The sequence below is a fragment of the Ixodes scapularis genome, unplaced genomic scaffold, assembly GCF_016920785.2.
Source record: "Ixodes scapularis isolate PalLabHiFi unplaced genomic scaffold, ASM1692078v2 PGA_scaffold13__105_contigs__length_92229423, whole genome shotgun sequence".
NCBI lineage: Eukaryota > Metazoa > Arthropoda > Arachnida > Ixodida > Ixodidae > Ixodes > Ixodes scapularis.
This window is the reverse complement of record NW_024609839.1, coordinates 20865065-20937153: the sequence shown is the minus strand read 5'-3', so window position 1 is coordinate 20937153 and position 72089 is coordinate 20865065. Positions and strand designations below refer to the sequence as shown.

The following is a 72089-nucleotide window of genomic DNA, read 5'->3' as shown; positions in this document are numbered from 1 at the left end:
CTATACGAAGTTGGATGGTTTGGAAGAAGCCGAAGGATTAAACGATTCACTCTTTGCCTGGTCAATTAAGCCTGGTAACACGGCAACTAAGTTTAGACGTATTATAAATGGCGTTAATAATAGAACAATATTAAACGATCAAAATATGAATAATTATCAAAGATATGGATCTAGAGACAAAATAATTGTACAAGCTCCACGATACATATTTATACCTAGAGCGAAAAAACCTAAAACGTTCAATAAAAAAATATATTATCGGCGGTTCAATAGCTGCTGCATCTTTAATCGTACTCTTAGGTTGTGCGTATAAGCATTCTCGCAAACGTACACGTCAGACACCTCCTCCGGCCGCTACTAGGTCACTTCGCATTGATAATAACTATGTTTAAACAATTGTTTCGCTTCGCTCAATCACCAATTACTTATCAGGACGATGTGGCTTTGAAGAAATTTTTTACGATAGACCCACGCGCAATTATTGTACGAGAAGTTTTGAAAGATCCCAATAAGGTAGTAGATTTTGAATATTTACTTAGGGATAATAATGATGCAAATTTATTGGTTCGCATTTTGAGGAATGCTGGCCAGTATTTAACAACAGCAAAAACAAGTACAAAGAAATTGATTTAAAATATTCTTTTATTTTTTTTCATCTTCCTTAAATTTTTTAATAGCTGCATCTTCGTCGTCGTCGTCGGTGTAGGCAAGTGGTTTTCTTTTCTTCTTCTTCCTCCGAAGTAGTGGTGACGAAGAATCTTCACTTTCTTCTTCAGTGGTGTAACACGACTCTGCATCTATATCCTTAATATAGTCATCTTTATGAAGTATCGATGAATCTTCTGAAATAAAATACCCTTCATGAATAAATTCTTTGTACAATGATGATTGTGAAAAGCCATCACTCGAGGAAGTGGAAGAGTCATCAGCATATTTTATGAGACGGTCCATGACATTTTTTTTTCAATTCTTTACAATCCCAAAAACTTATGATTCAAAATAGAGTAGACTGGGTTCTTTTTAAACTTCATAATCCATATCTGCGTCGAATGATCTTTGCTTCCATTTACTTCTGGATGTGTTTTCTGGACGAATGACTGGTCTCGGAGTGCCTGTAAAAAACAAATAAAAGTTATAAATGCATTCTAGCAATAAATAATATATAAACTTACATAAATCCACGTCATCGAAGTTGAATTGCTCCTCATCTCCATTGCCGAGAACTGGTAAATCACACTCTGTAAAAATACAATTAAACCCTTTAAACATATAAATATTTATAAATATACAGTTTGCGAACTTACGCATTATAACATCTTGTAACGTGAGTGGGTTGTTCCAATTTTCATCTTGAAGTGGAGTACTCGGACTGTTTATTAGATGATTGTTCTCTTGCGATGTGTCCTGATGTTCACAGCTCACGTGGTCTTCCCCAGCAGCAACAAACTGTTCATCAGTCTTTTCATCGTCTTTGCCATTTTGAATAACATGGGTTTCGTCATGAGTAAAAGACTCTACATTTTCATTGGCTTTATGATAGCATTGGCTTATAGGCTCTCCCTCCTTGGGGGTTACAATTTCCTTTTCATTGTCTTTGTATTCGTATTCTCCAACTTGGGGAACCGAAGTCTTTTCTTGGTTGCCATAGTCTATTGCATTATCAACACTTGGCTGAATACATTCATATCCCCTTTCAGTTTCTTGTTCGTTGAACAATTGCGGGGGATTTGAAGCCACGCATTCTGCAATTTAAAAGGAATGTTAGACTAAGCACTCTGTATTAGAAAAAGAAAAATGGCAAATACCTTGATGCTCTTCAGAAAGTCCTGTATTAGAAAACAAAAAAAAATTGTATTAATAAAAATATAAAATTCTCTAATTTAATTTACTTACGACGCGAGGAAGATGCTGCGTTTTCGAGTGTCTCTAGCCAGTGGTCTTCGTCTTGAACGGTCGCTGCAGCCACCGCCAAAGTTTCGCCACTACTCCACGGATTGATGGAGTCGGCAAGTTTTGCTATCTGCGCGATCTTGTCGTTATTTTTAGTTCTTTCTCGAAATGCGTCCACAGACGGCCCCATGTTAGAAATTACATTTACCGAATTGAATACAGCACTCAAACATTGCTTCGACCACATCTGAATAAGCGATTCGGTTAAATCAACGTTAGTTTTTTCAAAGACTCTAAGCAGAGATCCAAAAACTTTGGTGAACATCTGAGGAGAGATATTTGACTGCAAAGTTAACATCTTCCCCGCAGTTGTAAAAATTTGCCAAGTGAAACACGAAAATCTTTTTGGAACGAACACTGGTTTTAGGAATCGGTGTCGTGTGGCGACTGACGTGGTAAAAGCCAATGGCTGTCTTTTTGCCATCGTTCTTGTTTTTGATGTTATCGGTCATCGAACCAGAATTTACGTCCTTGATAGACGGGATGTTATGTCTAAGCATGAAAAGTTGTGAATTGGGACGAAGCTTACAGTTGTAGGGATCCAGGATAGAACGCAGACGCATATAGAATTCACGAATAACGTTCTCGTTCAAGCATTCGATAATGAAAGTCACGTTCATTGGGTCGTCGTATTTGATCACATAGTAAGTTAAATAAAGAAAAAAAGACGACTCCAGCATAGAGGTTTTCTGTTGGTTTCCTTGCGTCATACAAGAAAAAAACAACCCCGACAGGAATTCTCGCACCTCATGCCAATCGGCGCTCAAATCCCCCCTTCCACACCAACCGCGTACGCTTGTGGTTGTTCCATCATGCTTGGGTAAGAGCAGAGTCTGTCAATTATACCCTTCTTTTTAATCATTTGACCTTTCTGTTGGACGGCGTATTTCGCTACACTATCCCACAAGTCGTAGTCAGACACGAATTGTGGAAGTTTGCTGACATTCTTAATGGTCTGAACTACTCGATTAACCATGACATCCCGCTTCTTTGGTGGTGTGTCAACGGGCTCGGCATAGATACTTTTCTTGACTTCCTGAGAAATTAATGCAGGTAACAAAAAATACTTCAGTAATGCGGTTTGAGAAATTGTTGATTTTATTCCTTTAGTTAAGGTGTATGGGTACGGATAGTACAATGTTGATGTATATTGGTTGAACATGTTAAATTGAACAACCCACGAGTTATGTTGTTGTGTCAATTGACGAAGTAGAAAAGGCTGTAGCGCGTTCTACCTTCTCAAGAGCACGTTATCACCAGCGTGCTGGTAGTAGAGGTTAGTTCTTTTGGAGTCTTTCGTTAGAGGAATGAACAGTTCGACATCTAATTTATCGATGCTTGTTCGGAGTAATCGTATCAAATCCATGGCTACAAGTCTCTCCTGGATTCCTTTGATTACAGTATAATCCATGTAAGGAAGATAATCAGCTCGGCAAATATCCATCTCCAAGTCATGAACTGCATAGAATACAGTCATATGTATTAGCACCTTTATCAGATTAGGTGGCAATGCAAGTTTGAATGTTAAGACATCCCAATTTGGTGGCAAATCTTCATAAATGGGTAAAATTCCACCCACTTGAACTGCGCTTCTGGTAGCAATTCTTTTCGATCGCATCAAATCGTAAACTTTTTTCTCATCGAGATCTTCATAATTCAGCTTATTTACCCTTTGCCATTTCCGTGAACTGCGAGTAGGACGAGAAGGCTCTGGCGATGGCTGCAGCGACGGTACTTGTGGTGGTTGTGGTGGTGACTGCACTATGTCGACGGGACCATGCATCACGGCATCGGTGTCAACCAACCTGCGCTTCTTCCGTTCTTTCATTGGAAGTCCCATACACAGCGGTGTATGAATGTTTCAGTAAATAAATCTTCTTATATAGTAGTGTCGCTCCTCACTGAACGGATGCTCAGTCGTGACCTCCAAACTCCTTATATAGGCAAACAGTACGCCTTAGATGCACTGCATCCTGGCGAGAAGATTGACTCGTCCGTCTTTCCCCCACCAACCATTCTCTCTTTCCACTTCCCCTTCCTTCGAGGTCTTTTTTACTTTCTATTTATCCCTTTTAGACTTTCTCCTCGTTGACACATGCAAACAGTTTCTCAAGGACCCTCTGACCCCCCCCACCCCCACATTTCACTCTCCTTCTCAGTAGGGGTTGGGTGAGAGTGGTCTCTTGGAGGGGGACATGGCTCGAGTTTTCTTGGTAAAAGTGGAAAAAAACCAGTAGAAGGCGTGGTGGTTAGAGGTGGTTGACTCTAATAAATGACAAATATTTTTCCTTGTTTTTCTGTACGTGTTTATTGTTCTGTCAAAGTAGCATTGTTAAATGATATACTACATCCATACCGGGTCTATCTTCAACACTTTTCTTCATGAGAGATTTTAAAAGGTGAACGACATTGTGTGAAAATTCCTTCTGCCTTGCAAGAAACAATGGTATCTTCTCTAAAGTTTCGAAATGCTTAATGTCTTTTGTCGACTTAAAAGGACTTCGATTTAACAATAACTTTAGCAGTATAACACCCAGAGTCCACAGAATTGTGCCTTCTGGGCAATAGATTTGCTCCTTAAACCATTCCGGTGGTGCGTATAATGGTGTGCCGGCATACGTTCGTCTATGTCTTTTGGAACATTCTATAGCAAAATCGAAATCTAAAATTTTTATAGACATGTCTTCTTTATTAATTAGAATATTTTCTTCCTTCAAGTCACAATGAACGAGTCCACAGCGTAGCCAACAGACGTAATTAATTTGTACTAAACGTTTAAATAGGAGAATTACTTGATTCTGACTCAAGGTGTTAGTCTTCAAATAATTATATAAAGATATAGTCTTTATAGATTTTTCCATAATTAAAACGTATCCATTGCCCAACTTGAACCAATCGTACAATTTTATAGTTCCATGTATCTCTTTAACTCTCATCAACATGTGTATTTCCATGGGTATCTCAGAGTTGTATGCTTTCGAAGTGTGCCACCTCCAGACATCCTTCACAAGCACGTATTTCAAGGCAATGGGTGTATTGTCACTTAGACGAACACCAGCATACACGGCGCCAAATCCACCTTCACCGAGTTTACTCGTGATGGAGACGTCGTAACCTTTGCGTAATAGTGCGTATTCAAATGGAGTTAACATTTATTTTTTTTTGATGAAAGAGTTCATATGCTTTAAGTATTTTTTTGAGACGAATAAATCTTGTAAAGGATTTTTTTGAACGACGTTTTCTGTTATATTGCGTTCTAGAACCACGTTTTGTAAATGTGCATTGTTTAAGAGTTCGTTCACTTCACCACCAGTTTTGCTCATAGAATATATGATACGTATTTGATGGTGAATACCAATTACATTAGGTAAGAATGACATATTATGTTCTCTCTTCTTCTTAATAATGAACTGTGCTAACAATATTTGTAAATAACCAATTACTAAAATCTACGAGAACTCTGATGTCCTCTGGGTTTATTTTGTCGTCAAGAACTATCCCTTTTAACAAAACTTTATCCAAAGCCAACATGAAATCTTTATACTTTTCTTCGACGTTATTGTGAATATTTATTAGCGGAATCACACGATCGCGTAGTATAAGTGATAATTCTGAAATCACCTGACGAAGTTCGGCAGAGACGTGAAACGCATAATCCTCGTGCACATTTAAAACGGTAACTAAACTCATATTAAGACGGTTTTATTTATAACGATTTTTTTGTTTGAGAATAAAAAAAAGAATGGAAGTGGAGTACGATCTTTTAGGGAAGGGATCAACGGCAAAAGTGTTTAGAGTATGGCTAGGAGAAGGAAATAGCATAATTTTAAAAATCAGCAACAAGTGCCAGTCCATCGTTCATGCGGAATATGATATACTAAAATTAATTTCACAACGCGTTCGTATAGGTATTTCAATTTGTCTAAAGAAATGGAACTATAATAAATATGCCTGTTTAGCTTTTGTAGACACGAATAGCACGTCATTGTTCAAAGTATTACGCGATTCAGAAAAATCTTTAGACATTAGATACATATTTCGACAAGTTTTCACCATACTTTACAAAGTAGTAAAAGAATGTGAAGTTTACCACTGCGATATCAAGTCTCAGAACATCGTAATAGACGAAAAAATGAATTGTACAATTATAGATTGGACGGACGTTCATCACAGCAAGAAAAAAGTAACGTGTTTTAAAAGCACCTTGCATTACGCATCTCCAGAAGCAGTGGCAATGTATTTTGGACATCGAACGTCGTACAATGAAGAGTTACTCATGACTTGGAGTTTGGGAATATTACTGTATGAAATGTATTTCACCGAACTCCCTTTTTTAGACTTTGACACGGCGGATATAATTGCTGCAGGCGTCGGTAATTTAGACGCCATTGATCGAATTGAAAAATATCTCGTCAGTAAATTGTACGACGCACCTGTAGACATTGCTAATCTCATATGGAATTGTCTCAGTTCCATGTGTAGATACAGATACTAATTGAAAGACATAGAGAAATATATCGATACAGAATTTTAATAAACATTTTATTTTAACAAAGAATTCACGCAATAGTGCATACTCTTTGTTTGTGTGCGTCTTACTAGACCTAGACCTCCGTCGATGTCTACAAAGAAGTCTGTATCATTGGCATGTAGCGGCATCCCGACGTCAAAATCTACACATTTGGAAACTATGTCTGCCTTATCGTTTATGTAATACGGGATACCAAATGTGGTGAAAAATTGACTCGAAACGTATTTGACGGCACCGCCCACATTACACACAGGTGGATAAACGAAGTCTTCGTGATCGGCGTCCAATATGAAAAAAAGTCTCTTTCACAGCCAATCCGTCCAGAGTAAATTGAACCGACCGACGCCAATAACCACCTTCGCCGGTGCAAACAATGGAGCGCACCATATTTTCTATCGAACTACAAGACATGATAAACTGTTGTACTCGACGAAGACCGTCCCATAAGTTATCAGATAACCAAGCGCAAGAAACGTCGCCACCGATGCTGCTATCGTCACCGCCGAAAACACAGACTCCTACGTCTTTACACATCTTTGCAAAGTTTCTGGCGTAGAAATTCACCACCGCATTCCTATGCATCCAATGGCTTGTAAAACGTGAACTGGTGTAGCTTTGGCTCCGGAATTCACCATCACGGACAAGGTGTCTCTTTCGTCTAAAATATTCATGACGCGGGAAGATTTTGTTATGGAGGAAACAGTATTGATTGAGAAAATACTTAACGTCAAATTACCCACTTTATTCGAAGGTCCCGGCCAAAATATCTGTTCGATCGTGGTGAAAAATGAAGGTACAATCATGGCTTCACTCAAATACAAAATATGTAAAGATGCGATAAGAGATCCGTCTACTAATAGAATATTGCACACATATGACGGACAAAGTGATTTCGATGTAGCAATACTTCGTTTCTGGAAAAACAACCCAAAAAAGAACGTAAACATTTCGAAAGAAATTCACATTCCATTTTTCCTCATCGGTAATCGAAATAAAGAAAATATTTTGGCAAAATATATCAGTTACAGACTCATCGACACTATAGATCAAGCGACCGTATTTTGGAAAAAGGATGTTTACCAAGGACAAAGAAATTCAGCTTTTGGCGATTTTGAAACGAACTATTAATGGTAGTATCACAAGTCAATTTTCAGATTCTGCATTAAACTATCATTATATTTTAAGTAATTTATTTCCAAAACAGGATTGAAATTTGAAGAAAAAGCACGTTCATCCGCTAAGATTCGATTTTATGTGCAAGATAAATACTTTGAAAGAAGGAGAGGTAGTATCGCCTGCCATCGAGTACAACGGTCCTTACCACTATTATCAAAGACGAATTAAATGGCGTAAAACTCTATTACTAAACAACGACTGATTAAAACGTATCTGGTGCCGAGCTAGTAAGGTGAAGTTGATATGCATTTCACCAGCCTCTCCTCTTACGGATCGTTACATTAATTTTAGAATAAATTCATGTTTAAATCCCCTCGGAGAATTTGCATGCGAGGGAAGCATACAGTCATCTCATAGTGCTTCGACCTTAACTACAGCCTTGTCGAAAGTTGACCTCAAAACGTCCAGTTGGAAAGTCCATATAACGAGAGACGACGACGTGTGCATCGTTTGCTTAGTCGAATAATCTTTAAACTTGGAGAGTTGTTAGTGCGAACACCCTGGAATGCAAATGGGTATAAAATTGCTTCCTTTAGACTACCCGAGAAAATTTTACGTAGTATGCTGGAGAACAGAATCCACTGTTTCGAGTAACAAAATATTATTCAAATTAACTTACCTGCATTTATCTTGACTGGAAAAAATCTCGTTCAATATTTAAGTTGTAGAATTATCGACCAAGTGGACGATATTTGTCTCTACGCACGCCACGATTGTGATCAATATTTTCACACAAAGACTATCAGTCAATGTGTTGCGGAGAAAAGAAAAAGTAATACAAAACGACAGATTTTTATTCACTACTATTACTATAGTAAACATATATTTTCGTAGAGCTTAAGGCAAACTTTTCAAAACGAATGATGTCCAAAGGATTCGTACCTAGTACAGACATTTCTAATAAAGACTGTACTTTAAGAAAATTTGCCAGTTCTTCGACTGCGATATCAGACTCTCCAGTCTGACAACATTCAACCAAGTTCAGTTGTAACTTGTAGGGCAAGTTGCGCACTCCATACTGTATCACACGTCTGTTATTTTCAGAAAAGTCATCAAAGTGGATTGCTTCAGTCACTTTCCTGAGCAAACAACCGTTGTAGAACTGGTTGGGCCTGATGCAATTTGGAACAGTGTTCATAAGCACAACATCGTCCCAGAATGGCACCGTTAGCTGTTAAAAAACGTCTCTTTCTGTGTTCCCAATGGATAAGAGTCTCTTGTCGATACACCAATTTTCACAATTTGGGAAACTTACAATCGAGAAGCCGGTTGGACGCATGTTGTAGAAATCGGCGTTGATGAAGAGGCTGACCCAGTCGTCGGAGATGATGGTCTGGATGGTTTCTTTCCAACATTGGACACAGCCAATCGCCACTTGATACAAAGACGGTGCTTGTTCTCTGCGGGTGTCTCCATTTTCTATCTTTTTCAAAGTGGTGTCAACATACTTATCAACGACGTAGGATACGTCTGGTAAATTATTTACATTCAAGTCTTCTAAGGTAGGAGCTTCTTCTAAACCGTTGTCACACAGCTCCATCACTTTCTTTATATAATTATCGACAAAGGCTCGCAATTGCAACTGATCGTTCATGGTATCGGGGATTGCTTGGTTTATTGCCTTCTGGCCGGAGGTAGGCTGCTGCTCCGAGTCTTTATACCACCCTCCTTTCCACACTCGCTCGTCTCATATCTCCACCCCCTCATAGGATACGCTCCTCCCACCCCACCAATGGCATTGAGTGGAGAGGGGGGATTCTCTCTAGTTACAGGCGTGGTTGTGCACGTAGACGGCTTCTGGTGAAATGGAAAAATTTCGGAAGCGTATTATCTTCGAAGAATCTTCCCCGATGACTGCCATTTCCCATTTCACTGTTGTTACAAAGAAGAGCTTGAGTTGTTCCACGGCCGTGTCGTATTCTTGATGTGTACAGCAGTCAATTAAAGTTTTTTGAAGCTCGTAAGTTAAATTATATAGTCCATAATTTAGATATTTGCGGAATGTTTGGCTATATTGTCTAAAATCAAATTTACCAGACACTTCGCGTAATATGCAACCATTCAGAAATAAATGCGGTTTCACACATTTACCCAGTGTTTCTATTATAATTTCGCGATTGCAGGTGTTTGGGATGCTAAAATTTAATGCGTTTGGAGTGTCACCCAATGATAAAATTCGATTATCTATGATCCAATTTTCACAATTTGGTAATGACACGATGGAAAATCCAGATTCTTGTATTTGGCGGTCGTCCTGGTCTTGCACCTCCGTCACGTTCACACAAGTTGGACGCACAAAGTCTTTCCACAATTCGATGCATCCAGATATGATTGAATATAAAGAAGGTGCATGCACCCAAATATCAGCTCCAGTAGCTATAGAGGATAAAATATTTTGTATAAAGTGACGAACTCGTAGCGTAGGCAATCTAAATAAATTTACATCCAAGTCGTTGAAATTTGGTACTTCACCCAGTCCTTGCTCGCAGATGTTGCTACAATGCTCTACGTAGGTTGTAGCAAAGTCGTGGAGTTCGTCGTAGCAGCCTTCCATGGTTCGTGTCTGCGAGGGCAAAGTACCGAGTCCAATTTATATAGTGAGTCAAACACAACACCCTTGTGTATGATTCGTCCCCATTGGGCGTCTTTCATCACAATGTCGACCACGACTGCTCCCCCAAGGGGCGTGTTTCACTGGGAAAAGTTTAAAAAACCTAGGTACATTGCATCTGGTGCCTTCAGTCGCGTCTACTCCGCAATTCACATTCAAACGAATAAGCCTGTGGTTGTCAAGTATGGACTCGTCGAGCACATGCAAGAAGATTGGGACGAATCCAGTGATATATCGATTCCTTCGGAAGTGAAAGTGAATGACCTATCCGCATATGCCTATCTGTTTTTCGTTTTGTTTTTCGAGCATAAGTTGTTATGTTTATAATAACTTAAATAATATAAGAATTAGTTCATACAATGTTTATCACGTTATGATGGAGTTACTCTGATTATTGCATTAATTTTAAAATAAAACGGGTGAGGCTGCTGAGAGCGATGAGAGACTTATTGACCGGTGGCGGCGTGGCGGTCGTTTTCGGTCAGCGGCGTCGGCGCCGCCGCTGCCTGTTTGGCTCTCGAGTCTCGCCCAAGGAGGTTATACTAGAACTTCTGGAGTGGCGGTCCCGCATACATGCCCATGTATCGGAGTGAAGCCACGGAAACTCGTTGGCGGCCATATTGCTCAGGGCAGAAGGAGACGGCGACTGCCTTGTGCCACCGTTGTGCACCGTGCGCTTGCAGCCGTGCCTTCTGTTATAGCAATGAAAGGGTCGCTTTATTTTTCTTAGTACGCGAGGGAACTTTAGAGCGACTTATATACATCTGATTTATTTTTTTTCTTGACACTTAAACTTAGAGTTAAAGATGATGCGATAGGATATCAGTTTGTATTATATGTTTACACTGCAGTCTCACGGCAAAAGTACCGCTCGAGAAGATGCAATGAAAACAAAAATTAAGAAAGGGAGTGAGAAGTTGTAGAATGCTACCTGGTGACGAAAAGAACAATATGAAACCAATAAAACAATAAAGGAAACTGAAGGTTCATGGTACAACCATATTTATTCACTTGTCCACATTCAGCACCACGATTCCCGGCCGCGGCGGCCACTTTTCTGATGGAGGCGAAAAACGAAAACGCCTGTGTGCACGAGATTTCGGCGCACGTTAATGATCCTCAGGTGGTGAAAATTAATCCGGAGCCCTCCACTACGGCGCGCCTCATTGCCTGCCTTGCGTCGGCGTGTTGAACCCTACAGTCAGTCACATTCAGCACCAGATGCATTAGACTAAACTAAACGTTGAACCTTCCAGCAAAAAATAAAAATTCCAACTAAAAGAACAAATGCGTCAAACACTAACAGTGAGCTACATCAAATGGAAAATGGAAACAAACATTACTTGAATACACAAGCAGGCTTCTTGTGAAGTACAATTGGGTTAAATGACGGCAAGAGTACTTGTATACATGGAAGCAGATCACAACTTTGCAACACGCCGCGTCACTCTATATCACGAGGATGCATTTATTTCACATTGGTTCTATTTTCCGTGGTCTTTATTCTATTGATATCGTTCATGCCTCATCTTCTTTCCAGTGTGTGGCTCAGCCTCAGCGAAATGGACGAGACTTGACAACCTGCAGAATGTTTCGTGAATATGTACGGCAGCCCATTCTGCGTGAACGAAGCCCATTTGTCGTTTGCTACCACGGCTTCCACATTCTGGGCGTGCCCTCCCTCTTTTACCCCGCCTTTTTGAGCATGCTTTGGCCTTTTTGAGCACGTTCATCACGTGTGTCTGGGCAGCCACTCACAAGCTCTATTGGCTGTCGGTCAATCGATCAAAGCCTCCGCCGCTCTTCAGGTCCCGAAAACCGGAAAGGGGAGGGCTGTGTTCTAAATCCTACCCAAATAGATCCGACCTACCCTGGCGGGTTATCACGTGGTAACGCAAACAGTGCAATGCTGGACGCAGGTAGGTTTTTGAGTGCAAAGGTACAAAACCCTTACTCCGGAGCAGGGTGTAAGATAGACAGGTTGGGAAACGGCCCATAGAAGCCTACCGCAGCGCCGTGACCGGATTGTGTACTCGTCTTCTTGCGGGTACCGCCCCTTTGTGACAGATGGCGCTGCGGCGAGAGGAAAACAATTGGAATCGGATTTGCGTGGAACTTTATGGGAGAGTGTGCAAAATAAACCGAGAGCACGTCAGTCCTCCATTGCAAATCCACAAGAAATCATCTCCGTCAGTTTAACCGGTCGCCACCGGTCGCCCACCCGGAGTGAAAGTTCGGGGTGCTGCACATAGATGGCGCCACACAAAAAGAGAAAACCGAGGGGGACACAATCCGGTCTCTCATTTGGCTCTCGTTTCCCCACCTGTCTATCTTGCACCTTGCTCTGTAGTAAGATAAATTTTGGAACACGTCCCAGAATACGAGGACCCGGCAGAACAGATGGACAGCATTGGCAGGTGGCGTGCGACGTCGAGACTGACGAGCACCGAGGTCACAGCGGAGGAAGCGAGGAGGAAAGTCGTGATGTTGGCTCGGTGGAGTTCAAACAGACATCGGACTGCCAAACGCTTCAACTTCTACGATTTTTGCGGAATTCGTGTCGCCTCACGATTTCTAAAGTGTCCTGGTTGGACAGGCCTTAAGCGAGAAAGAGTGCCCCCTGCAGTTTCCGGCTTGGTGGCTTCAATGCCTACCTTAGGAGCTGCCCAATGCTCGTGACACTTTTCCTTCCAGCCATTGTACTTGCGTGAATATGTCCAAGTTCCTATGCGCTTTGATTTATGCCTTGTGAATTCTCTGTCTCCCGATTATTGTGTAATGTTATAATTTGCTAAATATTGATTTTAAAAATAAAGCGTATGTGTTTATTCACCTTAAATTATTTATGTAAATTTTAGAGTGCAGCTCTTAGGCGACTGTTTCTGGATTGAGCGGCCCCGCAGGGGGCACCTGTGAAAGCAGGTGTTTGGAGAGTGGCGTCTCCACGGACCCCGAGCCATGCGGGTTCGCACGCCCACGTCTGGCTGTGCGTGGCTTTCCCGGGTCCGGGGAAAAGGGCATCCTGGTGGTTGAGCCGAGCCCGGGGTAGGTTTGGACCCTTCGGGGCCCCCCGGGCGAGGCAATACACCACTTCGGCCCCCGCTTCCCGTAGACGGGTGTCCTGCCTCGCCCGACCAGGATGATTCAGTCAGTCGCCACTTCTACTATCCCTCCCTTCTTTCGCCCTTATCTTCTCATACTCTTCACTCTCCTCATTTCTCTTCTTTCCTTTTTCAACTCCTTTGCCGGCAAGGGCTAACCTTGGGTGGTGACAGATACTCTCGTCCGGATCCACACCTGGTTATAGTTTTTGGGTAGCGCTAATAGAGTAATGCTTCCAGCAAAGCCATATTTGTTATGGGGTGTTACCTATTCCCTTGTTGGGCTCCGTGGTGAACGGCGCGCCACAGATTCCGAACACTCCTTGCCCTCTTATGGCGCCCCTCTCTTCCAAACCCCGTTCGGGGCACGCCCTTAAAAGGCGCTGTCCTGAACACAAGACCATCGAAAAAGAATCTGAGATAGAAAGTTTTACGAAGTTTTTCGTTGTTCATTCTCTTGATGAACAGAAACCCGTGTCAAAGCTCTCACCATTTGTTGTAGCCAAAGTACTTGAACACCTTGTAGGGTTTTCCTACAAGGCTAAACAACTCCACTCTGGAGACCTCCTAGTGGAAGTAAACAAGAAAAAGCAAAGCGAAGCAATTCTCAAGCTGAACACCATCCTTGAAGTGAAAGTGTCGGTGAGCCCTCACCGCACACTTAACACCATCCGCGGAGTCCTCTCCAAGGACGACTTCTTGCTCACTAGTGAGGAAGAACTCCTCGAGGGACTCCAAGGTGCCGGTGTCGTTGCAGTAAAACGCATTATGTTTAGAAAAGATGGTGAAGAAGTCCCTTCAAAACATGTTATACTTACTTTTGAAAGGCATACACTACCAGAAACAATCAAGGCTGGATACCTGAACTGCCACATCCGCCCTTACGTCCCCAACCCCCAGCGGTGCTTCCGTTGCCAGCGTTTTGGCCACGGAACACGCAGCTGTCGAGGGAAGGAGACATGTGCGAAGTGTGGCGGTCAAGATCACTTCTCTGACATTTGTGAGAATGTTGCCCACTGCATTAATTGCAATGGACCACACCCCACTTATTATCGTGGGTGTCCCATCTGGAAACAATAAAAAGAAATCATTGCTATCAAAGCCAAAGAAAACATCAGTTATATCGAAGCTAAGAAACGGTATTCCTTTATGTCGAAGGGATCCTACGCCGACGTGGCGCGCAGGGGTCTTGCGCCACGTTCGGAATCGAGGGCTACCCAGGTCTCACCTGAGGTTCTGGAGGCAGCCCTCAAGGCCCCAACCAACAGCTGGGGCAGCAGTGCCCCCCTCCTCCTGGAGGGAGTGCACAGGCTGCTTCGCTGGTTCCAGACAGGCCGGCAAATGCCGTACCTGTTCGCACATCGCGGTCCTCTTTTGGGGAGAGGGGGCGAAACTCCCGCCCGACCTCCTCAGAGAGGACCTCCTCTTCGAAAGAGCGGCACAACCCTCGTGCCGCTCCCCCACTACCCAAGGGGCCGGAGGAGGCAGAGTTGAAAGATACTCTGCCCAGCACCTCCGGTGCCTCTTCGGCTGGTCGTGGCCGGGGCAAGCCACCCCGTGCAACGAACCAGCCAAAACCTTCAGGTAAAGACTCGCCTCCAGAAGTGGAGGCGATGGACGATACCTCCGAGTCACCCACTCTTGCATCCGACCAGGATGACATGGAGTGGCAGACTTTGAAATCCAAAGGGAAAAAGCCAGTGGTCCCTCCCAAATAACCATTAATATAATACACTCAATTTTTCATTGCCTCTCTCTTTTTAATTTTACCTTTCACCTTTTTAGATAAATGAAGAATTTACATTTTATGCAGTGGAACTCGTGGTCTTTTACCTAATATTGATGACGTTAACTATTTTATGGATCATCTTCGGCCTATTGCCCTCGCGTTACAAGAAACCCATCTCCAAGCTCATCATACAGAGATTATAAGGCGTCATCCAGTTTTTCGTGAAGATCGTGTTAATTCTAATTCTGGGGGCGTGGCAGTGATTATGCAGAGCGGGGTTGCCTGCTCCGAGGTCCCACTGTGCACCCCACTAGAGGCCGTAGCGGTACGTGTTCTTTTAGACCGTCTTATAACAGTAGTTTCTATTTATTTGCCTCCAAATGTTCCCCTGCATCTCTCTGAGCTCCAAGGACTCGTGGGACAACTCCCTCAACCCTTTTTAATTTTAGGTGATTTTAATGCCCATCATCCTATGTGGGGCAGTACTCGTCTCGATTCTCGAGGCAGAGTAATTGAGCAGTTTTTACTATCATCTCAAATATGTCTTTTTAATAAGAGGGAGCCTACATTCTTTAGTTCAGCTCACAATTCATTTACATCTATTGATTTATCTATTGCATCGCCTTCCTTACTGCCTTGTTTAATAACCCTTTTGGGAGTGACCACTTCCCTATTACTTTAGAAAGCGACATTTGTCTTCCCACTCTGTTAAAACGAATGCCTCGGTGGAAGTTAGACAAAGCCGATCGGTCTCTTTTTAAGTTAAGCTCCACGCTGGGTGCATCCCTGTTTTCCTCCATGACTGCGGATGAAGCCACATTGTATGTGACAGAGCAGATAATAAATGCCGCTCAGCAGTCAATTCCCCAAACTACCGGTAATCTGCCTCGTAAGTGCAAACCTTGGTGGAATAAGGAGTGTGCGATTACGCGCACGGAGCAAAATAAGGCATGGGGCAAGTTCAGGCGGTATCCCGCCTCAATAAACCTGGTTGAGTTTAGAAAACGAAAAGCTAAAGCGCGGTGGACCCGTAAGCGATCAAAACGGAAAACCTGGATGAAGTATGTGTCATCTCTGAGCAGTTTTGTAACTGCTAAGGAGGTCTGGGATAAATTCAAGAGAATCCAAGGGGACTACAGAGGGTTTACGATTCCTGTTTTCAACCCTCCATCTGCTTCACTGAAAGATACGGCTAACGTCCTTGGAGAGTACTTTTATTCTGTGTCCAGCTCCTCTAATTATTCTGATTCCTTCAAGTGGCTTAAACGACGTGCAGAGCAACATAATATAGTCACAACGGGATCAAACGCTGCACCTTATAATCAGTCCTTCACACAGTACCCCCGCAGGGGGCACCTGTGAAAGCAGGTGTTTGGAGAGTGGCGTCTCCACGGACCCAGAGCCCCGCAGGGGGCGCCTGCACCTTAGGTGCTAGGTGCTTGGTGAGTAGCGTCACCACGGACCCCAGCCACGTGGGCCACCATACCCGCACGCAGGGGGCACCTACTTTTGTAGGTGCTTGGTGAGTGGCGTCACTACGAACCCCGAGCCATGTGGGTTCGCCCACCCACGTCTGGCTGTGCGTGGCGTACCCGTGTCCGGGGAAAAGGGGACCCTGGTGGTTGAGCTAAGCCCGGAGTATGTTTGGACCCTTCGGGGCCCCCCGGGCGAGGCAATACACCGCTTCGGCCCCTGCTTCTCGTAAACGGGTGTCCTGGCTTGGCCCGACCAGGATGATTCAGTCAGTCGCCTCTTCTACCCTGTTCTTCCTCCTTTCACTTTTCCTTCCACCTCCTTTTTCTTTCTTTCCCTCTACACTCTCTTCCTTCCTTTTTTCACCTTCTTAGGCGGCAAGGGCTAACCTTGGGTGGCGACAGATAACTTTCTTGAACCACACTTGGTTATAGTTACTGGGTAGCACTGGTAGAGTAGCATACCCAGCCAAGCTATACTTGCTATGGGGTGCTCCCTACCCCCTTGTTGGGCTCGGTGGTGGGCGGTGCGCCACGGTTTCTGAAAACCCCCCCATCTTTATGGGTTCCAAGCAAAACCAACTTGATCGGCCTCCCAAAAGAGTCCGCACCGAAGTTTCAATCTCAGACAAGACTCCAGGTAACCAATCCAAGTACCCAAAGTTTTTGGTGATTCATTCCGAAGGTGAAAAGCAGTTATCAAAATTATCGCCCTTCCTCGTTGCGAAAGTACTCGAAAGTGTTGTGGGCAAAAGCTTCAAAGCCAAAAAAATGTCTACTGGCGACCTTCTGGTGGAAATTGAGACCAGCGAACAGAGTGCGGCCCTCCTTGCACTGAGTGCGGTATCTGACCATAAGGTGTCAATCACGCCACATCGCACACTGAATACGATTCAGGGAGTTATCTCTGAGGATGACCTTTTAGAGTCAACTGACGACGAAATTGCTGAAGGTCTTTCTGACCAAGGGGTCGTGGCCGCAAGGCGTATCTGCATGCGACGAGACGGGCAGGAATTAAGAACAAAGCACATAGTTCTAACCTTTGAAGCCACCACACTTCTTGAAGCCGTCAAGGCTGGATACCTCCACTGCAGGGTTCGACCATATATCCCTAACCCCCGGAGATGTTTTCAGTGTCAGAAATATGGACATGGTTCCCAGAATTGCCGTGGGAAAGCCACATGTGCAAAATGCAGCAAAACTGATCATAAGACAGACTCTTGCACAAACAGTGCACAGTGTGCAAACTGCAATGAGGCCCACCCAGCGTACTCCAGATCATGTAGGGTATGGAAAGATGAAAAAAAAAATGAAAGCCGCTTACAACTCCCTGTAACGCCGAATTAGAGCGCAGCTCTTGAGGAGGAGGAGGCAAGGGCACGGGGGGGGGGGGTAAACTAACCAGGGGGGGGGTCACGTGACCTTGGGGTTCACGTAACCCCCAATGCCGATGATGTCATCACTGACGTCACTGATGACGTCATCCGTGACGATGACGATGCGGGTACCGATGACGTCATTAGTGACGTCACTGATGGCTTCACCAGTGATGATGACGATGACGATGCGAATGTCGGTGACGTCATCAGTGACGTCGCTGATGACGTCATCATTGATGATGACGATGACGATGCGGATGCCGGTGACAACATCAGTGACGTCACTGATGACGTCATCAGTGATGATGACGATGCGGATGCCGGTGACGTCGTCAGTGATGATGACGATGACGATGTGGTTGCCGGTGACGTCATCAGTGATGATGACGATGACAATGTGGATGCCGGTGACGTCATCAGTGATGATGACGATGACGATGTGGATGCCGGTGACATCAGTGATGATGACGATGACGATGGGGATGCCGGTGACGTCATCAGTGATGATGACGATGACGATGCGGATGCCGGTGACGTCATCAGTGATGATGACGATGACGATGTGGATGCCGGTGACGTCATCAGTGATGATGACGATGACGATGTGGATGCCGGTGACGTCATCAGTGATGACGACGATGACGATGGGGATGCCGGTGACGTCATCAGTGATCATGACGATGACGATGTGGATGCCGGTGACGTCATCAGTAATGATGACGATGACGATGCGGATGCCGGTGACGTCATCAGTGATGACGACGATGACGATGGGGATGCCGGTGACGTCATCAGTGATGATGACGATGACGATGTGGATGCTGGTGACGTCATCAGTGATGATGACGATGACGATGTGGATGCCGGTGACGTCATCAGTGACGATGACGTCATCGGGGGGTCACGCGACATCGGCGGGGGTCACGTGACCTCGGGGGGTCACGTGACCTCGGGGGTCACGTGACCTCGAGGAGGGGGTCACGTGACCTTGAGGAGGGGGTCACGTGACCTCAGGGGAGTCACGTGACCTCGGGGGGCCACGTGACCCCCCACGAGGTCACGTGACCCCGGTGGGGGGGCTCGCGCGGTGCATTATGGGACATTTCCCATGATGCACCGCGCGGTTACGCCGACGGCGACGGCGACGGCGACGGCGACGCCGCTCAAGCCGGAAACGGGCCCCTAAGAGCTGCGCTCTAAAAGAAGTTCTGACACTAAAAGTAAAAGAAAACTTAACATACCAAGAGGCACGTCGCCGTTTCGCTTTCTTGCGGAAGGGCGGCTATGCGCAGGTGGTGCAGCGGGGACATGCACCACTGAAGGTTGCAGTGGCTACCCAAACGTCTTTTTTGGACTACCGGAAGCCACAGCAGTCCCCCGCGCTCAAGCTGAAAATTCAGCTGCCCGGGCGTGCAGTAACGGCTGGGGGTTCTACTGCCTCCTCCAGCCAGACCACCACCCCTCCCGCTCTCACGGGGCAGCAGTCTGTCCCAGTTAGTGGCGAGGGGACACAGACGGCATCCCCCTCACAGGATGGGTCGGCAACGGCCAAGCCTGGCCGTAGCCCGCGATCCCCTTCAAGGGAGAGGGGCCCACGCCCTCAGGAGAGGAAATCCACATCCAAGGAGCGGCATGGTTCCTGTGCCACTCCAACACCCAAAGGACAGGAAGAGGAAGTCTGCGGCACTTCCCTGCCTGGCACCTCCACCGCCTCTTTGGCTGGAGGTGGTCGAGGCTGACGCCTGGCACCTCGTGGCCAGAGTCTTTCCACACCTTCCGGAAAGGTCTCACCACAGGAGTCAGAACCTATGGATGAGAATACCCAGGCCTCCTCTCATGCGTCTGACACAGAAGCCATGGAGTGGCAGGCTCCCAAGGCCCGCCATAAAAGTAAAAAACAAATTATACCTCCAAAGTAACAATCTCTAACACATGACTGCAACATTTCTTCAATGGAATTGCAGGGGATTGCTTACTAATCTTGACGACATTGACTATCTTCTGCAGGAACACAAACCTGCAGCCCTGTGTTTACAGGAAACACATTTAAATGCCACACATACCAACTTCCTCCGAAATTTTACTGTCTTCCGGAAGGACCGCCCAAATGGTACCATTTCATCTGGAGGAGTAGCGATAGTGGTTCCAAGGCTGGCTGCTGGTACGGCCATACCCTTACACACTCCTTTAGAAGCAGTGGCAGTGCGTGTTCTAGTACATAAAGCCATTTCTGTTTGTTCACTATATTTATCACCCTCACAAGCTATAACCAGTGCAGAACTTCACTCTCTTTTAGATCAACTTCCAAAGCCCTTTCTTTTGATGGGGGATTTTAATGCCCACAATACCCTTTGGGGTGGGAATCGAACTGATGTTCGTGGGAAAATAATCGAATCAGTTTTAACTTCTCGAAGCATTTGTCTTTTTAATACTGGTACGTCAACTTATTTTAGCACCTCATCCTTATCATCGACCTCGATCGACCTCTCCATTGGTAGTGCCTCGTCGCTGTCTGACTTCTCATGGAGTGTAGATCAGAATCCCTATGGTAGCGATCACTTTCCCATTGTTTTAAAAAGCACAGTCTCTTTTAAGTCATTACAAACTCGAACTCCACGTTGGAAGTTAGAAAAGGCTGACTGGGCCACTTTTAAAAAGGAGTCAGAGTTGCATCCAGATACATTAGTTAGCTTAGATGTCAATGAAGCCTGTGAAGTCCTGACTAATGTAATTGTCCAAGCAGCACAGCGCTCTATTCCAAAAACGACAGGACGCTTACCATCAAAACCAAAGCCTTGGTGGAATGAGGAGTGTAGCCTAGCTCGTAAGCGGCAAAACTGTGCATGGACAATAGTGCGCCGTTACCCAACAGTTGAAAATGTCATTAATTTTAAAAAGCTACGTGCTAAGGCCCGCTGTGTAAGGCGCCAATCAAGAAAAAAACCACCTGGATGTCGTACACTTCCTCAGTCAACAGTTCCACAGGTGTAAAAGTCGTATGGGACAGAGTCCATAGAATTAGAGGGGATTACCGTGCATTTACTATCCCTCTCTTTACACTAGATGGTAGTCGTGTTCCCACACTAGAACAGCAGGCAAATATTCTTGGGGAACACTTCATGTCTGTCTCGGGATCTGAGCATTATTCAGACACATTTCTAAAATACAAGGCTGCCAAAGAGAAAGTACCAATAAAATGTACTGGTGGTTCTAACGAGGCTTATAATCAACCATTTACCCTTGTGGAACTAATGATTGCCCTTGACAAGGGAACTCGTCCCCAGGGCCAGACCTTATTCATTACAGTATGCTTCAGCATTTACATCCTGCAACATTAGATACCATCCTGTTGTTTTTTAACTCTATATGGAGCAGTGGAGCTTATCCCATTCTCTGGAAAAGGGCAATTGTGATTCCTTTGCTAAAGTCTGGAAAGGATCCATCATTACCCTCCAGCTACAGACCAATCGCACTAACCAGTTCTCTGGGAAAAACGTTTGAACGAATGGTGACCTCCAGATTGGTGTATTTTTTAGAACAGGAAAACTTCTTCGACAAATTTCAATGTGGGTATCGGACTGGGCGATCAACTGTTGATCACATTGTTCGCCTAGAAAAAACAGTCAGGGATGCCTTTGTTAACAGACAACATTGTTTATCGGTGTTTTTCGATATTGAGAAGGCATATGGCGGTACGGAATTTTAAGTGATTTAGTTTCAGCTGGAATTCGTGGGAAAATGCTAGCTCTTATCAAAAGCTTCCTCGATGAGCGCTCGTTCCAAGTGAGGTTGGGCACGACACTTTCTGAAATGTTTGTCCAAGAGAATGGTGTTCCCCAAGGGTCAGTGCTGAGTGTTATTCTGTTTCTGATCAAAATGAACTCTCTTAGACAGGTTCTTCCCCGATCTCTCTCCTATGCACTTTATGTTGATGATGTGCAAATTTCCTGCTCTTCGTTTAATTCAGCTATTTGTGAACGCTAAGTTCAACTCGGTATTAATGGAATGACACGTTGGGCAGATGAGAATGGTTTCCGTTTCTCAGCAGAGAAAACAGTCTGTGTTCTGTTTTCTCTTCGAAGGGGTATCATTATAGAACCTACTCTAACTTTGGGAGGTCAAACCTTAAACGTAAGTCCTGAGCATAAATTTTTATGGGTTATTTTTGATAAGAAACTTAGCTTCCGTAGTCACATCTTGCAACTAAAAAAGAAATGCCTGCTAGCATTGAATATTTTAAAAGTTCTTTCTCACAAGTCCTGGGGTAGTGACAGAAGGTGCCTGCTGCGTTTGTATCAGTGCCTTGTTCAATCGAAATTAGATTATGGTTGCATGGTGTACGGCTCAGCGTGGCCGTCTCTTCTTCAGGTCTTGGATCCTGTCCACCACCTGGGACTACGACTTGCAACGGGGGCTTTCCGGACCTCTCCAGTCCCCAGTCTCTACGCTGAATCTAATGAATGCTCTCTTGGAAAAAGACGCCTGTTCTTGGGCCTTCAATATCACTTAAGAGTTCGCTCCATGCCTCGACATCCTGCACTCCAAGTGTTTTTGGACACGCGGTACGAATGAACGTACCAGAACAAACCCTCTGTTGTACCTCCCTTTCCTCTCCGCCTTAAATCTGAGGCCAAGAATTTTGCAATAGACTTATCGAGTCCGGTAGCAGCGTTGCCCAGCCCAGTTGCACCCTGGAACATCACATCTATTCCGATTAATTTTTCTCTTTCCAAGTATGACAAGAAGAATGTACCAGCAGAAGATCTCAGGCAAGAGTTTTTACAAATCTCCGAAAGCTACAAAAACTTTGTACAGTTCTACACGGATGGAACGAAGGGGAGCAGCAGTGTTGGATCTGCTGTAGTCGGGCCGTCATGCAATATTGTAACGCGGCTCAGCAACCAAGCCACCATCTTTTCTGCAGAGTTATATGCCCTACTGGTAGCTGTGGATACTATCATGAAAAAGAATATCAAGGCCGCCGTAATTTTCTCAGATTCTCTCAGTGCACTTCGTGCATTTGCATCCCTAGATCGATCAAAAGATGCTTTTATTCTGCAAATACGTAACAAGATTGTAGCTGCCACAAACTCCAACATCACCATTAATTTCTGTTGGGTCCCTAGCCACTTCGGTATAGGCGGAAATGAGGAGGCCGATAAGGCTGCTAGAACATGTCAGAACATGGACACAGAGGTTACCTCCATCCCATACCAGGATTACAGGTCCCCATTGAAAAAGTTGATTAAAAAGAAATGGCAGGAGGAATGGGACACTGAAGTCCATAATAAACTCCATTGCGTGAAACCTGTTCTTTCCGAGTGGGCCAGTTGCCGACATAACGAGCGTTTTTATGAAGTTGTTCTCTCTCGCCTGAGAATTGGTCACACTCAACTCACAAATGGCTTCCTTCTGCGAGCAGAGGATGCTCCAATGTGTGAAGAATGTGGTGAAACACTCTCCGTCTTGCACATACTCATTCAATGTCCGAAATATCATGAAGAGCGTCGCACCTACTTTTCACGGTTTTTTAGAGAACAGATCCCATTCCACCCAGCCCTTTTGCTGGGAGAGGAGCCTCTTGTTCCTCATAACCAAGTTTTTAACTTCCTAAACAGCATTGGCCTATTACAGCACATCAAAGTGGATTTTCTTTGTATTGTTCACAATTTATGAAAGATTTTAAACTCTCATATTATGCGGCACCTTTAAATAGCACCGCAGTTTTTTCTTCTACCATTGTTCTGACGCACTATGGCCTTAGCAGCCGCTGCGCCATTAAAACCCAAAATCAATCACACAGTACGAGTTAAAGAGTGCCCTTGATATAAAAAAACTCTCTGCTCCTGGACCCGATGGACTGCATTACGAAACGCTGCGTAATCTCTCTCCAGAATCTCTTAAATCCCTTCTCAATTTCTTCAATTCATTGTGGAAAAGGGCTAGCTTTCCAGCGGCTTGGAAACGGGCACACATTATCCCTCTCTTGAAGCCGGGTAAGGATCAATCTCTGCCTTCTAGTTACCGTCCGATCGCTTTGACCAGCTGCCTTGGGAAGACATATGAAAGACTTATAAACAGGCGGCTGATGTACGTTCTAGAAAAGGAAAGTATTTTGGATAACAATCAGTGCGGGTTCCGCCGAGGACGATCCACTTTGCATCATTTGGTGCGCCTAGGAACGGCCATACGTGAAGCATTCGTGAAGAGGCAGAATTGTGTATCGATCTTTTTTGACTTGGAAAAGGCCTACGATACAGCATGGAGATATGGCATCCTCCAAGACCTTTATGGCTATGAAATTCGTGGCCGTATGCTGCAGTGCATAAAAGATTTTTTGACGGACAGGACGTTTCAGGTTAGATTAGGAACTGTTTTGTCGGATCCATTCGTTCAGGAAAACGGGGTTCCCCAGGGAGGTATCCTGAGTGTTACACTTTTTGTTATCAAAATGAATCCTCTCGCTCAGGTTTTGCCACCATCCATTACATACTCACTTTATGTTGACGATATCCAGATCTCAGCATCGTCGTGCAATCTCTCGAGCTGTGAGCGCCAGCTACAGCTGACCATAAATAAGCTTGCTAAGTGGGCGGACCAAAATGGTTTTAAGTTTTCTCCCGAGAAAAGCGTCTGTGTCCCATTTTCTCTATGCCGTGGTCTATCACTGGATCCATCCTTAAAACTGCAAAGAACCTGCATCCCTGTCAGGAAAGAGCACAAGTTCTTAGGTGTTACCTTTGACAAAAAGCTCAATTTCATTTCTCATCTGAAGTCACTCAAAGAAAAATGTCTCAAAACTGTGAATATTTTGAAAGTCTTAGCCCATAAAACTTGGGGATCTGACAGGAAATGCCTTCTACGGCTGTACAACGCTCTTGTTCGATCCCGTCTCGACTATGGGGCTCCAGTTTACGGTTCTGCACGACCGTCCGCGCTCAAGATGTTGGATCCAGTCCATCACCTTGGACTGCGACTCGCAACAGGTGCTTTTCGGACGTCCCCCGTCCTCAGCCTGTATGCTGAATCAAATGAGATGTCACTGGAGAAAGGACGCCAACATCTAAGCTTAACATACTACTACAATATACTTGCGAACCGTAACCATCCAACCTACAACTCCCTCCAAAAATCTAGATATTGCCACCTCTTCCAGAATAGGCCGAGCATCGTAAGGCCTTTGAGTTTCCGAGTACAGGAATTTTGTTCCTCACTTGATCTTTGTTTGGACAAAGTTAATCTTATGCAGAATGTAGAGTGTGTTGCCCCCTGGGACATAGTGCCATTTGCCTGTGACTGGGCTCTCACAAGGTTTAATAAACATGGCGTCTCTGCCCTTATCATCCAACAGGAATTTTCTGAGCTTGAGAAGAAGTATGAAAGCTACACACATTTTTACACTGATGGTGCTAAGACGTCGTCATTTGTTGGCAGCGCCATACATTCTGATTGTTTTATTAAAGTGAAATGTCTAAATACTTTCTCCAGCATTTTTACAACTGAAGTTTATGCAATATATATGGCCATAGATTATATTCTCCGAGCTAAAATAAAGCAGGCAGTCCTATTCGTAGACTCCCAGAGTGCTGTTACAGCAGTATGCTCTTTGAGAGTTACTAAAAATATGCTGGTGCAGCAACTACGAAATAAGCTCAGTAAAGCTGTACATGGAGGCCTAAATATAAAATTTTGTTGGGTGCCCAGTCATATGGGAATATAAGGTAACGAGGAAGCAGACAGACTCGCTACATCCTCAGATAATCTTCTCCCGTCCCGTGCCTGTTTGCCACACCAAGACATTAAACCTGTAATAAAGTCATCCCTTCTTCGTTTATGGCAGTCTCAATGGAACATGGAGTGCAACAATAAACTCCATATTACAAAGCCGGTTCTCGGGCTCTGGGAGAACTCTTCTCACAGGAACCGATTCCGTGAAGTATTGTTGTGTCGACTTAGAATCGGCCATTCTTACATATCACACAAATATCTCCTTTGTGGGGAGGACCCACCGGTGTGGGAGCATTGTGGGGATACACTTACCATCATGCATATCCTGTGGCTGTGTCCAGCTTTGGACAATGAACGTCATACCCACTTTCCTGAATTGTTTCATTTCCAAATTCCATTCCATCCTGCTCTTTTACTGGGAGAATATTCCCTCATCCCATTTGACCGCCTATTGACTTATATGACAAACGCAGGTTATATTAATCAGATCTAGTTCCGCATAGCTAATTATTATTTTGTAGCACAGTAACAATAACAGCTTGTTTTCCTTTTAACTTTGTTTGGCGCAGTATGGCCTCCGTTGCTGATGCGCCATAAAACCCCCAAACAACAACAACAACAACAACAACTTGAACTAGAGGCCATTGTTTGGATGCTCGTGACGTTGTGCCAGTTGACAATAACACCTTAACTTGTTGCTCTGCCGAACCATGAAAAAGCTCTAATGGAAGCAACGAAAAGCCCTGGCAGGACGAGGTAGCCGTGTATGCCGTGCTCTGCAAATGAACAGGTGCTTGCACATCCTTGCTTTAGCGCTTTCGATAGGTGAAATGTAAATAGTATATCATACTTGCAGGAAGGCAGTCTGTTTTGAGTAGTCTCCAAGGAACCCTGCAAGTCTCGTGGATTACTTTCCATCAAATGTGAGGTCCAGTTTTAAATGGCAGTGTTGGTTCTTTAATTGTATTGCCTGATGAAGAATACCTGCAGACAAAAGTCCCAAGTCTCCAGCTCACTTATTCTTTACTTTCTAAGGCACACCACGTAAGAAATAAGTAGAACTGCTGTTATCCTTGGGAGATTCGTAGCTTTAGGGTAGTGTAAATGTTGACCTTGCACTTCTTTCGTTAAAAGAACTCCCTTAGGGCCTGAATCTGCCCAGTTGATAGGCACATTTATGTTACTACCCTATGAAAGTGCAAGCTTTCTTGTGTGCTGAGTTTACTGCCTAGGAGGCTCCACACACATTGTCAACCTTGAATGTACCATGTTTACTCGTGTAATTAACACACTTCTTTTCCCGAAAACTGTGGCTATTTTTGAGGGTGGCGACAATTACGGTTATCTCTATTACTCTCGTAATTAAAATACTTCTTTTGCTGGAAACTATCGTATTTTCGCGATTCTAAGAACCCCCCGGTTTTAAGCACCCCCACACACTTTCAAACATAAACACCTGAACAAATGATCCGCAAGCCACACTTGGACCAACGAAAACCGCATGCGGCTCGCGAGCCGCGGTTTGGCCGCCTCTTCCATAGACCAACTCTGCTGTTGTGCACGAGAGGTCTTCCTTGAGCGTTGTCCTGACACCAAGAAGGACGAAGGGCAGAACGTCACTCCAGTCGGTGCGCTGGTGTGCTTTCAAGGCTGCCTTCATTTGCCGATGGAACCGCTCGATGATCCCATTGACAATCGGATGATGAGCGGTTGTTTCCGTATGCTTTGATCCGAGCAGGCGCGTCAGTTGAGTGAAGAGTGACGATTCAAACTGGCATCCGCAATCGGTCGTGATGATGGATCGTACTCCGAAACGTGAAATCCAAATTGACACAAAAGCGCGAGGGACTGTTTCGGCGGTAATGTCCGAGATGGGAACAGCTTCTGGCCAGCGTGGGAACCTATCAATGTACTTGAGGAAGTACCAATGGCCTTGTGATGGTGGTAGTGGTCCGACAATGTCCACGTATACCTGGTCGAACCTTGCATCAGGAATCGCGAAGGTGGAGAGGGGCGTAATGGTGTGTCGCTGGATCTTAGCTTGCTGACAGGATATGCACTCTCGAGCCCACTGACGAACATCGCGATTCATGCCGGGCCAAACGAAGTGAAAGGTGACAAGATGATGTGTTCCCCGTATGCCCGGGTGCGATAGCGAGTGCAGTTTCTCGAACACCAGTTGACGGAAGCGTGCAGGAAGAAAGGGACGAGACGTTCCCGTCGACATGTCGCACCACAGAGCTGCGTCATACATGGACAATGGTACCTCGCCCAGCTCCATCGAGTGCGTATCTATGTGAAGTCGGCTGAGCTCGGTGTCTGTTTTCTGAGCACCAGCAAGGGCGGCGAAGTCCAGCACTGGGCGTTCAGCGGCGCCGATGCAGAGGCGTGACAAGGCGTCCGCCACCGAGTTGTAGCGGCCGCTCACGTGTCACACGTCCGTCGTAAACTCCGAGATGTACGACATCTGGCGAAGCTCCCGAGTTCCGTGGACTTGGCTATCCGACTTCAGCGATTGTATTGCAAAGGTCAGTGGCTTGTGGTCAGTCAGAATGAAGAAGGTTCTTTCCGCCAAGAGATGATGAAAGTGGCGAAGCGTCGGATGAGCGGCGAGAAGCTCTCGTCCGAAGGTGCTGCTTCTGCGCTCGGTGGGTGACAGTGTCTTGGAGAAAAAGGAGATGGGCTTCCAGATGTCGTTTTGCCATTGCTAAAGGACCGCTCCAATCGCAACGTCCGAAGCGTCCGTCATGACGCACAGGGGATCGTTGTCCTCGGGGTACACCAAAAGGGTTGCATCGGCGATGTCTGCCTTGATTTTGGTGAACATTCGCTCCGCTGTGGCATACCAGGTCAAAGCGGTTGCCTTACCGTGGCTCTTTTTGAGAAATTCTTGCAGCGGTTGGAGGGTTGTTGAGCAGTGGGGGACAAAACGCAGATAAAAATTGACGATTCCGAGGAACTCCCGCAGCTGGCGTCGTGTTGACGGGCGAGGAAAGTTCTGGATCACCTCAACCTTCGCGGGAACTGGACGGATGCCTTGGTGGTCATTATGGTGTCCCAGGAACTCCAGCTCATCTACGCCGAACTGACTCTTGGCAGTGTTGATGATGATGCTGTAGGTCTTGAGACGCTCGAACACAGCTTGGAGGTGTTGTTCGTGCTCGGCGGGTGAGGAGCTTGCGATGAGGAGGTCGTTGACACAGGCACGGCAGAAGGTTAGTCCCCGGAGTACCTTGTCAATAAACCTCCGAAAGGTTTGGGTGGCGTTTCGAAGAGCGAACGGCAACCGGACGAATTTCTATAGTGCGAATCGCATGATGATCGCCGTCTTCGGCACGTTGTCCGGGGCGACGGGGATTTGGTGATAAGCATGCACTAAGTCTATCTTTGAAAAGATGCACGCTTCGTCGAGGCTAGATGTTATGTCTTCAATGTGGGGGATTGGATAACAGTCGGGAGCCGTGTCGCGGTTTAATGCGTGGTAGTCGCCGCATGGTCTCCCGTCTCCGACTGTTTTCTTTTGTAACCTGTGCATTGGTGAGGCCCATGATTTCCACGACGGTCGCACGATGCCCAATTCAAGCATGTGCTGGAATTCCTGTTGAGCGATTCGCACCTTGTCAGGGACGAGACATCGCGGTCAAGCGTGGACGGGTGCTCTGGTGGTTTCAATATGGTGAGAAACGCTGTGCTGCACAGGGTGTTCGTCACAGCCAGTGCGCGTCAAGTCCGGGAACTCGCGCAAGATGGTTGTGAACTGTGTGGGGGCGTTAGGAATGACATGCGCCAGAGCCGGAGAAAGCAGTGTGGATGTTACGCTCGACACGGAGAGGTTAGTTATTGTGTCGAGGAGACGCCTTCCTCCCATGTCCACCAAACGTCCGAAGTGTCAGAGGAAGTCGGCACCAATGATGGCATGTTGCACGTCCGCGACGACGAACACCCAGCGGAAGGTCCGTCGGAGACCGAGATTCAAGGTTAGCGAACGCTCACTGTAGGTGGGAATTGGCGTCCCGTTTACACCTTGGAGCTGCGAGGTGCTGGACATCCGCTTGTCTTAGGTGTTGCCGGTAGTAAGCTGACTTCGGCACCGGTATCAATGAGGAAGCGGAGCTCGGTGTCGCGATCGGGGACGTAAAAGAGGCGTTTGCGGCTGTCCGAAGTGGCCGAGGCACTTGCCGCCTCTAGTGCTTCGCCGTTCCGTTTCCCGTGTAGTGGGAAGGTGTGGTGCACTTAGTGGCATTATCGCCAAAGCGGCGGCGGTACCAACAGATGTCAGGTCGTGCTGATGAAGGGGATGGGCGGCACTGTTGGGACCGTGACTGGCTACGTCCGCGATGTTGCTGCAGGGTCGCGACGGCGATCGTCAAGCGGGAGATATTGTTGTATCTGTTGTATCTCGTCCGTAGGAGTTTGGATGGCCGATGCAACCGGAGTCGAAATCTCCATCAGCTTGTCGGCGAGCTCTGCCAGCTGTTCCATCCCGAGGTCTCCAACGGACGCCAAGATCAAGTGCACGTTGTGGGGCACCACGGCCCGGTGGTTGCCTCTATTGGAGGGAGTGCCTGGGGGTAACGCGGTGCCAGGGGAAGGCCCTGGGGTGGCGTTGCTACGGCCGGTGCACTTGGGATCACGGCGGAAGTCGCGGTGGCTCCCTGGTGCAGCGGGCTACTTTTTAGGTTTCTTGGGGGACTTGGGGTGGCCTCTGACTGCGGGTAGTTGGCCTGTTGGTTCTGGTTGGGCTTGTAGCCTGCTCTGGTGAGTTGGCCTTTGTCTGATGAGGTCTCCTGGCGGTTACTGGTGGGCCGAGGAGGAGAGAAGCACTTGGGTCGGCGTAGCCGTCGAGTGCGGCTCCCCAACCGGACCCCGCAGGGGGCGCCTGCGCCTTAGGTGCTAGGTGCTTGGTGAGTAGCGACACCACGGACCCCAGCCACATTGGTCGCATTACGGACCCTGAGTAAAAAGTGGGTAAGACCCACCCACGTCTGGCTGTGCGTGGCGAGCCCGTGTCCAGGGAAAAGGGCATCCTGGTGGTTGAGCCGAGCTTGGGGTAGGTTTGGACCCTTTGGGGCCCCCCGGGCGAGGCAACACACCACTTTGGCCCCTGCTTCCTGTAGACGGGTGTCTTGGTAAGGCCCGGCCAGGATGATCCAGTCAGTCGCCTTTTCTCCTTCTATCCCCTCTCTTCTTTTACTTATAAATCTCTCCCTTTTCTTCACCCCACCTTCCTTACGCCCTTTTCATCTCCTTTGGCGGCAAGGGCCAACATTGTGTGGTAATGAATTATCTAAATTCTAACCACGCTTGGGTATAGCACCCGGGCAAGTGCTAATGGCTTAACGGTACCAGCAAAGCCCTATTTGTTATGGGCTGTTGACCATTCCCTTTGTTGGACTCGGTGGTGGGTGGCACACCATGGGTGCTGAATTTTTTTCCCATTCATATGGGTTCCAAAGCAAAATCTTTTCTAGATCGGCCCTTGAAAAGGGGTCGGACCGAAGAAACATCAAAAAAAGCAAGCCCTACAATGCCAGTTATTACCTTTCCAAAGTTTCTGGTAATGCACTCGGAGAACGACAACCAACCACTCTCAAACCTTTCACCTTTTTTAGTTGCAAAGACCCTAGAGAACGTGATAGGAAAAGACTTCAAAGCGAAAAAACTTCCCTCTGGCGACCTCCTTGTAGAAGTCACTACTGCGAAGCAGAGTACGGCACTTCTGGCTCTCAACGAAGTAAGAGAATACAAAGTATCTGTGACCCCACACCGTTCACTCAACAGCACGCAGGGCGTCATCTCCGAAGATGACCTTCTCGAAACTCCCACCGACGAGATCTTTGAGAGGCTTTCAGGTCAGGGTGTCGTTTCTGTGCGACGTATTACCCTCCGGCGTGATGGTGAAGAGCGACCTACAAAACATTTAGTATTAACCTTCGACTCGACTACGCTTCCTCAAACAGTCAAGGCCGGGTATTGAAACTGTAGGGTTCGGCCCTTCATCCCAAATCCAAGGCGTTGCTTCCGTTGCCAACGCTTTGGAGACGGAACAGCCTCTTGCAGGGGAAAGGCTACCTGTGCCAAGTCTGCAAGTACTGACCACCCCACCGATAAGTGTGGTAACAACACTACTATTTGTGTGAACTGTCAGGGACCTCACCCGGCATACTCTCGCAGCTGTCCTGTGTGGAAAAGAGAGAAAGAAATTCTTTCCCAGAAAGTCAAAGGCAATATTTCCTACACAGAATCAAGAAAACGACACTCATTTTTATCTCGAGGTTCGTTCGCCGAGGCCGCGCGCAGGGGACCTGCGCGGTCAACGGTGTCAGCAGGAACACAGACGTCGACGGACGACCTGTGTGTCCTCCCCAAGTCCCCTTCAACCTTACCTGAAGTGGTACAAGCCACTTCCCTCACTAACCAAAGGGAAGATCCTGGTCCGCCAGGGTCCACCCAAGCGCAGAGGTGTGGACCCCCTGCTCCCGCTAAAACCCAGCTGCCTCGAGGTCGGGGAATTCCCCCTCGCACCTCCGAAGGCGCTCGGAAACTCGGTGAGCCGTCGGGGTCGCAAACCCGTAAGGATCAGCCTACGGCAACCCCCGGTGAACCAATGGACGAGAGTGGGTCGAAGTCCGACGAGGACAGACTCCACTCAAGTTCAGAGTCCCTACTTTTGGCCTCCGGTGGTACCACCGGCAGGCCGAAAGATACGGCTAAAAAGAAAAATGCTCCCCGCGTCAAAATAGATTTTAAGGTCTAGTGAAACATATACTCTTAAGATGTATATATATATATATTATTTTTTTTCCTTCCTGTTTGTGAGATGGCAGAAACAGTTCTCCAGTGGAACTGCAGAGGCTTACTCCGTAACTATGACGACGTTTACTCTCTACTAGATCTTCATCACCCACTAGCGTTTTGCCTTCAGGAGACTCATTTGAAGAATAATCATACTAACATCCTAACGCGCTTCCAGGTTTGTCGTAGGGACCGTCTCCATCCCACACCTCTGGCGGTGTAGCTATAATTGTTGCAAGGTCTACCCCTTGTGTCGAGGTACCACTTAACACCACATTAGAGGCTGTGGCAGTTCGCTTCTTATCTGATCGACTGATAACTGTTTGTTCTGTGTATATTCCTCCAAGCTACACCTTATCTCGCAGAGAGCTAGAATCTCTTTATGGCGAACTCCCCCAACCAGCTCTAATCCTAGGAGATTTCAATGCTCATAACCCTATGTGGGGCAGTGGACGACGTGACACACGTGGCTCGATGATTGAGTGCTTTCTTTCTTCTACTGCTTTATGCCTGTTAAACAAACTAGAGCCTACATATTTCAGCGCTCCAACTCGTTCGTTCACATCCATTGATCTGTCACTAAGTGACCCAACATTATTCTCACTTTTTTCATGGACTGTTGATCCCAACCCATATGGAAGCGACCATTTTCCCATAATTTTAAACCGCATCAATCCACCCGCTACACTATCCACACGAACACCCCGTTGGAAGTTCGAAGAGGCAAACTGGGGTACTTTTAGTGAGGCCGCTCAGCTCGCTTGCAGATCATTTGACAATCTGTCTGTCAATCAAATCACCAGTCTGCTTAGTAGTCACATTCTTCATGCTGCAATGATAGCTATCCCCATGACTTCGTCTCACCTACCCCAACGTCCTAAACCATGGTGGAATGCCGACTGTGAAAAATCGAAAAGAAAGCAAAACAGAGCCTGGGGGATTTTCAGACGTTACCCAACGCAAACTAACCTAATCAAATTTAAACAAATGAAGGCTCGTGCGAGATACATACGCCGCCAGTCTAAACGTAAAAGTTTTCAAGGATATGCATCCTCAATTAACAGCACTGCCACTAGCAAAGAAGTGTGGGACAAAATTGATAAAGTCAATGGAAACTACCGCGCTTTTTCAGTACCGCTTCTTTCTGCAAATTGACTTTGCCCCGAGAGCCTTGAACAGCAGGCAGATCTCCTTGGGGAACACTTTCAACGTGTTTCTAGTTCCGAGCACTCTTCAGCTGCTTTTCTGAAACACAAGACTCAGGCAGAGCGGCAGTCTGTTCGAACATCCGGTGGTGCTCTAGAAGCTTACAACTCGCACCTTACGCTGAGTGAGTTAGAGCGGGTGCTGCATGAAGTCAAACCTACGGCTGCCGGACCAGATGGAATTCATTATTACATGCTTACACATCTCCACCCCTCTACACTTGACATAGTCCTGTATTTGTTTAATCGCATTTGGCACGAGAGCATATTTCCATCCTCATGGAGAGTGGCCACTGTTATCCCGTTGCTAAAGCCTGGAAAAGATGCATCATGCGCGACCAGTTATCGCCCAATAGCGCTAACAAGCTGTCTTAGTAAGACTCTGGAGAGAGTGCTTAACAAACGACTCATGTATTTTTGGAAAAAGAAAATATCCTTGACAAATACCAGTGTGGGTTTCGTTCGTCACGGTCTACAATGGATCATTTAGTTCGTCTGGAGACTACTATTCGTGAGGCTTTTGTAAGTAAGCAGTACTGCCTGTCTGTTTTCTTTGACTTGGAAAAGGCGTACGACACGGCATGGCGTTATGGCATCCTGCAAGACCTGTATAGTTTTGGCATTCGTGGTAGAATGCTAGCATTCGTCAAGAGCTATCTGGGGATGCGTACCTTCCGTGTTAAATTGGGCACTACTTACTCTAGAGAGTTCTGCCAGGAAAATGGCGTTCCTCAGGGAGGCGTTTTGAGTGTGACCCTTTTTATAGTTAAAATGAACTCAATAGCTCGGGCCATTCCACCATCTGTACAGTATTCACTCTATGTTGACGACCTTCAGATATCCGTCTCATCCTGCAACCTTGCTTTGTGCGAACGTAGGGTCCAACTAGCAATTAACAATTTGCTCAAGTGGGCAGACCAGAACGGCTTCAGCTTTTCACCTGAAAAAACAGTGTCTGTTTGTTTTCCTCGCCTACGGGGAACTTCAGTGAAGCCCTCGTTGACCATGCGATCCACTTCAATTCCAACAAAACCTGAACATAAATTCCTAGGGCTTATTTTTGACAGTAAATTGACTTTTCTTTCGCATATCAGGTACCTCAAAGTAAAATGCCAAAAAGCACTAAGGATCCCTAAGGTGCTTTCCCACACCTCCTGGGGCTCTGATCGCCTCTGCCACCTCCGAATTTACAGATTGGTGATTCGCTCGCGCCTTGATTATGGTAGTAGTGTGTATGGATCGGCAAGGCCTTCAGCCCTACGAATGCTTGACCCTATTCATCACCAGGGAATGCGGCTGTCTACAGGTGCATTTCGCACGTCGCCTATCCCCAGCCTTTACGCAGAGTCAAATGAATGGTCTCTGGAGAAGCGAAGGTTTGCTTTAGGGTTTATGTATTCGCTTAGAGTTCGTTCGGTTCCCTTGCACCCTTCTCGAGAAGCTGTTGAAGAAATGAGATATAAACGTACTTTTGACAACAAGCCCACTGTAATACCACCTTTTAGTATGAGAAATGCATCCAAAGCAGATTCTATTGGACTGAGCAGTACAATGCCCGTCACTCCTGTTCCACAAACTATAGCTCCGTTGGACCACTGCCTCATTTCCTGTGACCTTCACTAACAAAAATTAAAAAGAAAGAAACTCCACCAGAATTCATAAAACAGGAATTTTTTGAGCTTCAGAGTAGATATTCTGGACACAACTCATACTACACGGATGGTACTAAGACAGAATCGTTTGTTGGATGTGCTATGGTCGGCCCCTCTGTTCGCTGTGTAAAACGGATTGCGTGTACAGCCACTATTTTAACAGCAGAGTTATGCGGTCTCCGTCTTGCAGTTGATCATATTGTTAAAACAAAAAGCAAGCAGTCAGTCGTGTACACTGATTCACTGAGTTCTCTGCGCTCACTCTCATCATTAAAGACTTCAAAAAACCCAATAATCATGGAGTTACAGAATAAAATTATTGATGCTTCAAAAAGGAATATTAAAATAATTTTATGTTGGGTTCCTAGCCATGTTGGTATACCCGGAAACGAAGAAGCAGACTTTGCTGCAAGTTCTGCTGGTGAGCAAGGAGTGGACCTGCATGACATTCCATGCAAAGACTATAGCACACTTTTAAAGCATTGTATTAGAAGGAAGTGGCAGCAAGAATGGGATGAAGAAGTTAATAACAAGCTCCATTCTGTAAAATTATTGATCAGTGAGTGGGAGAGTGCTCGACACCGTGAACGTTTCTATGAGGTTGTCTTGTGTCGACTGAGGATAGGTCATACACACCTTACTCATGGTCACCTCCTGCGCAGGGAAGAGGCCCCAGAGTGTGAGAACTGTTTTAGTCCTCTAACAGTTTTACACATTTTACTTGAATGCCCAGCGTATGACCAAGAACGTCGAAAACATTTTTCTCAATTATATAACGAGCATACGCCTTTACACCTTAGTATTGTACTTGGCAACGACCCACTTGTACCATACAGTTGTGTTTTTAACGTTTTGAGAGCTATCGGTCTTTTACACCGGCTATAATTTTATATTCAACTTCATCTCCATCACTATTTACAAGTCATATACATAGTTTTAATCCTTCACAGCTACTAAAGCTCTTTCTCCTCTGAAACCTTCTCTGCAATAGTCTGTATCTGGCGCATCATAGCCTAAGATGCTTTTGCGCCATAAAACCCTAATCAAACAATCAATCCCCAACCGGACTGAGCGACATGATAGAGTAATCTAACTCGGTCGAATATCTTGAGCTTGTCCCGGTTGGGGAGCCCGGTGCAGCGGCAATCCCATACCTGTACAAAACATTTCAGTAACTGGAGTTCCGTGATCTCTCGCTTGCCGATATGGGGAGAGTGGCGTGCGGCATGTTGGACATGGATAAATGCCTCCGCGATGTCCCTCTTCGTGGGGGGGGGGGGGTCCTGGACCGTGAAGATGCGCTGTCTTCCAGCCACCTGGATGTTGTAGGGCTGGGTTGGCAGGTACTCGTATGGAGCAAAAAACCTCCCGGTGTCGGAGGCGGCGAGCCCAAAGGGCCGCTGCTGGTATCGGGGGTCCGGCCCGGTGACAGCGGCTGCGTGGGTCGCAGGGGTGGGCTGAAACTCCGACTGGGAGAGAGGTGGCCAGGGGTCGGCGGGAGGGGGGACGCCGATTGGGGGCTGGGAGCCCGGAGCAGGGCCACCCTGAAGTCGGAGTCCTCCGAAGCTTGTGATGGGGGGCTGCGTTGCGGGGGGGGGGGGGGGACTGGCGGGGGAGCTCCGGCGTGGTGTAGTCCTTGGGCCAACGCGCGCCCAACTGCGTTGGCGACCGCGTCTGCGATCTCTCTGTTTGATTCCTGTTGTTGCCGCTGGGCATCCTGGAGCAGCCGCTCCAAGGTTTGGTTGGCTGCCATGCGGTCTGCGTCGACCAAATCTTCGATACGCTGTGCGTGGGACTCCAAGGCTCGGACAACTCCGGGAGTGTCCGACTCGTTCTCTGGACTCTGGTCGTCGTCAGGGTGAGGCGCCACCTGTTTAGGCGGCATGGTGATAATATGGTCGCCGCCAACAGGACAAGGGTGAATCCGGACGCGTCTGCTACGCTGGTTAATTGGGTCTATCCGAATCGAGTTGATACCCTTCTGCCGCGGTGCCTACCCTCCGACTGAGCCCCCCTCCAGCGGGACGAGCCTTAAGTAGGCCCGGCCCCCTGGCGACGGAACCCTCTCGACCCACGGAAAAGTGTGCGGTTGAGCCGAGAGGTGCCAAATCATTTTGTCTCTCTTTCAAATGATCTCATTTTCCCCTCTGCTCCATTCTGTTCTTCCTTTACAGGTGCGCCACATTTTTGTGTTTTCTTTGTGACTATAGAATTTTGATATATTTTTGTTGTTTAATGAGTGGATTGTGACAGAGATATCCTTTTAGCAATAAAAATTTTTGCAAACATTCCAAATGTTTTCCTCGCGCAAAATGCTGCTACACATTGCAGTACAAAACTGTATGTGCAAGTGAAAACAAACTTCTGTTTTTTTTATGCGAGAGGTTGATGAAAGATGTTATTGCCACCACTTAAGGTGCTTTCGTATAAAACAGTATATATAAATAACAACAATCTCCAGGTAATGTAAGTTGACAGTTCTCGAAAGACGTTGCTGCGGCCACTTCAGGTACTGTCATATAAAACGATATATACAGATAACAACATTCGCCAGAGAACATAGGTCGACAGGTCATGAAAGATTTTCTTGCAGCCCCCCCCCCCCCCACTTGGGGCATTTTCATTAAATTAATATATACAAAATAAAATGAAATCTCGTTAGATGTTAGTCAAAAAAAAGGTAAAGTGGTTCACACTCAGTTGTCATCCTCCGGAGGAGGTTGGGCCAGATGCTGGGGCTGGGCCTGGGCCTGGGCCTGGGGCTGGGGCTGAGGATGATGCAGAGCGTGGCTGGATAGCAGGAGGATGACCTCTCGCATGAAGGCAGCGTTTTCCTGCATGAAGAGGACACACTTCTAGATGTTCTGTGCCATCCAGTCCATGCTCTGCGTCTGCAGCCCCACGTTCTGCGCCAGCTGGTCCACCCACTACAGCAGCTGCCCCATGCCGAGCGTGACCTGAAACATGATTTGCAGATTTCTGGACTTCCAACATCTCGTACAGGTCACGAAGACTTTGCTGACACCAACTATTGGAAGCTTATGTGTGAAGTAAGCGTGTATATAATCATGTTAGTGTGCTTCAGGGATTTGTCAACATTACCTGTTCCTGGAACATCTCACCTCTTCTGTCACAGCCTACGTTAGCCTTGAGCAGGAGGAGGAATAATTGTCGTTATTTGCCTGCAGAGCTAGGTCAAGCCTAGCCGGTGCGGCCCACACCATCCGACGCCCCAGCGCAGGGGGCCCGAGGTCGGACCTGCCTGCGCAGTAGACGCCGGGCCTGCTGGACGACCGCTACCTGGAGGTCCAGGCTACTAGCCATCACCCCGGCTTTGATGTCCGGCGGAAGCCCACTCGACATGGCCGCCTCCGCCGGCCGAGTTTCACAGTCCCACAACACGTGCTCCGCAGTTGCCCGCCCAACACACAGCACGCACTTATCACTTGAGTACACCTCAGGCGCCACATAGCGCCCCACCACAGGAGTAAACACGCACTCCACCTGCAACTGCCGCAACAGCATGGCATCCTCCCTAACCAAATCCCCGTGGGGCAGCGGGAACACCCGCCGTTCCTCCCTCCTGGTCCTTAGCACTTCCCCAAAGCCGCTGGGCGAATACTCCGCGGCGCCCCCGAAGGCCCGGCCAAGCAGTTCTCGGGCCCTTCGGTCAGCATCCACGATGCCCGCTTCGTGAGCGGGGCACCACACAATGTCCACCGCGTCCGTCGGACGCAGCAGCCTCTTGGCCACCACCCCAACGCGTCCACGCGCAAAGTTCCTTATCGCACTCATAGAGTCACTCATGACCACTTTGGTCCCTGGCAGGGAGGCCGCCAAACTAATGGCCGTCTCCTCCACCTCACAAATATTACTAGTTCTAACACTCACAGCGGAGAGCACCTCCCCACTTCCCGCCTTCACAGCCACAGCCACCCCCACTACCCCTCGAAGGGCAGCGTCAACGTATACAGTACTATCTTGTCGCCCGTACATCCTGAAGAGGGCCTGCGCTCTGGCCTCCCTTCGTCCCTTATCACACACAGGATGCATGTGCCTCGGCACAGGCCTAACCCTGACATTTTTCATCACCTCTCCCGTCAGTCCCCCGCCGTCAGACGCATCCTCCGCCAGCAGACCGACACGCCTCAAAACCCCCCTGCCAGCCGCAGTGCGCTCCAGCCTTTGAATCTGCGAAGCCCTGTGCGCCTCGACAATCTCCCCTATCGTATTGTGCACACCCAACATCTCCAGCTTCTTCGTGCTAGTGAAGGCATACAGCCCCAACGCAGATTTGTAAGCCCTGCGCACCATGGCATCCAGCTTGTTCTTCTCCCCCGCCCTCCAGCGAAGGTAGGGCGCCACGTACATGATGTGACTCAATACAAAAGCCTGAACGATCCTCATCACACCGGCCTCGCGGATACCCTTCCTCCTGCTGGTCACCCTCTGGATCATGCGCAGAGGAGACGCTACCTTACCCTGAATTTTCCCGAGCATGACCGAATTGCCCGCCTTCTCCTGAACAAATAGCCCCAGAATCCGCAAAGCGTCCACCCTCGGGACGGGTCCCCCGCCGGCGATCAGCCGCATCTCATCCCATCTACAACGCCCAGCATAACACACGAGCAACTCCGACTTTTCGGGAGCACACTCCAACCCCGAACCCATCAGCGCCTCCTCAATAATCTCGATCCCTCACTGCAGCGTACCCTGCACCACCTCCTTCCTCCGATTGGTGCACCACAGCGTAAGATCATCCGCATATATAGAGTGCGGAATCCCCTCCTCACAGAGACCGCGGGCGGCCCCCACCATCACTAAATTGAACAAGACCGGAGAGATGACGAAGCCCTGTGGGGTGCCGACACTACCCAGCTACCCCTCACCAACATCCAAGTCCCCCGCCAGCAGCCGAGCCGTCCGGCCCGACAGGAAGTCCTTAACGTAGTTATAGATCCGTCTGCCGAGCCCCGCATCTGCCACGCCACGAAGGATGGCAGAATGCCGGACTCTATCAAACGCGCTGCGCAAGTCCAGACCCAGAACCGCGCCCGGCCGCCTCGGCTGAATCACCTCGTGGTACAACACCAACATCGCGTCCTGCTCCCCCAGGCCCTCCCTGAACCCGAACAATCGAGCTCGGGAAGACCCCCTTGTCCTCCAAAAAGGATTGCCACCTCCGCAGTAACATGTGCTCCAGAACCTTCCCCACACAGGAAGTGAGCGAGATCGCGGCCTAAGGTTTTGGAGCCCCGGTGGCTTCCCACGCTGCGGAATAAGAACCATCTTGGCTTTCTTCCATTCCGCAGGCAGCTTCCCTTCCCTCCAGCACCTGTTGAAGAAATCAAGCAGGGCCTCCAAACACTCCTCAGACAAGTTACCAAGCATCTTATTATCCACCCGGTCCAGACCGGGCGCCGACCTCCGATTAATCCGGAGCAAGGCAGCCCTAACCTCCCACAGCTCGAAATCCTTATCCAACTCGGCATTGTCAACCCCCGTGTACTCCGGGTGGACCTCCCTGCCGCCACTCGGACGGAACGTATCCAACAACTGCCTTCTAACCCCTTCCTCACCAAGCTCCCTGACAGCCCGACCGACAACCTCCCCCATTCTCCTACACTGGAAGCTCCTCGTCCTGGACTCGTCCAGCAGGTGCCGCAGCAGCTTCCACGTGTCTCCACTATGCATCTTGCCCTCCGCCCTATTGCACACATCGTCCCACTGCTGCCTGGACAGGGCCTCACAGTGCCTCCGAATATCTTCATTCAACTGCGCCACCCGCTTCCGCAGCGCACGGTTGTTCTTCCGCTCCCGCCAACGGCTCCGCAGAGAGTCCCGGGCTTCGACAAGCGCACCTAACCTGCTATCCACCAGCCCCACATCCTCCGACTCCGCCACCACGGGCCGCTCAGCCGACCTGGCAGCGTCCACCAAACTCGCGGACCATTCCCCCAAATCGCTTATCTCCCCCTCCGGACCCAGCCGCCTGAAGGCATCCCAGTTCACCAACCCTTGGGGTCTAAACTCCTTCCTCCGAACCGCCAGGGGAACCGAGAGCTGCACTAAATGGTGATCGCTACCCAGATCCTCCAGCGCGTTCCGCCACTCCGCCCCGGGAGCGTCCACGAAGGCTAGGTCCGGGGTGGTATCCCTCTCAATTGCGTTCCGCGCGGGCCGCGTCGGCACCCCCGGATCCGTGACGAGGATCAGCCCCACCTCCTCCGCGTCTTGGAACAAATTCCTCCCCTTGACCGTGGTAGCCGCGTGGACCAAGAACTCGTGCCTAGCGTTAAAGTCCCCGGAAACGACTAAGCCCCTGCCATCGGCCCAACGCGCACATCCATGCAGCAGATTCCTGAACCTCTGTCTGCCGAAACCCGGATTACTGTACACGTTGCACAGACAGACCCCCAATCTACCCACTAACACCTCAACCAACACCCTCTCGACGTTCTCGTCCCCCTTAAGCTCGTGCACTAGGACCGGAAGACTGCGCCGCACGAACGTGCAGACCCCCCTGCAGCGGCCCGCAGGACCCCCACTAGACCGGTACGTGACGTAGCCGGGGAGACTCGCATCCTCCTGTACCACCTCCTGAACCATTATCACATCCGGCTTAACCCCCCTACCCCTAATGTACTGCTGTAACCTGGCCCTCTTACTACTAAAACCGTTACAGTTCCAGACCCAGATATTTAAGCTTGATGCCATTGTCCCTCTAAATTTCGCTGTAAAGTACCCTGCATCACCGTTAGCACCTTCATGATCGAATCCATTTTCTCGTTAAGCTGTCTCACCCCGTCTTCCTCCAGACCGACACGGCCCTCAATCTCCTCAAACCTGTCCTCAACACCCTCCCCCCTACGCCTGCGAGCCTCCACACTCCTGCGCTTGGCGGGTGGGGCGGAGTCCTCCGGTCCCGAGGGAGGAGCCGAACTGTCCAGCCAACGAACCAAGCCCTCGACCAGTGCCTTCAGCTCCTCCACGGTCTTCACTAACTTGTTCTCCCTTCTCAGCTCCACGACCTCAGCAGCTTGCCTACGATTCTCCTCACGCAACTTAGCAACCTCCCCCGATCAGACTGCACCGCCTGGGCCCACGTGATCTGACCACTTGTGCTCCTGCTGCGACCACGTGCCGCCGGCCTCTCAGACTCGCGCGACCTCGAGCGAGACCTCCCCAGCCTAGGGTATTCTTCCGCAGAACCCCGCGGGGGAGGAGACGGCCGATCCCCGGACAGACCCCGCTCCGCTCTCTCCCACAGCCGCCTACGAACGATGTACGGCGTACGAAACCGATTCTTACACACCTTATCCCCGGTAACTTGCGGACCCCCACACAAGCCACATCTGGGACTACACGCATGTCCCGGGTCCGGAGTTCCGCCACATCCCAAGCACCGTCTGACGCCGGGGGTTGGGCACACATCAGTTCGATGACCGACACGGCCACACGTCTTGCACACCTCATAGTGCTTCCTGTACAGGGAGCACCGCAACACACTCCCGCCGTAGAACACCTGATGCGGCACTACGTCACCCCTAAAGATCACCACGACCCTTGCCGAAGAGCCGATACGCTCCGCCGCTCGCACCGTCGGGTTCCTGGGCCCGATGAGAAGTCGCTCAATCTCCTCCGCCGTATGGTGCACCGGGACGCCACGGATCACCCCCTTGACGGTGTCAAAGGGAGCCGTGACGTAAGCCCGCACTTCGTAGGACCTCCCCGCCACGCAGATACACGTCACCGCAGCATACTTGACCGCCCTGGCGTCGCTCCCCGTACTGATGACCACCGCATTTTGCTGCACGTTCGGGCACTGCGTATCCAACGAGGCCTCCTCCTCCGAGATCCCAGCCGCCACCCGGATTGCGTCCGCCACGACGGCGATCGACGTCTTCCTCATATCCAGGCCACCTCGCGGCCTCACCACCACCTTGTTCTCGCCCTCCAGTCCCACTCTCGGCATCCTCCCCATGCGCTCGACCTTCTCGATGACCTTCCGGGCCACGTAGGAACTAGGCCTGGGCTCCTTCTCCACCTGAGTACCCCCGCGTGCCCGAGCGCGCATCCAGCCTGCACAAAAATCAGGGTCGACATCCTCCCCGACCATCGAGACGACCGTCGGACCGCCATTCTTGGCCACATCCACCGTAGAACCGCCGAGAGGATCCTCCATGTCGACGTGCTCGAGTTAGGCCTAGCGGCCCCACCCGGCCGGCGAACAGGCAAACTCCCACAAAATCGCCAAAAATCGACACTCACTCACTGCCGATACCTCCCCGTGACCGGGAAGACTTGCTCGTTCGATTGGCGCCGAAAATTCCGAGGTGTCGATGATTTGGACGCAATAAATCGATCAGCAACACGGGGCCGGTGCGAAGCACGTCTTCCGCAGGTAACAGCAGACAGCGCCCCCCCAGCCTTGAGCAGGCGCCGTTGGTTGGCCACGGCCGAAAAGGCCACCTCGACCCGCCGCTCCTGTTGAGAGACCCGAGGGACTCAACGAGGCAGCCTTGGTCGAACCGTGGCTTGCCATGCTCGGGGCTGTGGCATTTCTGCAGAAAACATAGTTTAGATCAGTAATAACTGTGGTCATGCTCATGTTGCTGACGGTTTTAGTTCCCATTAGTCAAGCAAAGTATCTTACGCGTTGAGGTAGAGGCCTCCCGATCTGCCTCCTCCTCGAACGCCTCCCCCGCATCCTGCGAATCTGGGTGCTCCTCTGCCGGGCCGCCCACAGACTGCACCTACATGGCACATTTATGGTTATGTGTTTGCACTGCATGCACTCTAACATGCGCAATCTCTTACCTTTTTTATAGAGTGAAATGGAGCTATACTCCAGCTTTAGATTCTACACAGGTTTGCCCCTGTAGTAACTTTTATAGTTTGCTTTAAAGACAATACTGCAAATGGATAACTTGTTGTAAACCTCTTGTGAGCGCCAGGCAAGTAGCTGCTCCCTGTCGTGTGCGTATTACCCTATAAGAGTTGTACATGTTGCATACTATCGGGAGAGACAGATGAGCAGATGACTCATTGCAGCAGTTGAATGTAGCTGGCAGTGCTGTGGCTCACGCTAGGATGTAAAAAAAATTGTAAGGGTGCAGGCGAGCTGGTGGAAGTTAACCATAGTTTTGTTTAACCCGAGACTGGGGTATTTCGGAAAAGGGACGAGAAGAAAAGAGGCCACAAGGAGGCGACGTCTCAAACAGAGCTAAGGATTTTATTCCATCGTATGCACTTTTATACACACCACGCCCCCACACCACCAACCAAGTCGACCAATGACAACATAACACCCGGAATACACTAAGCCAAACATAGGCCCAAAACATTACAAAAGAAAAATCTTTCAGCCAGACAAAAGGACAAGATAAGCCTCCGACTACACGAAGTCAACAAAGAACCGTTAAAAGGTTTTTCAAACCCGCAAACACACGGAACCAAAGGGAAAGAGGGCATACAAGACCTAATTACACAAAACCAAGCAACAAACCATTAAACTAGCGGGTACTTAATCACCGTAAAAAAAAAAAAACGGCAACCGGTCGTTCTAACCCGCACTCCACATTGAAGGAAAGCGGAAGAGGGTAACCATGAACCAAAATACTCAAAGGGGAGAATGCAAAAGTTCCAACCTCAACTACACACTTGAAAGAAGTAACAATGAATACCAGAACAAACAATATGTCCTGCACCTGTACTGCATCTTTGTAGGTCGCGCACAAAGTGCTGGATAGCTAAAAACAAAAAAACAAAAAAAAACGGGGGTTTACATCTTGAGGAATTTTCTTGAGCTTTCTCCTAGATGCATTGATGGCTGGCTAATACAATTTCCCATCGACTTAATTCGGACTGTTTCCTTCACTAGCCTTTTTATCTCATTTTCCTCTCGATGTATTACCTCCGTTTCCGACCAAAACACCTTACAATTGTTGCACTCAGACACGTGCTTGGCGATTTCCGAGTTCGGTGCCCCGTTTTTTACATTTCTTTTATGCTCGGTCAGTCTGTCATTCACGCACCGCGAAGTTTGCCCCACATATCTAAAACCACATGCTAAGGGTATCTCGTAGACTACACCTCCTTTGCAACCCACTGACCTGTCCTGATGTTGCCTTCTGCATTCCTTTGGAGGTGCAAAGAACGGAGTCATCCTGTTTAATTTGTAATCAGATGAAAACACTACGTCAACTCCAAATCTGTGAGCACTCGCTTTAAGGTTATGCGAAACACTGTGGTAGTACGGGACTACGGCAACCTTTTTACTTCTTTCTCTCGTTGTTCCATTTCTCTCGCCGAAACTTGGGGAGAGCTGCCTCGTGATGAAAACTTTATCATAACCCGCATCCTCTAACCTCACCCACTGCCTTTTGAGGGCTTGGCCTACATAATGAAGACATGACTTCTTTAGAGCGTTTCCGATTATTGATTTGACCACCCCAGCCTTCACAGTCTTTGAATGGCAGCTTCTTCTACTTAAAACTGGCTTTGCCGATTCTTTTCCGTACTCCCAGCACACTCCTTGCACGTGAATACGTAACCCAGGTGAAAATGTTGCAAGTGGAACCACTTGAAGAGGTCCCATTTGAAGCGGTTTATCGAACAGGCACCACTTGGCAAGTGGAACCACTTCAAATGGGACCGCTTCAAGTGGGACCACTTCAAGGGGGACCGCTTCAAGTGGTCCCACATCAAGTGGAACCACTTCAAGTGGTCCCACTTGATGTGGGACCACTTGAAGTGGTCTCATTTGGTGTGGGACTACTTCAAGCGGTCCCACTTCAAATGAGACCAGCTGTGTTTACCGTAAAAGACTTCATAATCATGGTCAAATATGTAAATCCGTATTTTATTTCACACCTTTGATTAGCAAATACAAAAGGAAATGTGTCCAGAGAGTCTAAATGAGCCTTGAAGTATTAACATTATATCAGTTTACTTTTTTTTTCATATTACATTAAGCACACGGGTCAAGAAGGCATTCTCGAGTAACTTAACATGGCCCCACTTTTTCTAGTACAAAACGACGTATGCTTCATAAAGAACATCTACATGCTTGGGAAAAAATTAAGTTACCTAAAGGACTCTCCTGTTCCCCACAAAAGTCAGAGTTATTACTGTATACACCTACGTGCAGAGGTAGAAAAACTTCCTCCATACCCCCTCAAATCACGCTCAGAGCTAACGGATTGGACATTCCAATAGTATCGAGCATCAGGATCCTTGGACTTAGAATACAGACCAATGGACACAACAATGAAGCGATAAAGGCGCTGGACTCACACGTGCACCAAACGACAAGACTCGTTTCGCGCATCGCCAACAGACATCACGGCATGAAAGAAGCTAATCTACTCAGACTGGTACAGGCTTTCGTTATAAGCAGAATAGTCTACGCTATTCCATTCCTGCAACTAAAGAATGATGAACGTTCCAAAATTAACCTCATGATCAAGAGAGCCTATAAGCAGGCTGTACACCTCCCAATTACCACCGCGAACGAAAAGTTTGAGGCTCTAGGAATACACAACACTCTTGACGAGCTCATAGAAGCCCAAAGAATTGCCCAGCTGGAGAGACTCTCACAGTCCCCGACGGGGCAACATATTCTCCAATCACTCGGGATTACATACAGCACCCAATTCGGACCAAAGCTGGACATTCCCATAGAGCTCAGAAAAGACATACACGTCCCACCATTACCTAAAAACACCCACCCTCTGTACAACCAAGAACGCAGAAAGGAAAGAGCCAGAGCCTTACAAAAGCGCTTTGCAAATTCTAAAGACGTGGCCTATGTAGACGCGGCCGAGTATCGTGATCGAGACGCCATGGTAGTGGCTGTACTTGATCAACAAAATCAAACCATCGCTGCAAGCTCAGTCATTACAACCTCGCCGGAGGTCGGGGAGGAAGTCGCAATCGCCTTGGCATACGCTTCATCCTCAGCCAAATTCATAGTCAGCGACTCAAAGTCAGCTATACGAAACTTCGCGAAAGGGCGCATTTCGCCCGAAGCCCTCAAAATTTTAGTCCAGGCACCCGAAACCCGGCGCAGATGAACACAACTCGTTTGGGCACCGGCGCACTCCTGTCTCCCGGGAAACGAAGCTGCTCACAATGCGGCCCGAGAATTAACCATCCGCGGCCGCAAGACAACCTTTCACGATGAGCAGCTCGAATTCCTTCGTCGTTCAGGTAGGGACCGGATAGTGTCCTATAAGGAGGTCCTGCAATACTACAGACAGGGCAGGGGGCATTACCCCGCCGCTCACAAAAATTTAGATAAAAAGCAATCAGTTACTTGGCGCCTTTTACAAACGCACACATTCCCAAACCCAGTGACATATAGTCATCTGTATCCAGGGCTATATACAGCAGATTGTAAATTATGCGCAGGTAGGGCCGATCTTCACCACATCATGTGGGCGTGTCCCCTGATAAGCACCCAAAAGCGCACCAGCTCATTACCTCCTCTTCCCATTACCACCTTAGAGCAGTGGGAGACTACACTGCTTAGCTCAGACCCGGATCTCCAACTTTGGGTCGTCCAGATGGCCGAAGACGCCGCCAAAGCCCAAGGCCTGGCCGCCGCCTGAGGAAGAAGAGGACGGGCACTCCCACTCCCCTCCTCTCTAAACCCCATCTTGGACAAAATAAAGTTTACTACTACTACTACTACTACCTTACTTAAAAGCAAAATTGGAATGAAAAAAGTTTCAAACAGTCGGTATAGGCCACAGATATCACAAAATACACTTTAAATGAAAAATAATTTAATTAGAGCAATATGTACGGGGCAAGGTCCATTTTAGTTTGATTTCATCTGTAGCCACTATTCGAAGGAAAATGTCAAACTAATAGTAACCCTTTTTGCAGTCTCCCATTTGTTTGGAAGGAGAAAGACTCCTCAGCTGTTTACGTAATCTTTGTAGTGTCTAGTCCCATGAACGACACGTCTTTCTAGAGAGTATTATCTGTGCGACATTCTTCAAATGGTGGCTACTTTTGAGAGTGACTATTTGACAAATTGATGCAAACTAAAATCAGTCTCGAACCGTAAATATTACTTCAATTCAGTTGCTTTCTCTCCAATAATAACTTTTGACATATATGTCCTATCCAGACGGTTTAAAAAGGTTTTCTTTGGCATTACAGTGACTTCTGAAGATGAAGTAAATTTAATGTACACATACAAAGAATACATCAAAAGAAGTATATACATCTGAAATTCCTCTTTGCTAAGACAGAATTAACAAACAAAACTTCAACAATGGTAGCGTCAAGAATCACAGAGTGAATAGAATTAAACTATCTAAAGTAGGATATAAAAACAAAATCATGTCTACCTTCATTCACGAAAATGAACAAAAGACACTAACTGTCACATTATTAAAACCAAGAGCTGTTCACTAAACAATGCATGTACATGGAAACACTTCAAATAAACATATCAAATCAGGAGACATCAAACTGGTAATTGGGATAGAATAATGCTTGCAGGATAGGTACAGTCTGGGAAAAAAGTTTCCACACTACGGGAGCTGTGGCCGATTTACATTGCTGCACCCTCCGATGACTCGGCACCTGGCGTTGAGACCGGTGCTTGGCTCTGTGCATTCTTCCATACTCGCAGGGATGCCGATTTCCTCGCTTACGGCTCCCGTGCCTCGATTGTTGGTAAAATGCCGCGTGGGCGCTGCTGCTACATCCTTTACTGTTTATCAGTTCAGGTAAGGGAACATTAAATGTAAAAATAAAGTTTATCATAATAAGCAATAACATTCAGACGGCGTTCAGGAAGGCATGCTATCACTGGCAATGGATACTAGTTGGGTTGAGTGAAAAGAGCTGGCGAAAAAGGCACGCCACCGTAAAAGCTGGTAAGATCTGCGAATCCTTCCTCCGGTGATTCACGGGTACCTCTTACCACTGCTGCTTCTGAAGCAGCATCATGTGACAGGTTGTCAACAATCGGAGCGCGGGAGTTGCAGACGAGGAAACCGGCATCCCTGCAAGCATCGCAGGATGCACATGCGCTAAGCGCCGGTCTCGACGCCAGGTGCCGAGTCATCAGAGGGCGCAGCAATGCAAATCTGCCACAGCTCCTGTGGTCCGGAAACTTTTGTTTCCAACTGTACATGCCAAAGAAAAGCGGCGTAATACACATTTTTTTTCACATATGGCAGAATTAAAAAAAAAGGTGTTCTAGGTTTAACTGATGTGTGCAGGGGTAAACTTTCAATATTCCCATTTATCTCTATCCTTGTTCATATTGCATCTTCCGTAGAGACCCCCTAACATAGGCATGGGCGAACAGTGCTCTGAACTGAAAGGTTTGCATTTTTTGTAGCTCTAACAGCACAATTGCATTCCTACTCCTAAAGGCTGGTTCACACTTTTGCAATTGAGTACGACCGAGAGAGACAAGACCGGTTTTAATCCTCTTGCAACTTCTTAGTACCAGCTCCGCAGCAGCGCGCCTGGTCCCAAGAAGTCGCAAGAGGATTAAAAACCGGTCTTGTCTCTCTCAGTCGTACTCGGTTGCAAGAGTGTGAACAAGCCTTAACTCACAAAAAGCTGTTTTAAATCCCCGCCTCTGCTCAATTCAAATGTCCAAACGCCTCATCCTCTTGCGCACATATTGGATTTTTTGCGGCAGAATAGTTGACATGTTCTTGAGGGCGTGTGTCACAGATATTCCTGTTCGGGATCCCCAGTATGTCACTGTCTCTGTAAGACAGCAGAAAGCAAAGTGTATTACGCACAGATCACACATACAAAAAATATGTGCAAACTTACCAATCACCAGGGCCACTTTTTCAGGGGTCATCTCCTTCCTTGCAGTGGCACCAGACTTGTAATAGTCTTTTGGGGCTAATTTACCCCCATAGGTTCGCTCGGCCAGCCCCTGACGACCCCAAATTGCTTGTGATATGTCCTTTGCTACTAGCGCTGGCTTCGTCTGCCCCAAGGCTTTCTTTGCTTGCTTGCTGCCAACCGTCAGGCCCCTTTTCAAGTGGAACTACAGAAGTAGTAGAAATATCATTTAGAAGCGACCTTGAATACATGTTAATTATGTGCTTACCCTGCCACCACCGATGTCAGTAAAAGGAGCATGACCCGCAGCCTGAGGGTCATCCACTGAGGAGAGGCCAAGATTTTATAAGTTAGCCAAAATATTGAAAAGAGCACTAAAACAACACTGGTGCCTAGTCAACTTGGCTACTTTACCTGTGGCTGATGGGGATCCCGAGGTGGCTCTTTGGAAGCTCCTGGGCTGGTCATCTGTTGGGAGGATACTTGGGGGATCCCTTGGGGGCGAATCTAGCTGCTCAGTGTTGGGCACTTCTGGGGGTCCTCTGGCCAAGCTTGCTGGAAGATTGGGAGGTGTTGCTCGTGCTCTCTGCACACTTGTCTCCGGGACGTGTCGATGTGGTATGCAGCCTGAAACATATGTGCCCCTCAAGTATTGAACTTTAAATGTAACACTAGGTAAAGTTGTGGATAGGTTATCCATTGTAAGTCATTTTCTTATCAATACTTTTGCAAGTTGAGTCAAGAATGCTCAGCATATCATAGCATACATGTGCTGGACAGGCCTCAGAATTCTGTGTGAGCAACAGGCCAATTATGACATATAAAACATGACTGTCACATTAGACTGCTACACTATAAATTATTGTCCAAATTTACCACTGTTTAATCTTGGAATCCATGGATCTTCTTGCTGGGAATCTATAAACAAAAACAAAAGTATGACCTACAGGCTACAATCCATCATAGTTAATACATATTACCAAATACCCTTACAACTTTACTAAAGCTACGGAATACTCAGGTCATAACATTAACTGCAGATAACTCAAAACGGCCAGCGAGATCCATATGTACACACTGGTGCCCTAATAATTAAGGCTGACAATGGGAAGCAGACTGACTTTTGAAAGATGGGGCCATTTAGATGTTACTTTCTTTACCTTTATACTAAGGAGTGTTTTTCTGTGCTGAAACCTGTAGGTGGAAATGGCAAAAATTCCCACTGGCAAGAAATTTTTTAGCCAACACCTCGCATCTAGTAGTTTATAAAAAAATATTCCATCAGTTCAGTTCTGTTTAAGTTAATAAAAACATGTCAGTATAAGCTCATGGACTCCTTACCTGGACGAACTGCCTGCACTTCTGGCAGCTGAATAGGCCTTCTTGACTCCACCCTATTGAAAATTCCATCAACCAACGTAATTTGGGACACTGACTGCCAGTCAGCAGCCTTGGTGGAACGTGATGGACCATCAGACGTCATCTGATGGTCCATCAGATGACGTCTGACTGCCACTGCCAAGGGAATTTCATCAACAAGGGCAGCACTTATATAAGAGTAAAGCTATACGCACTCATAAATATCGCCAAATGCCTCGATAAAACAAAATGTTCGAGAAAAAAAAAAAAAGCAGCACCATTGCGCATCGAACCCGCGACCAAATGCGTACAAATCGGACACCTTAACCGCTATGCTACACCACCGTTAGAGAAACACGATTTGACTATTCGTTTTATACGAAATGCTTTGGCTGCAAATGCGGTTAAGCCGTCAGCATGTTATGCAAAGCACTCGTACATCACTCGCCGTACTTCAGTTGTACTCACCTGCCATGTAGAGTACTTTCGCGTCGTAGAACGATCCTTTTGTTCGCGCATCACCGGCCCAGTAGACCTGGTACACCGTGTCGTCTTCAACTACACCGCTTAAGTCCCTTACATCGTCGGAACTCACAACAGGCTGGGTCTTGTCGAGTAGAAATTCTACTAAAACATAAGACATTGTAGAACCCGTGCAGGATCGACAGGTTGGAGCAAGCGGGCAAACAAAACGAGTCGAGAGCGATCGTTCATGAAAACTCGGCGAAGCCTCTATGGGCGAAGCGAAGTGCGAAGTGTCGTGTTCGGCGCTTCGGCGGGCTTCTGATCAAGGTTGTCGGTCGGTTGCGTGTCATATCTCTAACGTCAGCGGTTTTATGGGCTCACGTCCCAAAATCGTTTTCTCGTGCATAGACTACTTTTCGTTTTCATAGACTTGACGAAATAGTGGTATCCGAACGAACTTTACGTCCTTTGACCGTTCGTCTGTCTGCACGTCAAAGCTTTCTGACGTACAGACAGAGACAATCGATGTACAGTCAGAATCACCACCAAGACATCCTGATGGCATTTCGCGGCGGCCGACTGCCACCAGGAAACCATCAGAAAGCCGACAAGCGGGGTCTGACTGGAGTTTGACTGTCGGTCAGAGTAACTTGCTGGCCAATCAGACATGCTTGACGTACAGTCAGGCACAGTCAGCGGTCCACTAGAAAACATTGACTGCCAAGCAGGGTTACATTGATGGATTTTTCCTTCGGGCAGTTTCTCCTCAACTGAACAAATGAAAAACACTGTCTTAGTTTGGAAACCTCTATCGTAATGCAAACCAACATGAAAACCTTAAACCTCAGGGAAAAAAATAATATTTCGATTAAGCATTATACACCAATTTCAACCAAGCAAATCATTGAAAATTGCACCTATATATTTAAAGGGCAACTCCGCTCAATTCCGCAATTCCGAAGATTTGGGGATAATGATTGATTTCGAATTAAAAAGCCCTAGTAAAACACACTACGTCGTTTGCTCCGCGAAAAATGGGATATATATTTTAAATCTGATTTTAAACACGAGCGGAAATCGAAACCGAAACTTCGGCTCCGCCCGGCAACATTGGCCTAGGGTCGCCAAGTACATGGCCATCACGTGATACGAGATGTCACGTGATCCTCGGCCCAACGACGGGCGGGATTGGGGCGGGCGTGTGGCAGGCGCGAGTGTCGTCTGCACCGCACTCTTCGCCACGTTTTGGTGCCTACGGCATTCGACGACGTCTGCACAACTGCGGCATAAGTGTGCGCGCACGTGGTGTCCGTAGTGTGGACGAAACTCCGAGAGACAATCACGATCGGTGAGACGACGACGGCGGTTGTGACGCGGAAGACGGCGGTAACGGCGGGACCACGGGGGGCGGCCGGACGGCTCCCAAGAAACGCGCTGCGCAGGCGCGGTACGCCAATCACGTGGACACTGCTGAGCGCCGAGAGGCAACGTTGCTGACGTCATGCGCTACGCTCGCCCGGAGAAGTGAAAACAAGCAAAAGGGGGCCATGTAGATGGCTTTTAGCTCAATGTTGGCTCCGCCCATGCCGTAGCCTTGACTGCGCTGTTGGTTGCGCCTGAATTCGCCCGCTCAAGTCAGCCGATTTCGGCAACTTGGCGAGTTGCAAAGTTTGCCGGACCGTTTAAGAAACATTTAGACAGAACTGCGTCGTAAGATTTCATGTGTGGTCTTCCTAGGCGATACTGAAGAGGACTGCATTGTTTTTTCAAAACCAAAAATGAAGCGGAGTTGCCCTTTAAGGAGAGATTAGTTCAGAAATGTGACAGCTCATCAAATGCATAGGATGCCAACGTCAAAAAAGTAAGCCATCAAAAAGAGATTAACTATTCTCTGTTTGTATGAAACAACACGGGCATGCAGTCTCCAAAAATACACTGAATAGAATCACAGGCTTCTATGCAAACAGCTGAATGAATGAAGACATACTTACTGGCTGTCAGCTTGCTAGCGATAGTCCCATTCATAGATTCTATGATGTTGGCGAGTTGGGCCTTCTCTTTGATGGCTTCCTCACAGCGGTGGCGCCAGTACCTCGCCTCGCTTCTGGCACGCTTCAGCTCTGACGCACAAACGACATAGTCATCACTGTCGCTGTCCGATTCAGTTGCAGGACGACGTCGTTTTGTAGAGACCTGGGCAGTAAAAAAATTTAGACCATTGTGCACACAAAATATCAAAATCTTGTGTTAAATGCATATTTATGGACCACATACCCGGACGGCACAGGCGGCTTCATTTTTTTTCGTAGAGTTTTCCAGATGCTCTTGAAGGATGCTCTGATAGGCAGAGCTCTTAGATGCCAACTGGTGCACTTTCTGCCTTTTCTTCTCCTGTAAAAAGTTACGACAGTCCTGAAAGACTATGAAGTTGCACTAAGTACAAATGAGTGCAACATACCTGTTTGGATGTTTGCTTCTGAGAAGCAGGTGCCTCATGCTCACTTCCTTCTCCAGTTTCAAGATCTGAAGGGTGGATTACGGCCTTGCGCACCCTTCTGGATGCCCTCTTCGCTTGCAGTTCTTCTTCGGAATCTGTGTTACAACAAAAAAAAATTACTTAAAATAGTACATCAAATATTTATACAACAGAGTTTGGCACTCATTAGGTCGCAATTTTGAGATATATGAATGTAAGAACTTTGATATCCAATGCTACCCGTAATGTCTTTTGACTAGTAATTGTTATCTCTATATACTGCGCGAGTATGAATAAGTTGTCATCTAGTCGTCTATTGGTGCTGTTGCCAGCAAAAATGATTGACACATTTTGCTTGTTCTTTCTCTCCCTGCTATTTTGGGGTAAGCGTCACACTATTACCACGCGACGAAGCGAGTGTGACGCAAAATTACGCATTTACCTAGTGTTGGACAGTGAATTCCTCGCATAACGATTGTGTGTACACTGGCAACTGAAATAAAAGGCTGTCATCAAAACCACCAAAACTTGAGCCATATAAATACTATTAAAACACTTAATCCCCGTTTAACGTAGTTTTGCTCTTGCACAGTTTGCGGTGCTGGTCTTTCCACGTGCAGTGGGCTCAAACCTTCTGACGAACAGCACGCGGATTTCGAAAGGGGCTCTTCACTCGTCCAGTGAGAAAATACGGATTACGTGCGCATAGTCGTTGCGAGCAGTGTACATGTGACTGACATATTTGATATTTCCCATCAGTGGCTGCCTAATCAAATTGAATGACCGCGACCACCACGCAGACACGTTTCTCTTGAAGTCGCGCGTCCGCGCGTATTTTATGAATACGATCACGCCCTCCTAATTTTATGTATTATTTATTTGTAATAATTAAGTCTCCAATTACTTACTTGCCAGAAGCAACACTTGCGAAGGATACGATCCAGTGTTCTCGGAGTTTTCATTGTCCTCCCAGAACGTCGTGTATACTCCGTTCTTATCGAAGTCATTTTCGTTCACCGGATGAAAGTCCTTAATGCACCGCACCGGAACCACGTACCCCTTCTGATCAAATTCTTTTAAAAAACGAACTAGCGCGAACATCGTTTCGATGATGTAATAGGAATTCGCGATTAACTAATCTCCACCACAAAAATGTTCTGAAATCTGCATCCGGAATGCCGACGCTGTGGTGGCTGTGGATCGGATTGGAATCGGACCGATGATTAGGCTTGAAAAATTATGACCACATAATCTACATTTAAAGAAACGTACTATTACAACTAGATCAAAGACAACAGAGATTTTTACTTGAAATGTTTGGCAATTATAAAGCATTTGTAAACGAAGTAAACGCAAGTTTCCCCCTTAACCAGTTACAGAGGCAATAACCAACGAAATCCAATCCCAATCCAAAGAACTGGACAACTAGCCAGACAAAGCCAACAAAGCCACATTTGGTTCACGGCGAACGTGATTTGGTTAAACTTCGGAAAATTAACGCTGTTTTTCAGTTTAGTTGGGGCTGCTGGGCCAGAGTGACTGCCTGTGGCTAACCGGGCCGATCTAGGCTTCTGTGGACTGGACCGTGATCGTTTTGTGTTGTTTCTCGACTGGAACATGCTGTGAACGTACGACGATGAGCCTGAGCAAATTCAGAACTCGTAAGCAATATCTTGAGCCCGACGCATGGGATGAACCGTTACCAAGATCAACAGAACATGAGATAAGAAAAAGGGTGCTCGTGTCGCCAAGTGTTCCCTGTCCACGCCATAATTCGGGGTGTCCAAACCCTGCGACTGCTTCGACTACTCGTGGAGCATCGGACAGCAGCTGCGGAGATGAACCAAACAACCACTCGAGATCTGAAGGGAGTGGTCCGTCGCCCGTAGTTATAGACGATGATCCAGGAGATCACTCGGCTGCTGAAGACAGCGGTTCGGAGCCCTACCATGAAGACGAACATCACTCTTCAACCGATACTCATCCAGGCACCAGTTCTGCCAGCTCCCCGTTCTTGCTGGAGTTTGTGACCCCTCTTCGAGATGGAAGCTCCATGTCTGTAGGAGACGTCCTTGTCCTCATCATAGACATAGCGATAAAGCATGACTTGGAATGGACGGCCATAGAGGACCTCCTAAAGTTTGGAAATATTCTGTTGGGAAAGAATGTTCTTCCAGAGAGCAAATACTTGTTCAGGAAGTTTTCTGGAGCTTCACCGGAAGAGATGCAGTTCCACTTCTACTGCCCTACTTGTGATCAACTGCTGACGAAAACTGGAGGAAAGCTACCAGAGCGCAACAACATATCGAGCACGTGTTCGACATGCGGAAAGCATTACGTTGGTCGCCAGTTAATGGCAAACGGGAACTTTTTTGTTAGCTTGCCGCTGGATAAGCAATTCACCTCTCTCCTTGGGGACACTACTGTGAGAGAGCAGCTCTTGGAGTCATTGAGCCGCACAAAGGCACCAGAAAACACTGGTGTATCGGACATCACCGACGGCTCTTTCTACAAGCAACAGCGAGAGAAGCTCAACTGCAGAAAACAGGACCTGACGCTGACCATGAGTGCAGACGGGAGTCCGATGTTTAAGTCGTTAAACTACTCCATCTGGCCCGTGCACTTCACCCTGAACGAGCTGCCACCACACCTGCGCTGGCGCAGCGTCATTTGTTCTCTCCTGTAATACGGTACGAAGCACCCAAATATGACGCTGCTCCTTCAAACGTTCGCCGACCAGATGAGGGAGCTCTCCAGGGATGGGATATCCTGGAATGCAGGTGGCCAAGATATACATTCAAAGGTATGTTTCTATATATATGCTCTTGACACAGTCTTATATTTTATTTCTTTGCATTAAATTTTGAGTAGCCTTCGCCCGAAGGCTTGCGGCTATGCATTTATGCCAGGAGTTACTTTTTATTCCTTTTGTATAGCCTCTGGTTGAAAAAAAATGAAGCCCTAACTTCTTCAATGCAATAGACATCTGATATGGAACTACATCAATACATCTTTAACTGAATTGGAGGAAAATCGCAAAGACCTTAGTACCTACCTCACCAGTTCAGCTACTTCTTGTTTAAATTAGTTTCTAATAGCACTTATAAAATGTATTACATTGTTATGAAGTTATTAGAAAGCAATTTCCATGGAACTATAAAATTCACTGAGCTATATTCTTTGGTGTCTCTTACTTTTTTAGGTCTACTGCATAACCAGTGTCGCAGACGCCCCAGCGAGGGCCTCTATGCAGAACATGGTGCAGTTCAACGGGTACAATGGCTGTGCTTGGTGCTTACACCCTGGAGTTTTCGTCGAAGGTACAGTCAAATAAGTTTATTCTTTGAAGGACCATTCTCAGTTGCTAGGCAAAGCACTAATGTTCATGGTTCACTGTGCAGGCAGCGTGAAGTACCCGGTGACAGTAGCTGTTGATGACAGGACAGAGGCTTCTATGTTGTCTGATATGACAAGTGCAGCAGCGACAAGCCACGCCGTCAACGGGTTTAAGGGGCCATCGCCTCTCATCAATGTTCCGGGATTCGACATAGTTTGGAGTTTTCGGCCCGATTATATGCACTGTGTCCTCCTTGGTGTTGTGCGTCAGGTCACCGAAATCTGGTTCTCGAACGTCGGCGAGGACCATTACATAGGGGCCCCTAGGACTTTGGCTGTGGTGGACCAGCGGCTCCAAGGTCAGAGGCCGCACCTGTGCTTCAATCGTCCACCACGGTCGATTAAGCTAAGGAAGTATTGGAAGGCGTCAGAATGGGAGGCATGGCTGCTTTATTACTGCCTGCCGTGCCTGAGGGATATCCTTCCAGAAGAGCTTCTCGAGCATTTTGCGCTCCTTGTTTCTGGACTTTACCTCTTGCTGCAGAACCATGTCACGCTGGAAGACGTCGATACAAGCACTACCAAGATCACAAAGTTTGTCGTGCTGATGCAATATCATTTTGGAGAAGCACAGATGACATCCAACGTTCACACGTTGCTGCACCTGCCAAAAAGTGTATTGCTGCACGGCCCACTCTGGTCACTATCGTGCTTCGAGTTTGAGAACAACATGGGGCACCTGCTCAAGCTGGTGTCCTCTTCGAATGGAATTCCGTTCCAAATCCTATCCCGCATTCTGTTGAGGAACAACTATCATCAGTTGCGATCCATGGCGTCCGAAGAGGTGAGGAAGCAGTGCTCCCAAAAAATGCCTGACAGGGAAACAGAGATCAGGCTACTTGGGAAACCTCAACCAGCCTCTCAAGACGTGACAGACTTTGTACTGGAGCACCTGACAGGAGTGGACAAAATCGAGGAGTACCATCGTGTGTCTGTGGGTGGATGCACCATCCACAGTGAACAGTACAAGCCTCTATCGAAACGGGACTCCACTGGTATAAAGCTAGGAGACGTCTATGCGAAGGTGGCGAATATAGTGCGTGTTTGCATGTTTGGTGGGAGCTTGGAGCTTTTCGTTATCTCCCATGTGTACCAGGTCGAAGCAATGGGAGAGGTCGATCACCTAAAAGTCGCACACAAGACTGCTCAGAAGAGCTTGCATCCACTGTCCCAAGCCGTTCGCCCATGCATGTACCTGCAGATTGATGACACAGAGATTTTTGCAGAATTGTGCAACCGCTATGGTTCATTTTAAACAACCTTCAGGTAGTCTCCCAAATTACTTCTTTCCGATCTCGACTTTTTCAGGTTATCCTTGACTATTTTGATAAAATGCCCTGACCATTTCTTTGGTCAAAGAAGATTTTTGACCAGCCTTTTGGCATGACAAACCAATAGCCGCTAACCTTCTTGTGCTTGTGGCTCTTTCCTTTTAATCAGGCAGTGGCATTTCAGGCAACGCTACTTGGCACTGCCATGCCGATACATGACAATCTGGTTTCATTGCACACCGCCACGCCACTTTCACTGGTAGTTTCCCTCCCATTAGCTAGCTCTTTGGGGGTTTCCCCGATATTTCCCTGGCTTTTCTTGATGATCCAATGTTCCCTGACAATCTCGGCTTTTCCAGGTTGGTAGACACCCTGACCCTGCTATGTCGGGGTAACAGGTGATTTCATATAGAGAGGTACCATTGAACATCCCTTCTTTATTTGTTTCATGGAAAGTAAACTTCAACTGTAGTAAGCAACGTCTGCCCGCATTTTCAACCTGCGCATGAAACTGTGTCCACCAACCTAAAAAATTGTAATTAGGGAATTTCAGATCACCTGGTAAAGTCAAAGAATTACCGGATTTCGTTGGCTAAATCAGGGAAAATGACCAGTGCAAGTGGCACGGCAGTGCAGAAAGAGACGCAGCAGTCGTGCGTCGGCATGGCCGTGCTGAATATTGCCAGACATGTGATCCACCAAGCAAAGAAACAGTCAGAAACTTTTATCGAAATGGTCACGAAAAGCCTAAAAAGTCTGGCTTTTTTAAAGTAAGTGCGAAGAGTAACGTGATTTCAACATGATCAGGAGCAGCACAAATGTAATCAACTGCCTCCTACAGTGCTTAATGTGCCAAAATAAATAGATTGAACAGAGATATATTAGGAATAATTTGGCAGTCCTGCACACTCAGGTTCATATGCTACACAATCACGTTTTAAACAAAATATCTAGTTGTACAAAGAGCATTCTCCAACTCACAAATATTTGTATCACCAACAACAACCTCCAAATTTCAATCTTTTATGAACGATCTTTGTAAGTTGCTATTTTTTTACTTTGTCTGCATTCTTTTTTTTGTAGATAGGGTTGGTTTATTTTGTTCTATATGAGATGCCCCCTCATTGTTACATTGTTCCTCTTGTTAACCTTAAATTGTATATATGGTAGTAATTATGCTGAAAATTGTCCTGGCAGAAGTGAAACAAAGATATACCATTCAACAAACGAGCAATGTGTTTGTTGTCATTTTCGGAATCATCTGTTTAGTTGACAAACAGAAGTTTTACTATCTCGCCAACTTGAAGTAAATATATATTCTGAACTTTGAAACCATTCATTTGTTGTCATTTTTTGAGTCATTACAAAGGTTTACTTGACAAACTGAGAAGGTGTACTATTTTGCAAGTCTGGTAAATCGCAAAGATTTGCCAAGTTTGCCTTCGGTTAATCACTGTCGTAAAGGCAGAATTGGTAGTGGGGAGAATCCGTGAAGTGCAGTGTGCCATGTTCTCCGGTGCTCATCTGATGATAGGAGTCTTTTCGCTCCTTCCATTGGCAATACCAAACAAACCTCTTGCGTCATGCAGAGAGCCTTTCTTGCTTGTTGTTAGTAGCTATAACTCCCCAAAAAATATGAATTCCAGACTTTTCTGTGTTGCCAAATTCACTGAGGTTGGGCTTAGCATAAACTTGGAAGCAGTCAGGAAACAATTTCAGGGCTCCTTTTAAAGACTGCCAGAATGCCCACCTCCAGCATGTGCTCGTTTCCTTCACCGGACGTAGGGTGGGGAGGTGCACCTGCATGCTTGTCGTGAAGTTCAGAAATGTCGTGCAAGAGGTGGAACTTTTTGAGCAGTGTTAACCTTTCACCGACTAGAGTAGCTCGAAGTGTACAAGGGATGACCAATGTGTCTACCAAGTGGGACCACTTCAAGAACCACTTGTATCCAAGTGGTCACAACTGAACCTCAAGTGGGACCAGTGCAAGGACCACTTGCATCTAAGTGGTCACAACTGGACATCAAGTGGGACCACTTGCATCCAAGTGGCCACAACTGGGCATCAAGTGGGACCACTTCAAGGACCACTTGCATCCAAGTGGTCACAACTGGACATCAAGTGGAACCACTTTAAATCAACTGGGACCACTTGAAATCCCACTTCATATTTTCACCTGGGAAATCTAAAAACTGCAAAACTCCTCTGTCTGGCCCTTCAACAGTAAAGGTAAGTTCCGGTGCTGAGCCTCTCACCACACTCTCTATTGCTCCCGTATCCTTCCCATGAAAGCTCATGACCACAATGTCATCAACATACCTTCTCACTAAAACTTCACCCGACCCCCAAACTGCCAGCCTTTCCGAGATCACGTTATCCAAAGAGTTTAAATAAATTTCTGCCAAAATAGGTGCCACCGCAGTCCCAATACACACACCCTTCTTTTGAATCCACATGCGTTCCTTGAACTCCACTACCGTGGCTTTAAGATAAAGATCCAGGATCGCTAAAAAACTATCTACCGAAATCCCCGTACCTGATTGAAATTTTACCAAATTACGCTCCAAAGCCTCTCTAACCCTACTCATCAACAGCTGTTTTTCAAGAGAATAGTACAGATCTTTAATGTCCACCGAGATCAACGAGCATTGCCTCCCATGGTGAGCATCTAAAATCTGAACAAAATTGTCGGAGTTTCTTAACGAAAGACTGTTTTTCAATCTAGCGAAGTCTAAACCTTTTTGAAGAAACTTCGAAACCATGCTTTGCCACGTTCCGTTCTCAATAATAACCGTGGGGAACTGCATTTCCGGCTTGTGGTCCTTTAAGAAGAATTTTAAACTTAAAGTGCTTCTCGGCTGATTCAGGACTTTCCTGGCTGAGGTCTCTAAACCCTCGTCTTTAAGTGTAAATGAGATGTCCTTCATTAATTTTCCCAACTTGCCTTGCCATGCCATGAATACCGAGTCCAATGCCTCTGTTGACTTTTTTTCAAAAACCGCCAATGGAAGGACGGCAAACATACCGCTCTTATCGGTCTGTAACAATTCCAGTGATCTAGATTTAAAGTCCTTTCTTACTTCCGTGATAGCCTGAAAATTCCTCCTGTCTTTTTTATACGAATCATCCACAACTCTTTCCATTCTACTGACCGCGTAGTCCACAGAAGCATCCCTTTCGTCTAACCCTACTTTTTTAGCAATTGTCTGGATCGCGGAAAAAACATCTACTCTCGACGGTTTTACATTTACACAAAACTTCGGTCCTCCTCTCAACAATTCCTCCGTCCTCTCTGTAAGTGCGACTTTACAAGGATTCACCATACCGCACCTCCGAGCCCCAGCGGATTGGTCACCATTCACAAAACTACAACTATTTCCAAACCCAACATTCGACCTTTTTACAGCGTCCAACACTAATCTTCGTCGCACATACCAGTTTCGTTCAAAATGCTGTCTTCTTCCTGTGTCCCACAGTCTAAACCTCTGGTGGTTCCTGTAACTCTCTCCGAGTAGAATCGTCCAAAGCCGAACCGATGCCCTGTTCAGCTCAAGCACCCTGGCACTTGTGGCATCCCTGTACGCCTTGATGATCTTTTTGCAGCTCCAGGGGATCCGGGTCGGATCCCCTGAGCTGCAACACCCTCAAGGATTTCCCACTCCCATTTACATGTCATTTCAATCAGCTTTTTTGTAAACTAACCACCTTACTACAGCTCTCATCAATGTTTCTGGGTCTAAGCAAAGTCAAGGCCGAACCCAGGAAAAATGTTTGGCGGTCCAGGATGAATTTTGAAGCTCGCTCTCCTCCTCCTCTGGATATGGCCCTGATCCCAGGAACTTATTTACATACACGTCCCATAGTTTTTAATGGTTATCTCATGTGCAGTCCTTTCAGGGTTAGCCTGTACAGGGACAAGTCCATTTGCCCTCTGTACACCCCAGAGTTCGCGGGATTGTGAAAGGGACCGATAAATAAATTAACCCTTTGTTGCTTATGTTTGTCACTTTAAACAATGACTATTGTAACTCGCCAATAAAACTATCAACAAATGTTCAGAAAGCTGAACCCGCTTTTTGGACCACGCAGGTAACGAGGTGCCAACCCTGCTTTCTTCTCTTCTTTCTCATGGAAGTTCAATGAAATTTTAATACAATGCTTCCATTAATTTTAAAATACAAATTTAAGCGTGCACTTCGTGCACTTGTCCTGTTTCCTGGAACTCTGCAGAAATAATCAACACATGTAGATTGTTAGGCTGTTCCCTGGTCAAGTACAATACTTACAGGAAATCATCCTGCTGATGTAAAAGAGCGACCAACAGGCACTCGGTGCAACCGGTGCACCAGAGAACGCGCACCAGAGAACGCCGCACGCCGTCTATGGAAAGAACGGCGAAATCGTCTGTTACCCTGAATCCGTAGAGGAGCCAGAGCAACACCCTCTATAAACTAAGGCCCGATCACTTCCTGGGTGACGTCACGCACCCCGATCCACCGTCAGTTCCGTTGCCATATCAGTCATGCCCGGCTCTGCTGTTGGGTTCAACGTGCTATCTGCCACTGGGATCATTGTTCGTCTGTATATAGAAATGCAACGGTGCTGCCACTTTTTCTTGTATATGTCCGTGAACTTCGTTCTACAGAGCTCTAGTCTCGGCGCAATATCGGCGAAAAAAGAACAGAAAGGGGAAACGAAGCGGTCACGCTGGCTATGGCTAAGCCTCGTTACGCCTCTCCGGTGGTTAAAGGTAATCATTTTGAAGGTAATCATTTGACCGGTGACCAGCCCTGCACTTATTAAGGTTCCAAGTATTCAATATTCTCCTCGGCAGTCTGTCAAAGGGGAAACAGTGTTTTGAAGTTCTTGGATGATATCTCTTACTACAAGCATTAATACAGCTAATAATAATTCGGCGCAGTCGTTGAAACAATATCCATAAAAACGGCTCCTAGAAACAATTTTACTGCTTCCCTGCGTAGCACCACCCAGGATGAAGCGAGTGAAGCTGGTTTCTTCACTTTAAAATAGTTATTTTGCTTTTCTTTACCAGTTGACTATTTAATATGGTCATTAACGTCACCATATTAAAGTCACTACTCCCATTACGTACAATGGTGAGTATACGCATTCAGTGAACTAACATTTGCTAACACAATTGCACGCCAAAAATATCTGCTCACAGCACTTGCTGAAGCCTTCCAGTATCAGCGATTGTTGTGGTTGTGGTTCCCAAACCCCGTTTGTGATTGGTGCGCAAGAAATTCATCAGGTCTGTTCTTGATAGAAAAAAGGAAACAATAACGTAAACTGTACTGATTTATCAGTGCGGTGCTGCACAACTTAATTGACAAACTAATAAAATGTTGTGTTTAGGCACTTCAGTGTACTCCAAATCTGCTTGAAGTGAACTTCTGATAGGCGAGCTTTTCAATACTTTGGTAGTTTAAGTCAGACTACCAAAGTATTGCACTCAAAAGATACTTGGAGCGTAACACAACAGTATTTACGATTTCCAGGTATTTTAAGAGTATTCTGCGCATATTTTTCATCGCTGCATTTGTATTAGGGTTGGAGTATATTTTGCATGAAATAAATGCATATCTTAAAAAATCTGTGAAATGTATTTTGGGCCTACTAATTCACTATTTACATATTTCAGAACGCATGAAGGGAACTTCAAATGTAGTTAAAATAAAGGTATTTTTAAAATATTTTCAGAAATATATTTTAGTACTAAGTAAAAAAAAAAGTATATTTTTGGTCTATTTATTGTGTACTTACAATTATGAACTGTACTTCAAATAGGCTCAAATTAGAATGTGGTATATTTCAAACGTCTTCGTTTTCGCTGAGGGGCAGCATCAGTAACTTCAACTGTCTTTGTCCGCGAGGGTCTTCCTTGCGAAATCGTTTCGGGCAACGGCGTCCAGTTTGTTTCACACGAGTTCCAAGGATTTCTACACCAGCATGGAATTAAGCGTACCAAGGCATCTTTATATCACCCTCAAGCAAATGGCCAAGTGGAGCGGTTTAATCGCGTATTGAAGTCCTGTCTTCAGCTAGCCGTCGTACGAGGACGCCCTCTGCCGGATGCTGTCCGGGACTACCTGGAAGCTTACCGACGAACTCCCCACTCGGAAACAGGCCAAGCACCTTCCCAACTGCTTTATGGACGGACTCATAGGTCCAAGTTAGACATTCAAGGGATGCCAACCCCCGATGCTCCGGTTGTCTCTACAAGCCGGACTGATCTTCATGCGAGAGTGCGTAGTTACCAACAGAAAAAGAAGTCGTACTCGGACTCTCGAAGGACTGTCCGTTGGCCGAGGTTCGTCTCTGGCCAGACAGTCCGGATTTTTCGACCAGAACACAAGAATAAATTACGAACTAAGTATTTAACGCCACAAGTTATTCAAACTCAATTGGCCCCGGCCACTTACAAATTCGCTGACGGGCGAATATGGAACGCCGGCAAATTAACAAGAGCATTGATTCCATTAGAGCAGCAGGATGCAGATCTCGCCTGGAATGATGATGAAAACGAACCTGCTCCAATAAGACACCGTTCTCCGTTGGGCAACCATACTGTCACGGTTCCACCCGATCCTGTCTGCAGTCCAGCTGCAAGTAGAGCTAGTTGCAGCTCTGAACCTGCTGTGCCAGGTCCATCCTCGCAGGTGCCTTCGTCTAACTCCCAATTGAGCAGTCCTGTGTTCCCAAGTCTCGAGGTTCAAGATCCTCTTCAACCGTTCATCCCGATGGCGACCAGCAGCCCCGCTGTATCTAATCCTGGAACACCTTCCTCCATGCCTACACTTGAAGAGGGCGTGAACGGTAGCCATACTCACTTTTGCGTCCCGGAAGCAACAGTGACTACGCCAAATCTTCTTCTCGGTCGGCCAGTACGTCATAGAACACTTTCACTGCGACTGAAGGACTACGTACTTTCATTTTATGAAAACAGTAATCTGTTTTCTCCATCTGGCAATTACCATGTGCAATGAACTAAAGCGATTTCTTTCCTATTTTTTTTAGTGTAACTTCTGATGAACTGAACTGTTTGGAACTGTAATGGGACTTTCCACGTGGTTGTGCCTGAACTGAGCAGTGTTGTGCCCAGCTTAATGTAGCAACAATGCCTGTTTTTTTGTCGAGTATATCATAGACAATTTACTAAGTTAAAGTCTGAAGATGTATCTCCAACCAAAAATTGAAAGGCAACCCGACGTTTCAAAACTAACACGGTTTCTTCTTCAGGGGTGACTGAAGGCACGCGGACACACGGGAGCTGCTGCTGTGTCCGCGTGCCTTCAGTCACCCCTGAAAAAGAAACCGTGTTGGTTTTGAAACGTCGGGTTTCCTTTCAATTTTTGGTTGGAGATACATTTTCAGACTTTAACTCTCACCCAACCAGGCAGATATTTGTCGAATATGTTTACTTTCAAATTTACTAAGTGTGTCGTATTTGAATAGTTGGAATAGACTACTTCCTTAAATCCCTGCATGCAACACGGCGCGCGTTGCACTCTGGGAACTAGTTGGCAAGTGAGGAGAGTGGCATGGTTTCGGTTTCGATCGAAACGTCGACAAGAGATTATACACAGAGCGTGGACTATAAACGGCCGTTATCTCATGTTTTTGTGGTCTTGAGAGCGTCATTTGTTGTCTCTAAACTAACCTAGATGGCCAGACCTCGAAGCTTTAGCACAAACCCGAGACGTATAGCTTGTCTTGACGCATGCGTGTTGTATTTTTGTACTTGAGCCTTTCTGTTAGCGTTTCGAGGTATGTGGAGGAGCCAGTGCTGGAAATCTCGACGCTGCGAAGCTCGGGGATCTTGCTTGTGTACGAATCAACAAGCTCGAGTTTGTTGATTCGTACACGTACACAGCTCGATGTATGCATACGTATTGCTTGCTACAGCTGTAGCAAGCAATACGTATGAATACATCGAGCTTGCGCCTTTACATTAGTATTCTTCATCAGGGCCGTGTTCCAAAATTTACTCGATCTTAGTCCAGGGTAAGGGTTTTGTACCCTTGGCGTTCTAAAAGCTACCCGCGTCCAGCGTTTTTCAATATGTGCTGTCACGTACGTGATACGATCCGCCGGAGTAACTCGGATCCATTTGGGCAAGATTTTCAACACAGCCAGGAACTATGTTTGTTTCGTGCGTCCATAGACGAAATGTAACTTTTTGCAATAACAGTTTTTTTTTAATACGCCTGACTACGCGAGGTAAAACTTGGAGTCGCCATTGAAAAGCTCCATTTGAACACACTTCTTATCTCTTATCTGTACTGCCCCGCAACACTGGACGAAGAAGTGAAGTCCCCACCCGCTTGGCATCCCACTAATATTCAACATCGTCTATGCGCATAAAGTTATTGGCAATCATATGGGCACATTCGCACATACAAACCGTTTTAAAAAAGCAAAAGGCGAGCACTTTTGTGAAGAATGTCGCACCTTTCGCCGGAAGTGCGGCGGACGGGGATGAACCCCTATACGGTGCGCCAAATGAAGGAAATTATTCAAAGCGCATTTGACGGTTTGCTAATTGCCATAATATCTGTTAGGTGTTTGCTTTCTTCCTGACTGAGTATGCCGAGATAATTTCAGACGCACTGTTCAGGCACAGATCTTGGGCGTCAGTAAAAGCTCGTCCAAAAAGGCTTAGCGAGGAGTAGGGGACGCTTGTTAGGGCCTCTGTCGTAGCTAGCCAATCTCAGCGTTTGCGAAAACTTCATCTTCTATCAGTATAAAATTTGAGTGTGAGATATGTGATGACACGAGGAAGACATCATAGGAACTTTTGTGCAGTAGTGAGGTCGAATTTATTGCGTTTCCTTAAGGGAAAACACTGCTTCTTGAGCTTTATTTATGGTCCAATCCAAATGAAATTTATAAAGAATAATCATCTTCTCATTCTGATTACAAATATGTACTTTGTTTTAATATAGCTTGGTTAGTTTTGATAAAATTAACTATTTTATTTAAACATTTTATGGGCGAGATTCGAAAAAATTATGAAGACGAAACTCAAAAATAAATGTATCTCTGTAAACTTGAAGGTCTACAGAATCCAATAAGGTATACATGAAGGCTCCATGATTATTTATAACATTTTTACGGCCTTTCGAAATTTTCAGTTTATAAATGAATTTTTACAATCTAAGTTGGAGGTGCTAACAAAAAGTACTGATGCCTAGGTTGATGCAATTAGACCCCTTATTGGATACCTCACTTATACACCTACCAAAGAAAAAAGAATTAGGAAGATCGGTTGTGTACGGCTTTCGCGAAATAGCAAACTGCGCAAAAAGTTCATTTCGAGAAAACAGCAAAAAACGTTCACGGACAGATTTTTACTGCTACCCGCGGCGAACTCCACTCGGATGCAACATCCCCGCAGATCTTGCAACATCGCTTGAGTTTTACTGCAAGTCCATTCTCGCGATCGCATTTTATGAGTTCGACATCGCCGCAACAAGCTTTACACTTCGCAAGTTGAAGAAGCGAGTTCACTTTATTATTTTGGGGGTTTAATGGCGCGAGAGCTACGAGGCCATCTGCGCCAAAAGATAACAATCAGCATGCTTTGGTGAGAGTTTTACCAAAGTGCAACCTAGGATTTGGTAAAGCTATATTTGGTATAAAATGCCAATGCTAGTAAGAAAGTCTACTACCCTGCTAAAAGCGACCATGGGATTCTCCACCAGCAGGAGGGCCGGATGAAACGGGATTTGTTGTCGAAACAACTCAAGAAAATAAACACGATGCTTGGGCTCCAGAGCGGGACAGGACCACAAGATATGTAAGATTGTAAGAGTATCACCACACTGATCACAAATAGGAGGATCTTCCCCCCAAAGTAGGTACTTATGAGTGACAAAAGAATGCCCAATTCTCAGACGGCACAGCAAGGTTTCATAAAGACGACTCTTGCATGAAGAGCTTTCCCAGGCTCCAAGAACAGGCTTTATAACGTGGAGCTTGTTTTCACACTCCCTGTCCCATTCCAACTGCCAACAACGAGAAAGTGATGACTTTACTAAAGGCTTTATATCCTGATATGGTAAACAGAAAGACGATTGGACAAGCTTTCCCACAGACCCTGCAAGCCTCTCGGCCTTCTCGTTGCCCTCTATGCCAACGTGACTAGGTACCCAACAAAATATTATGCTTTGACCGTCATGTAGAGCAGCGTTGAGTTTACTCTGAATTTGTTTTACAAGCATGTTTTTAGTGTCTTTAACAGAGCAAACTACAACAATCACACTCTGAGAATCAACGAACAGAACAGTCCTGGTTATTTTCTTATGTAGAATGTGGTCTATTGCCATTGATACTGCATAGAGTTCTGCAGTAAAAATGCTGGCAAATGAATTAAGTCGCTTAACTTTAGAGAAGTGTTCTGAATACACAGCGCAGCCAACAAAAGAAGAAGTCTTGGCGCCATCTGTGTAAACATGAAGATAACCATCATACTTGATTTGTACTTCACAAAACTCTTGCAGTAATACAGCATGGGAATGCCATGTTCGTTAAATTTTGTGAGCGACCAGTCACAGGCAACTGGCAGTGTCTTCCAGGTGGTGAACTGGGTCCAACATTCTGAGGGCAGATGGCCGGGCCCATCCATACACTGCCGCACCATAGTCAAGACGAGATCTTACAAGAGCATTATACAATTGTAGAATACATTTTCTGTCAGAACCCCATGACTTATGAGATAGAACTTTCAAAAGATTCATAGACTGACGACATTTAGTTTTTAAAGCTTTCAGGTGTGAAATAAAATTAAGCTTTTTATCAAATATCACACCAAGAAATCTGTGCTCTTTCCTGACAGGTACAGGGTTTAAATTTAGTTCCAGTGATGGGTCCAATGACAGCCCACGACGCAAAGAAAAGGGCACACAGACTGTTTTGGATGCAGAGAACCGAAACCCGTTCTCGTCAGCCCACTTGGAAAGTTTGTTTATGGCTATCTGCAATTGGCGCTCACAGCTGGAAAGGTTACAAGAGGAAGACGAGATCTGTATATCATCAGCGTAAAGAGAATATGAAACAGAAGGAGGTAGCAGTCGTGCAATTGAATTCATTTTTAGCACAAATAAAGTTACGCTCAAGACTCCTCCTTGAGGGACTTCATTTTCTTGCACGTAGGAATCAGATAGGTTGGAGCCAAGACGAACTTGAAAAGTCCTGTTTGTTAGATATTCCCTTATGCATTGCAGCATACGGCCACGGATATTACATGCATACAGATCTTGAAGAATCCCATGTCTCCACGCTGTATCATATGCCTTCTCCAAATCGAAAAAAAACTGCGATACAGTGCTGCCGGTTTACAAATGCCTCACGTATAACAGTTTCCAAGCGTACCAAGTGATCGAGAGTAGAACGACCTCGGCGAAATCCACACTGGTTGTTATCAAAGGCCCTCTGTTGTTCCAATACATAAACCAGCCGCCTGTTTATCAGCCTCCCCGCAGGGGGCACCTGGGAAAGCAGGTGTTTGGAGAGTGGCGTCTCCCTATTGGAAAAACGTACAAGAAACAAACCTGCTGCTTGTACAGTTCGGGTATGACACCACCATAATTTCTTGTTATTATGTATGCAGCTAGTTTGGTTCGGCTTTCTTCATAACTGGAGATACCGGCACCGCTATGGCTCCGGGTCTGTCTATACTGGCAGCCAGTTTGCTTGCCAATATGATTCGGTGTGCTGGTATGATTTTGCGGCCGATGACGTAGGCGACCGCCATCTTTCCAACAAAAAACGCTCATACCACACCACCACCGTTATATCCATATCATACATGCAGAAAGACGACCGCCATCTTCCAACATAACGTCCATCGTTTACCACCGGTATCGTTACATACACCATACATGACGAAAAAGAACATAAGCCGCGTTTACATGAATGCGACTTAGTCGTATTGAATCCAGTTGCCGCATTCCATATGCGGTCATGTAAACGGCATAATGCGCAAAGCGCATCGCATTAAAGTCGCTAGGCAGAGGTGGACCGAGATGTCGAGTGCGCATTCATTCTGCCCATGTAAACGGAGATCGCATCGCATTTTGGAACGGGGAGGATTATCGGAAGGCGCTCGCTGCGGGAGCGAGTGAACAGCTGAGAACATGGAGGCGGCCAATCTCGTCGGCGGCGCGGAGGGCGGTCCCGCAATTTTTTTTCCCGAGAACAAACGCAAGCTTTTATTGTGATCATAACTAAGCGGAATATAGCGGAGCTGCTCGGTGTGGGCGGCCCCTTCCAAACCTTTGCGAAGTACGACTTGCGTGTCCGAAGGGGTCACAAAGACATCGGTGCAAGCACGAACGACACCGAGAGCCCCGAGCACTGTTGAGCACTGCATGGTAGCGCAGAACGAGCAGCTCCTACCTCGGTGCCGTTCCCGGCTGCGCAAGAGCCTCGGGGTACGGTCGCGATCGGCGAGTTCTGGCGCGGCGAAACGCGGAGGCTTCCTCAAAACGTGCGCACACATGTTGCCTCTCGTTCAGAGTGAACCGGCGGCCCGGCCTGGAGTCCTAAACGCCTTGGTTTCGATGCTTCTTCCGTCTCGCAACTTCTTCTACAGCACCGAAGACAGCGGGCACCATCTTTACGGTCACTAAATGCGTCGAAAGGCCTCCACGTGCGATGCACCGGAAAACCTGGTGCGGCTGGTGCCGGAACGGAACTGCGTAACTTCGAGCTTTGAGTCAGCGTGCACGGCAACAAACCGATCGTGACACCAAGCCGCGGATACCGCATCGCCGGTCGACAGCGGCAAACGGCCCGTTGCTCGTATCGTGGGCCGTGACTCGTACTCGGCCAACTCGCCGTCCTTTCGTGGCCCCTCGCGTCGTCGCTACCAGCCGCAAACCCGGCGTCGGAGAAAAGCGAAACCGAAACGTAAAGCTTCCGCCCAGTGGCTTCC

The 72089-nt window shown here is 47.0% G+C and overlaps 4 protein-coding genes, 1 long non-coding RNA gene and 3 pseudogenes across 5 annotated transcripts; 2 read left to right on the top strand and 6 right to left on the bottom strand.

Moving 5' to 3' along the window:
• Window positions 1-4268: 4268 nt before the first annotated feature.
• On the bottom strand, window positions 4269-5102 carry LOC115329766 (serine/threonine-protein kinase prk-2-like). Its single transcript, XM_029991431.2, has one exon. It carries the CDS (start codon window positions 5100-5102, stop codon window positions 4269-4271), a length of 834 nt encoding a protein of 277 aa, XP_029847291.2.
• A 32923-nt stretch (window positions 5103-38025) lies between these two features.
• Window positions 38026-41938, bottom strand: LOC120843451 (annotated as a pseudogene).
• A 92-nt stretch (window positions 41939-42030) lies between these two features.
• On the bottom strand, window positions 42031-43514 carry LOC115326013 (annotated as a pseudogene).
• Window positions 43515-49952: 6438 nt separating this feature from the next.
• On the bottom strand, window positions 49953-50618 carry LOC115309010 (the record flags this gene model as incomplete). The annotated part of the gene is made up of 4 exons (XM_040502587.2): window positions 49953-50077; window positions 50147-50369; window positions 50433-50488; window positions 50579-50618. Coding segments are annotated over 4 exons (444 nt in total), but the record flags the coding sequence as incomplete, so codon positions are not given.
• Window positions 50619-50632: 14 nt separating this feature from the next.
• On the bottom strand, window positions 50633-51548 carry LOC121835485. Its single transcript, XR_006077613.1, has 3 exons — window positions 51506-51548; window positions 51041-51082; window positions 50633-50791 (listed from the first exon to the last, which is right to left on the bottom strand). It is a non-coding gene; the product is annotated as an uncharacterized LOC121835485 (long non-coding RNA).
• Window positions 51549-55777: 4229 nt separating this feature from the next.
• LOC115308996 lies at window positions 55778-57798 on the top strand (annotated as a pseudogene).
• Window positions 57799-57843: 45 nt separating this feature from the next.
• Window positions 57844-59115, top strand: LOC120843452. The gene has a single exon (XM_040214840.1). The coding sequence runs from the start codon at window positions 57844-57846 to the stop codon at window positions 59113-59115; it is 1272 nt and encodes a 423-aa protein (XP_040070774.1).
• Window positions 59116-61320: 2205 nt separating this feature from the next.
• Window positions 61321-63655, bottom strand: LOC115328326 (the record flags this gene model as incomplete). Its single annotated transcript, XM_040214841.2, has 3 exons — window positions 63619-63655; window positions 63418-63511; window positions 61321-62764 (listed from the first exon to the last, which is right to left on the bottom strand). Coding segments are annotated over exons 1-3 (1575 nt in total), but the record flags the coding sequence as incomplete, so codon positions are not given.
• Window positions 63656-72089: the final 8434 nt, after the last annotated feature.

Excerpts from the sequence above, each read along its gene's own strand:
- LOC115329766 (XM_029991431.2), bottom strand. The coding sequence starts at position 5,102 with ATGTTAACTCCATTTGAATACGCACTATTACGCAAAGGTTACGACGTC.
- LOC120843452 (XM_040214840.1), top strand. The coding sequence starts at position 57,844 with ATGTTCATGGTTCACTGTGCAGGCAGCGTGAAGTACCCGGTGACAGTA.